General features: G+C 43.2%; 1 protein-coding gene across 1 annotated transcript; it reads right to left on the bottom strand.

Moving 5' to 3' along the window:
• Positions 1-24,954: 24,954 nt before the first annotated feature.
• Positions 24,955-58,017, bottom strand: LOC124788854 (homeobox protein HMX3-like). Its single transcript, XM_047256138.1, has 3 exons — positions 57,968-58,017; positions 50,220-50,410; positions 24,955-25,991 (listed from the first exon to the last, which is right to left on the bottom strand). Exons 1-3 carry the CDS (start codon positions 58,015-58,017, stop codon positions 24,955-24,957), a joined length of 1,278 nt encoding a protein of 425 aa, XP_047112094.1.
• Positions 58,018-72,089: the final 14,072 nt, after the last annotated feature.

The following is a 72,089-nucleotide window of genomic DNA, read 5'->3' on the forward strand; positions in this document are numbered from 1 at the left end:
GTCACGAACAAAATTATCTGGTTTTTCAGTAGAAACCACAAACCTAAGAATTCATCAGTTGGTCTCGTCTTCTTCGTCAATAGCTGGGGAATGTGCAGCACTTTGCAGCTATCCACGCTGACACGTTCTGCTACCACTGAAGACTGATTAGTTGTGGCTCTGAGGCCTCCTTTTATACTCAAAGAACCAAGATGGCGGCACTATGGCGAGTTACCACCATACCGCAGCTGTTTCATAACTTATTCGGTAATTGATACTACATGGAAATGATTGACATAGAGTACAGAGGAGCACATTGTAAATACTGATTTTCGGTGATTAATACACATAAACGGCCTTGCACAGGGTTAAACACATGATCCATTCTGTTTGCAGTTGTAAGATTCTATTGTGGTGTAAACTGGCGGGTATCCTAACCCACTAATTTTAGAATGTTCTGCGTGCCTATCGGGCGAGAGAAGTTGGCTGTTGGGAGACCTTGAAAAGTAGCTGAAACTAGGCAAGAAGGCAAAACATCTCTCATTTTGTAGCTATTTCAGCTGCCTTTACTTTAACAGTCATGATTTCCATTGAATAGCTCTCTGCACATGAATAACTTAATACTTTGTTGTCGACATGTAGTTATACACTAAATCAGTTTTGGAGTGCCATACAAGTTACATAGACTATTGGTGATGAAAATAGGACTTTAGTATCCCACAAAACTAAGCTCATCCGTTAGTATTGTGCTGAATTCTTCAATTCTATCATCAACATCTCACCTTTTCTGGCTGCTTTCCAGTTCCATTGCTTTTTACGTTGATTGTCTCGCTTTTTCCCCCAAATAGAGACGCATCTGCTTCATACCTCGAAAAGAGTGTGCCACACATAAGCAAATCTGTCGATAGTCTACGGTATACTGATACAGTTGCGTATTGGTACATTGACTTTGATGTAAGAACTCCTCGAAGTTTAGTTTTACCTACTGTCATTCAGTTTCCTCATTTTATCATTAACCAGAAAGTCATATTCCGTGTGATTCCAGCAGTCAGCGCATATGCTAACAAATCCATTGTACGGCATGTCAATTTCTGCATGCCCTAGGTAAATATATTTCAAATTTACGTAGTTCTATTTCAATGCAATAATAAGGTACATATCATCCCCTACCAACTGCTTTGGAATCCTGGAATATGTCCTGCTCAAATAAAAAACATGGCTTTCATATGACGGCCGAGACCGCCGACAGTTGAAGAGGGTCGTAATGTGTAATTGGCAGACATCTACCCAGACCATCACACAGGAATTCCAAACTGCATCAGGATCACTGCAAGTAGGCGGGATGTGAGAAAACTTGGATTTCGTGGTCAAGCGGCTGCTCGTAAGCTACACATCACGCCAGTAAAAGCCAAATGACTCCTCGCTTGGTGTAAGGAGGACGATTGAACAGTGGAAAAACGTTGTGTGGAGTGACGAATAACGATACACAATGTGGCGATCCGATGGCAGGGTGTGGGTATGGCGAATGCTCGGTGAACGTCATCTGACAGCGTGTGTGGTGCCAATAGTAAAATTCGGAGGCGGTGGTGTTATTGTGTGGTCGTGTTTTTCATGGAGGGAGCTTGCACCCCTTGTTGTTTTGCGTGGCACCAACACAACACAGGCCTACATTGACGTTTTAAGCATCTTCTTGCTTCCCACTGTTGAAGAGCAATTAGGGGATGGTGTTTGCATGTTTCAACACGACCGAGCGCCTGTTCATAATGCACGGCCTGTGGCGGAGTGGACACTACAATAACATTACTGTAATGGACTGGCCTACACAGAGTCCTGACCTGAATCCTATAGAATACATTTGGGATGTTTTGGAACTCTGACTTTGTGCCAGGCCTCACTGACCGACATCGACACCTCTCCTCAGTGCAGCACTCCGTGAAGAATGGGCTGCCATTCCCCAAAAAAACCTTCCAGCACCTGATTGAACTTAAGCCTGCGAGAGTGGAAGCTGTCATCAAGGCTACGGGTGGGCCAACAACATACTAAATTTCGGCATTACCGATGGAGAGCGCCACGAATTTGTAAGTCATTTTCAGCCAGGTGTCCGGATACTTTTGATCACATAGTGTATGTGCGAAGACAGCTCCCTCAGGACGTGTTAACAGCAACAGAAGAAGATTAGTCCGCCCACAGTCAGATTGTCCAGCAATCAAATCACATGTATTATCAAAATGTAGTGAGACATTTATGTTCTCGTGGATTCCGGTATCATTACAAGACCCTTGTGATGAGGCTGTTTCATCCCCTCGTTCATGGTGGCAACTGCTCATCTGCATTAGTATGTTGGTGTTTTATAAAGGAATCAGTGACATACATACAGCTCTTAAGCTTTTCTTCTTTATAAACGATTACATACAGCTGGTATATAAACAGACTTAGATAATATTGTAGTTATGTTAAACATCTGGAAAAAGTGATTCATGCATTTCCACCTTTATCGACAAACAGCACGGATCATAGAGATGAGCTACGTTTTTTTGCAGTGAGTGGAGAGTTCGGTGAGCTAATTCAAGCAGATCACTCTACAGTGTTCATAGAATTGCTGAACATACGGCTGCCACCTTAGTCAACGCTCTAGGTCAATCTGTGTTGCGTAACTGCTAAAAATTCTTACAGTCCATAAGTGGCATAACAACAAACCAGTGCTTAACAGTATTGGTTAAAAACAGTCTTGGTTGCAATTTTAGTTTATTTTTTATTTTTCAACGACGCGTTTCGCCTTATTTAGGCATCTTCAGGTTATCTTTCCTAGATGGACACTTCTGCTCCTGCAAATGTATGCACGCTCTGTTGTTAAATATTTCAACTGTCTGAGGGAAGATCTCTGCAGAGACTGAATGATCACGCCGTATCACTGATGGAGACTGAAAGTTTTCGTGGAATAAGGCTGAAATCTGCATTGACACGTTACATAGAACACACCATTACCTACTGATAATATTACTATCCTACGAGAGAATTGGTATGTGGTGCTGCTTTTGTACTTCCACAATTAGAACTTTTCCGTATGTAAACGATCAAAAAATACTCGTTGGTCTTGTAGCAGCAGCAATTGATTCGTGTCTACAACGGAAATCCTCAACAACTCCAGATATCCACTTCATCACCGTTGATATTCTGTCTGTAAGCGTAGTCATGTTGACATCCGTGGGGCGTGACGTAGATGATGATGATGTTTGGTTTGTGGGGCTCTCAACTGCGCGGTTATTAGCACCCGTAAAAATTCCCAACCTTTGCTCAGCCCAATATCACCACTTTCATGAATGGTGATGAAACGATGAGGACGGCACAAACACCCAGTCATCTCGAGACAGGTGAAAATCCCTTACCCCGCAGGGAATCGAACCAGGGATCCCGTGCTCGGGGCGTGATGTAGAGCCTATCATGACACACAGTTTTCTTAAACAACCTTCTGAAGCTCCACATGGCATTACGTCTACTCGACTTCGGACTGTGCTGTCAATGAGTAGAAAATTGGGAGGATATGACTGGGTAGAGTGCAACTGTTTCCATATTCCGTAAGTGTATGTCAGTTCCTAAGTTTATGAAGCAAATTTAGGTTTCTTGGTGAACAAAGTGATGAGCTTGTGGTCCTAACCAGTAGATTTCACATAGAATTTGATGGACTTCTTTTTGATGATTAGGTAGGTGGATGGCTGCTCTAAGTGTTGGCTTATGTGTGTGTTGAGAACATAACTGGGATCGTTTGTTATAACTCTGAAAATTCTATTCTGGAGAGTGTGCGTTTGGTACAAGTGTAAAAACCTGCCAGTTGCGGGGCAGTGCTACGTCTCTAGGTTTCGGACGGTGTGACCACTGACTTGTGGCGGAGACGGTCGTAACATTTCCTGGTGGCGACTCCCGTGGCACACAGTGCCCTCAAAGATGATGTCGACCTCTGATGGTTAAATATTTTACGATTGAGGCATTGTGTTTACTCGAAGAAGCAGGGATTTGTTCGGAGAACAAAGGAGGATATAGAAACCGACGGCACACACAGCAAATTGTACTTGACAAGTTGAGAGAATGGTCTGTTATTTCTAGCACCTTACCAGGATGGCGTCGATTAGCACGCTATATCCAAGTAATGAATACATTTCGAGGCCTTCATTGTTAGCCACCAAAATGCTACAGCAATGAGATATTCCTTTTGATTAATTAACATTAATCTGAGAGTATAATATCATATGCCATATGCAGTCACGTAATACGTATTTTTAATGGAAAATACGGAGTCTGACCTTATCGAAATATGCACATTTTGGTCGTAATTGCCGGTCGCTGTGGCCGAGGGGTTCTAGGCGCTTCAGCCCGGAACCGCGCTGCTCGCAGGTTCGAATCCTGCCTCGGGCATGGATGTTTGTGATGTCCTCAGGTTAGTTAGGTTGAAGTAGTTCAAAGTCTAGGGGACTGATGACCTCAGATGTTAAGTCCCATAGTGCTTAGAGCCATTTTTTGGTCGTAATTTGACATTGTTCTTTTCCGTATTTATAGTAGCTTTTCCTCTACTGCTTCGCTCGCGTCTGTGTAGCAATTAGAACAAAAATAATTGTATAACCATGTATTAATTCCACCGAAAAATATATTAAAGAAGCTTTCCTTCTGCTATGCAACTTAGACAAAGCAAAAAGCCTGTTAAATACACCCATGATTAAAAAAAATAATAAATAAATAAAAACAGACCACTTTGAACGACTAGAGATAGGACGTCTGTATTTACAGGTTGTGTTAGTGTATGTTAGTATGTTCTGCAGGAATTATTAGTATTTGAAACACATCGGCCTGCAGTTACAGGTCAACATCGATATCGCGGCGCAACACCACCTACCATTAAAGTGCTCCTGCGGCTCCCGTTGTCGCTATAAACTGAAGGTAATGAATCAGTGTGACTTGAGCAAACGTGCAGGATCCCTAAACCATACTATCAAATCAGTGAGTTTGGAAGAAGGTGCATTATTGGAATGACAGAATGTGACGCATCCGGTAAATTATAGCTCGTGTGGGACGAAGAGTTTCGGTCGTGCAGTAGGCGTGTGCAGAATGGTTCACGGGAAGTCGTAGAACACCACGAGATGTGTCCGGTCGCACCAACCAGACCAACCTCCCGCCCACTCCTGGCAGTGTCCGAATGTCATTACAGATCTGCGTCCTCTTCGGCTCTGGAGCAACAGTAGAATGAAACGCATCAGGAGTGACAGTACGTCGCCGATTATTACTGAATGGGTACATGCGCCTACCATTCGCGAGTGTGCATAAACTTGATAGACGGATATGGTTAGTGGAATGACGTCACTGGGGACAGGAATGGCATTAAATAATATTTTCAGATGAGTCTAGGTTCCGTTTGTTTGAAAATGGTGGCCGTGTTTTGGTTCGCCGTAGACAGGGATACGGAAGTACTAAGGAATGACGAGATACGTTTGAAGTTCTCTAACGCTATGGATACAGCAATAAGGAATAGCGCAGTAGGCAGTACAGTTGAAGAGGAATGGACATCTCTAAAAAGGGCCATCACAGACGTTGGGAAGGAAAACATAGGTACAAAGAAGGTAGCTGCGAAGAAACCATGGGTAACAGAAGAAATACTTCAGTTGATTGATGAAAGGAGGAAGTACAAACATGTTCCGGGAAAATCAGGAATACAGAAATACAAGTCGCTGAGGAATAAAATAAAGAGGAAGTGCAGGGAAGCTAAGACGAAATGGCTGCAGGAAAAATGTGAAGACATCGAAAAAGATATGATTGTCGGAAGGACAGACTCAGCATACAGGAAAGTCAAAACAACCTTTGGTGACATTAAAAGCAACGGTGATAACATTAAGAGTGCAAGGGGAATTCCATTGTTAAATGCAGAGGAGAGAGCAGACAGGTGGAAAGAATACATTGAAAGCCTCTATGAGGGTGAAGATTTGTCTGATGTAATAGAAGAAGAAACAGGAGTCGATTTAGAAGAGATAGGGGATCCAGTATTAGAATCGGAATTTAAAAGAGCTTTGGAGGACTTACGGTCAAATAAGGCAGAAGGGATAGATAACATTCCATCAGAATTTCTAAAATCATTGGGGGAAGTGGCAACAAAACGACTATTCACGTTGGTGTGTAGAATATATGAGTCTGGTGATATACCATCTGACATTCGGAAAAGCATCATCCACACAATTCCGAAGACGGCAAGAGTTGACAAGTGCGAGAATTATCGCACAATCAGCTTAACAGGTCATGCATCGAAGCTGCTTACAAGAATAATATACAGAAGAATGGAAAAGAAAATTGAGAATGCGCTAGGTGACGATCAGTTTGGCTTTAGGAAAAGTAAAAGGACGAGAGAGGCAATTCTGACGTTACGGCTAATAATGGAAGCAAGGCTAAAGAAAATTCAAGACACTTTCATAGGATTTGTCGACCTGGAAAAAGCGTTCGACAATATAAAATGGTGCAAGCTGTTCGAGATTCAAAAAAAAGTAGGGGTAAGCTATAGGGAGAGACGGGTCATATACAATATGTACAACGACCAAGAGGGAATAATAAGAGTGGACGATCAAGAACGGAGTGCTCGTATTAAGAAGGGTGTAAGACAAGGCTGTAGCCTTTCGGCCCTACTCTTCAATCTGTACATCGAGGAAGCAATGATGGAAATAAAAGAGAGGTTCAGGAGTGGAATTAAAATACAAGGTGAAAGGATATCAATGATACGATTCGCTGATGACATTGCTATCCTGACTGAAAGTGAAGAAGAATTAAATGATCTGCTGAACGGAATGAACAGTTTAATGAGTACACAGTACGGTTTGAGAGTAAATCGGAGAAAGACGAAGGTAATGAGAAGTAGTAGGAATGAGAACAGCGAGAAACTTAACATCAGGATTGATGGTCACGAAGTCAATGAAGTTAAGGAATTCTGTTACCTAGGCAGTAAAATAACCAATGACGGACGGAGCAAGCAGAACATCAAAAGCAGACTCGCTATGGCAAAAAAGGCATTTCTGGCCAAGAGAAGTCTACTAATATCAAATACCGGCCTTAATTTGAGGAAGAAATTTCTGAGGATGTGCGTCTGGAGTACAGCGTTGGATGGTAGTGAAACATGGACTGTGGGAAAACCGGAACAGAAGAGAATCGAAGCATTTGATATGTGGTGCTATAGACGAATGTTGAAAATTAGGTGGACTGATAAGGTCAGGAATGAGGAGGTTCTACGCAGAATCGGAGAGGAAAGGAATATGTGGAAAACACTGATAAGGAGAAGGGACAGGATGATAGGACATCTGCTAAGACATGAGGGAATGACTTCCATGGTACTAGAGGGAGCTGTAGAGGGTAAAACCTGTAGAGGAAGACAGAGATTGGAATATGTCAAGCAAATAATTGAGGACGTAGGTTGCAAGTGCTACTCTGAGATGAAGTGGTTAGCACAGGAAAGGAATTCGTGGCGGGCCGCATCAAACCAGTCAGTAGACTGATGACCAAAAAAAAAAAAAAAAAGACAGGGGAGCGGCCGACCGGAGTGGCCGTGCAGTTCTAGGCGCTACAGTCTGGAGCCGAGCGACCGCTGCGGTCGCAGGTTCGAATCCTGCCTCGGGCATGGATGTGGGTGATGTCCTTAGGTTAGTTAGGTTTAATTAGTTCTAAGTTCTAGGCGACTGATGACCTCAGAAGCTAAGTCGCATAGTGCTCAGAGCCATTTGAACAGGGGAGCGGCATCAAAGTGATTGCATTCGCATCAGACATACAGCGTCAGCTCAGCCTCTCATGGTGTGGGGCGCCATTGGGTACAACCACAAATCATAGATGGTGCTTGTCTAGGGAACTGCGACTCGTAGCCATACCCTTTCTGCGCAACACCCCAGACGCCATTTTTCGGCAAGCCAACGCACGACCATATGTTCCTGCATGAATATGTGCCTTCTTGGTGTCATAGGGTGTTAGGCTTTTGCGCAGGCCCACCAGATCACCAGACGTGTCGCCAGTTGAAGATATGTGACATATTGTGCAACGACAGATGCAGTGTAGTGACCCAATGCCAACCACCACAAATGAAGGTTGGAACCACGTGAGTGCAGTATGGATGGCTATACCACAGGCCGCTATTCGCGCGTATACGCGTTGATTCCATCACGCATGGAACACGTTATCAAGGCCCATGACGGACCCTGTGCCTACTTGGCAACAGGACACATGCTGAACGAAGATAACTAAAATCGCTAATCACTGCGACAGAATATACCAACGTACATGCTCTGTGAATATGAACGTCCTAGCTCTAGTCGTCGAAGTTGTTCTCTTTTCTTCTGAACATGAGTGTATCTTCCTTTGAGATAGTTCACAAATTGCTATACCTTCTAAACATTTCACGCTAATTAATGTCACAGAAGTATGGTCTTTCCAGAATGTACTTTCGACCAAAAAGTGATTGTGGTAGGAGTCAGAGATTTTGTTACTCCTAACATTTGAGTTCTTGTAGTGATATAGCCACAGAAACTTTCACCCTTTAACACATTTTTTTTTTTATTTCTGACCAGGAAGTCAAATGCCAATTTTCATAAATGCAGCTTTGAAAATGCTTTAGTAGTTCTTTAATGATGACCTACTTTTAAAAAAAAGTTTTCGCTGCTATTTCACCCACTTATGAGTTGGATTCCAAAAATGCTGAAACACATGTTTTTTATTTCCGACTAGGAAATCAAATGCCAGTATTCGTAGTTCTAGCTTCAAAATTGTTTTATAGCGACATATTTTCAGAAACACACCTTAGGGGTAGAATCTTGACAATTTTCTTCTTAAACAATGCCTACGTCATAAGATTAACATCCTCTCCAAATTTCGAGTTTCTATCCTTAGCGGTCTGGGCTGTAATGAGTCAGTGAGTAAGTCAGGACGTTTCCTTACACATAAAACTATAGAGATTGATTTTCCGAGATAACACCAAGGCCTAATGCTGTTCTTATTTCCACTCCCCTCCTAATTTCGAAGTCCTACAATTTGGAATACATGGTGTATTGAATTTTAAAAATGGCTCTGAGCACTATTAGACTTAACTTCTGAGGTCTTCAGTCGCCTAGAACTTAGAACTAATTAAACCTAACCAACCTAAGGACATCACACACATCCATGCCCGAGGCAGGATTCGAACCTGCGACCGTAGCGGTCTCTCGGTTCCAGACTGCAGCGCCTAGAACCGCACAGCCACTCCGGCCGGCTATTGAATTTTACACACACATAAATGTGTATATATGTATATAGATTAGACTATGGCCGCGTAGAGTAACCGTGCTGTTTGGGGCGCTGTGTCACGTATTGCGCTGCCCCTCCCACCGAAGGTTCGAGTCCTCTCTCGGGCATGGTTGTGTGTGTTGTTCTTAGGATAAGTTAGTTTAAGTAGTGTGTAATTATAGGGACCGATGACCTCAGGAGTTCGGTCCCTTAGAAATTCAGACCTTTTTTTTTTGTTAGACTACGGCTACTGTTGCACTGTTTCCGTTTGGCGCCATATTATTTCAGTTTTGACGTATTATGCAGATTTGGTAATTGACGTTCACTCTTTTAACTGTAGCATAGAAGATAAAAACTAGAGAACAGAGTTTTTGCGGGATGAACCAGAACTCCACCGACAAACTTTCAGAGTTTGTTCACGGAGATACCTTCTGAGTGTCTTGATATAAACGACCCAAGATCTCTGGCGGCACGTTACATGAATGTTGTTTTTCGTTTCGTTTCTTGCCCCAGTTAGAACTCTATCTGCATTGTGCTAAAAACGAAGCACAATAGGGCACACGTCAACGGCAAGCGCCGTGTGTCTTGGCTCCATTCGCTCACGGTACCTGTTGTTGACGTCAGTAATGCCCTTCCTACCTCGTTACCCTCAAGTTTGCATTCAGTACTCCTCTGTTCTGTCTCGGGGTTTGTTGTCTGGCAGCGTTAGTTGTACGCTAAGAATGATACAAAGCACCAGTTTGAACACGTTTATTACTGATCAACAGTTGACCGATCTGCATCTCATATGTGGGTTCATTAAATGCCATGCAACAGCGCACAACGGCGCTATTTTGAGCTGTTGCCACAACGACTGCAACCACACCACAGTACTTTTGCGTCTGAGGGTTGTTTTATACATTGTAAGGTTTGGCTATTGCATAGTAAAGGATTTTGAAGGTCCGTGTAAATACTTTTTTGCGGTAACAAACCGAATAAATAATAATTACACTACTACTCTGTAATGAGCCACCGACGACAGTGAAGAATTTCTGAAAGTTTGTCGGTGGAGTTCTGGTTCTTCCTGTATAGTGATTTACAGAATTTCAAACAGTTTGTCATCGTGTTATGGAAATATTTGCCAGACTGTTACCGAAGTAAAGATGGAACGATCATGTAGATAGTGTTGGGGAGAAGGCGATCCAAAGACCGCGTTTTATTTGCAGAACACTTAGAAGATGCAACAGGACCAATGAAGAGAATACCTACATAACGATTGTCTTTCCTCTTACGGAGTACTGTTGCGCGGTATGGGATCCCTACTAGATGGGACTGACGCAGGACTTCGCAAAAGTTGAAAGAATGACAGCTACTTTTGTATTATCGAGAAACAGGGAACAAAGTGTTACGTATACGATATGCCAGATGGGAAGACAATAATTACAACGAAGCCATTTTTCCCTGCAGCGAGATCTTTTCATGAAATTTCAATCTCCAACTTTCTCTTTCAACTGCGACCTAGATAGAGAAAACGACCATCGTAATAAAATGAGAGAAAGAGATTAATAGAGGCGACAAAGTCACAGGCATACATTAGCTGTTAAATACGCCATACTGTATGTTAATGGTTTCTCATTGTGCACTATGTCAGCCATATTACATAGCTTCGATATGTACTCCTATCCTATAATACGACAAGTGGTCTGCAGGACCAGACATACGTTTTTTCGACGATGACATGTCACAGACAGGTCAGACATTTTAACATATCAGCATGCACTCAAGAATTGTTAATCATGAATGTGTAAAATAAATGAACAATTAACAGTCAAATGAAGGAAATTTCTTTCAAAAAATTCAAGGGGCAGCCTAAAGCCTAGCTACTAGTCGTTTGGAAAACATCAATCGATATTAACAGCTCACTAAAGTTGAATGTAGGTATTTAGTTCCTTGTGAAAAATATTCGGAACGTTTTTTGATAATGTGACCTCTTTAATACAATATTCACAAAAATATTTTTTGTGCAGCATCGCCTCAGAGCCTTTAGCTGGGCGGCGTGTCTCGATAGGGAAGCCAGGGTGCTCTACGACCGCTCAATAGCTTCTACAATCCAGGAAGAACAGGTTTTACGACACACACACACACACACACACACACACACACACACACACACACATCCATTTCCACAGCATCCCATAAATGCTCAGCACGATGAACTCATTCGGCTTGTCAGGTACTTCATCTTCCTTTGAGAATTCATGAAGCCCATTTGACACAATGAGAGAGCGGTAGAGAGCTACATGTCTACCTGAACGCGCGCGTCCCGTCAGGCAAAGACGCGGTTGCGATACATCCACGTACCTTTTGCTTATGAGGGATGATTCTAGAAGTACCAAATTTCCATTCCATCACGAAAACACGTTCATCATGCGACGATTCCATCACCTGACTACATTGTCAGTGTTGATCTTGGGTCTATCGTCTCTTGTGCTTCTGGAAGACTTATCCGACATCTTCAGTAAGAGCTATAAATTATAACGACTAATGTACTTATACAACACGTGTTAAGAATAAAACAAAGAAAGAAGAAAGCACTGAGGAGCAACTGAAAAGATGTTACCGAGAAACTAAATATCAAATCAAAACATGGTAACACATAGTAGATGAATGAAGGACTTCTATTACTTTGGAAGTAAAATAAAGCATGATGGATGAAGTATCGAGCATATAAGAGACAGAACAGCAAATGCAAAGCAAACATTCCTTGCCGGAAGGAGTTTACTAGTGTCAAACATTGGAACTACGAGAGGTGTTCACTAAGTAACGCAACACGTGTTTATTGAGGATTCCAACGCACCATGTTATTCCCCATTCTTTTGACTACAAAACCCATTTTTCAACATAATCTCCGTTCAATGCGCTGGCCTTAAGCCATCTTATTGGGAGGGCCTGTGTGCTCGCATGGGACCACTCCACTGGTCGACGTTACAGCAAACGCCTTGCTGCATTTACGTATTGCTTACCGCAGAGTGGTCCGTCGTTGCTCTTTATGATCTTCTGTTAAGCGGCGAGAAACCCGGTGGGCACATACCCCAACAGGTGGACGAGTGTATCAGTGCTACCAGCAGAGACGTCCAGTTGTGCAGCGAGGTGTTTTATTGTGATTCATCGATCACATCGAATGAGAGTGTCCGCACGTTCCAACATTGCAGGATTCTGTTGTGCTATGTTGGCCGGCCTGCACGCTGAGGATCGGACAGGTATGCGTGACCTTGTTGCGGTGATGGCAGACGCCCCGCCCAACTACTCACCGTGCTTCTGTTCACAGCCAGGTCTCCGTTGATACTTTGTAAGCGTCTGTAGATATCTGCAATGCTCTGGTTTTCCGTCAGAAGAAACTCAATGAAGTTCTCTCCTTGGAACGCATCTCCGTTGCGGACGTCATTTTGAAGATTACGTATAGCGCCGCCACCCATCGGAACTTCATCTACATCTACGTCATTACTCTGCTATTCACAATAAAGTTCCTGGCAGAGGGTTCAATGAACCACCTTCAAGCTGTCTCTACTGTTCCACTCTCGAACGGCACGCGGGAAAAACGAGCACTTAAATTTTTCTGTGCGAGTCCTGATTTCTCTTATTTTATCGTGATGATCATTTCTCCCTATGTAAGTGGGTGCCAACAGAATGTTTTCGCAATCGGAGGAGAAAACTGGTGATAGAAATTTCATGAGAAGATCCCGTCGTAACGAAAAACGCCTTTGTTTTAATGATTGCCACTCCAATTCACGTATCATGTCTGTGACACTATCTCCCCTATTTCGCGATAATACAAAACGACTGCCCTTCTTTGTACTCTTTCGATGTCATCATGAAGCTATAGTGCCTGAAACGGGAGTATTCCACGATGTCCCGTAACAAACATCGCATTTTATCAAACGAAACTGGCCGTGAAAAAAATGTGTTACATTAGTTACTGAAAGCCCCTCGTATTTTGAGAAATTTGTGAGAACGCCCATGTAGAATACTGTATTTTATGGAATTGAATTATTTGGGCACTGGAAAAACCTGAAAAGGAAAGAAATGTTTCAAATGTGGTGCTGTATACGGATGATGGAAATGAAGAGGACTGAAGAGATAAGAAATCTCAAAAGAATCGGAAAGTAATGTGAAAATAAATACTAGGAAAAGGATCAGGATGATAAAACACAAAACGTGTTAGGACGGCAGCGAATAACATTCGTGACATCAGCTGGAGCCGTGGGGAAATAGAGACTGGAGTATATACAACAAATACTTGTGGCCATTGGGTGTTTGAGCTACTGTGGCATGAAGAGGCTGCCACAAAGCACAGATGAAAGAACAAAGGTAGCGGTATTTCCCCACTTGATTAAAAAACCGAAGATTTTGTGCCCTCTAAGGGGCTTTTCAGAGTGCAGTGCTGGTAGTGAAAGTGAAGAATAAGCACCGCTCTTCACGAGTTGCTTATATCCAACGATAAGTTATGTAAGCTACCTGCTGCAGTCTGGCTTGTTCACCAGTGCCTTAGAAGTGATTAACTCCGTACTGCATAGTGCGACTCTATTCGATCCATGCATTCGTATGTCTTACAAGGTGCGACTTCGCATCACTTACCTGTAACTGGCGTGTTGCTGTAGACGTCCAGATAATCGGTGATTTAGGCTGTGTACCTATAAGGCTGCTAATGATGACGGTGACAATCAGCGTCTGCTTCTTTGACACCCTTATCTCTTGCGACCACAGTAACAACCCAAGATTTAGTTTGCTGCAACGCTCAGAGTGATATTCGCCAAGAAGCTTTTACATGTGTCATTAATCTATTTGCTGACTAGCAACTCAGAAAACAGCATCCACATTAATAGTATAAACTATCTCTCTTTGCTTCAGTGACATGCTGTTTCAGAGGAAAGTGTCGTTGGGTTGTGGAGGTCAGTATCAAAGATTATCAGTTTGTTTCATTTACTGCTTATTGCCTTGTTGCCTTTCCTTCAGTGTTCACTGTTGTTTGTGTGGTGTAAATTACTGTGTGATTTCCAAATTTTAAATTTCTATGTAACGGAACAAGTAAGTTGCTAGTTGTTGCTTCCTCTAAGTGACAATGATAAAACTCAGGAGACTGTTATGAAAAATTTCGGTACTTCGGAGATCTTGTTAACGGTATTCTCAGAGATATATTTTCTAGCGTTTATGAGACAGGTCACTATTTTTTATGATTTATGAAAGTAATTTCGAATTATATCTGTTGAAGAACATCAACTGTGCTTTAATATTACCAAGGGAAACAAAACATTATGCAAATGATAAATAATAATGTCAATAATCAGTACACTCTTATTGCATATATTACTTTTGATTTTATTACACATCAGATCAGTAATTACAATAAATACATACATTATTTGTAGGATGAATAGGCTTTGTGCGAGACTAATTTATCTAACGTCACGATGAAAATTTACAAGCAGATTCGTTTTGTTATTTACATAACAGTTTTCTATTAATAAATAACTATTTGTACAAATCAATCGTTTAAAGAATAGTTCCAAATTAATGCTTTTAATTCGTTACATAACTTGGAATAGAAGTCACTAGAATAGGTTCGACGCAAGAAATTCTTCTGGTTTGAGATAAATGAAAATGAACAACCGACTGAGTGATGAAATTCGAAATATCGTTTTTACTTAAAAGAGAACGTCTTCTGTCACTGAAATATTACTGGTTCCCTAAGCAAACTGTCACAGTCACTAAGTCTGTTTCTTAGATCCTGCAGTATTACTGCAAGTAGACACTGCGTTCACGTTATCATCACGTTTCGAAAAATCAGAGAAAGTTTGTTTTAGTGAAAAACTATGATTTTATTTCGTACAATATTCTGTACTACTGTTTCAGCTTAATCCCAAACGTAGGGTTGTGGCGCAGGGAATTATCAGTTCACACAAATTTCAACGACTGTAGGGAAACCTTAACGTGTAATTTATTCTTTAGCTAAATACTGAGCGTGGAGACATTTAGATAACATTTCTGTTTCACATATCATTTCATCAAGGCTTTTCACGTAATTTTATGAAAAGCAGTAAAGTATTCTTGCAAACTATTGGTCTGGCTGTAACAAGTGAATTATCATTTCATTAAAGCTATAAACGCTGTTTTCGAGTAGTACAAATAAAACAAAAAAAGAAAAGCAGCAAAGAAGTACTCGAACGATGAGTTGACAGTTGGCCTGGCCTTTGTTTGTTACAGCCTTAAATGATTACTGTTTCCAAAAGCCCTGAGGCAATCATTAACAGAGGACACCAGGGTCGCATTTTTGAAGTAACTGAATTAACTTTAATTCTTTCATGTACCAGGGATCTGTTTCGGATGTTATTTTACGGTATGAGTTGCGCTGTCATAATACTAGTTGTTTCTAAGGTAGAGTAGTGATTGAGGGCTGTCATTGCACTGGGATTAACTCGATTAACAGAAGAAGGAAGCCTTTTGTAAGCTTAGCTACTAAAGCGTTCTAAATGGAGCCAGATTTCTTAGACGTAAAGTAACAGTAACAGTGTTACAAATATTAACTGTAGCACTGACAATAGCAATATATTCGAAAAACAATGACCAGCTCAGTTGATAAACTCTAACGATTGCATTTCTCAGTTGCACTAAATCAGAGTAGCTAGATTTGCAAATAAGTAAAAACATACGTAAGATAGTAAATAAAAGGACTGTAATTAAAGTTGTTTATATTAAAATGATACATAAATTTGTACACAATGATTCTGAAATTTTTGATATGAGTTGATTCAGAAAAAACAACTTTTACACAGATTTAACAAGAAGGTAACTCAAACATCCCGTAGAAGCAGGAAATAGTTTCCTGTTATTATATTAAGAAAATGCTTTCTCTGTCACATGAAGTGTACTCGTAGATTAAAACATTCAGAAAATTCAGTTTGCGTTAATTCTGATGTCCGTCTGGTACCGTTCTCTTTCTCATTTAAACATCTCACTTTGGCTTATCAGAACTATTTCACTTTTATAAGCGTGTTTTTACACGGTCTGTGTCTTTAATCAAAACAATTAATGAGAAGCAATTACTTTCAAAGACAGTTCCTAGAAACCGTTCAGAATTCGTTACTGCACTGTTCTTTCGTGGAAGGGTTTCAAAGCGTCTGCATCGATATGACTGTCTACTTGTGTACCTCACTTTATAATGAGAGCTCCTGAGTATTTCACACGCTGTGTCAGTTTCACAGGCTACAGACTATCGCACACGGAAATAGCGTCCATTAGCAGCATCTTTTAAAAATGCGATGGCATTCAAAATGCAGACTACACATGAGTATTCCAGAATGAGAAACAGTTATTTATCAAGTCATATAATCACCAAGCATCTGCAATTGTATGTGCCCACTTCACTTATAATCTGGCTTTGTAGACGTTAGTCCCTGATTCTTGAGTCACCGTAACTAGTATTTAAAGCTGTAGTTTCATCCAGATAATGAGATCAGTCAGTAGGATCACACAACACAAGAGGCGATGCAGATTCAGCAGAAACGTTGTTGCTCTTCAAGATTGAGTTCCCGACGAGCTATGAGAATGTTTCACCCAGCAATCGTCGAATGCTCGGTATGCTCAAGAGCACATTTATTTACATAACGGAATCAAACATGTTAAAATAACTTCGAGGAAGTGTCCATTATCCCACTACCAGAGTACCGCAATTTGCCCTGCAGCTAGTAGACGAGTGCGTACGTAACTTTGAGACATAGGGTCCTATTTACTTTGGACAGTAACAAATGAGTGCGCGAGTACTCCGCCTCGTTTCAACTCAACGTCTGAATCGACTCACTCTAATATTACATTTTTGTGAATAGCCTGAGAAGAGCACAACAGAGTCATACATCAGCCTAAATAGTGCTGGCTGTGATCCCGCGCGAAACACTGACGAGGAAAGCAAAGAAAGACAAGAATTCGTCTAGAACAAAATTGTACAAGAACAAAATGATAAAATGGACTATTGCACTTACTGAAGTATGCCTAGTTAAGTTAAAAATATCTTCTGAATGAAAATACCTGTAACTGAAGTGCGTTATTGTATAATTTATGTTCTTTAGACACTTTTGTCAGTTAGGATACTTAGATATGAATTTGGTTTTTTAGATTTTGTAAAAAAAATGAAGATAGTAATAATTAATAAGTATCCCTAGCGTAGAGGAACAACTGCAAGAACTGAAAACAATTAAGTCGCAGGTCCGGATACTACGGCATTGGCCCCTTACTTATCTTGCATTTATTGCGAATATCTCGTCCAATGCAAAGTCCCAAGAGACTGGAAAAAAAAGTGCAGGTGATTCCAGTGTATAAGAAGGGCAAAAGAGCGGACCCCCCAAAATTATACAATATTCTTAACATCGGTTTGCTGCAGATTTCTAGAAGGTACTCTGAGTTCGAGTGTAATAAATTTCATAGAGACCACGAATCAGCACGGTTTAGAACGCATCACTAATGTGAAACTCAGCTTGCCCTTTTCTCAAATGATATCCTGTGAACTATGAATGAAGGGCAATAGGTATGTTCCTTATTTCTAGATTTCCGAAAAACATTTGATACAGGACCCCACTGTAGTCTGTTGACGATGGTACGAACAGACGGAATAAGTTCAAAAAATGGTTCAAATGGCTATGAGCACTATGGGACTTAACATCTGAGGTCATCAGTACCCTAGATCTTAGAACTACTTAAACCTAACTAACCTAACGACACCACACAAATCCATGCCCGAGGCAGGATTCGAACCTGCGACCGTAACGGTCGCGCCGTTCCAGACTGATGCGCCTAGAACCGCTCGGCCAAACCGGCCGACGGAATAAGTTCCCAGATATGCGATGGATTGAAGACTTCTTAGATAATAGAACCCAGTATGTTGTCCTCGATGACGAGTGTTCATCAGAGACAAAAGTAGTGACGGGAGTGGCCAAGGGAAGAGTGATAGAATCGTTATTATTTTCTATGTACTTAAACGATCTGGAGGACAGGGTGGGCAGTAATCTGCAGTTGTTTGCTGATGACTTATGGTGTACGGTAACGTGTCGAAGTTGAGTAACTGCAGAATGATACGAGATGACTTGGAAAAAATTTGTAGTTGGTGTGATGAATGGCAGCCAGCTCTAAATGTAGAAAAATGTAAGTTAATGCGGATGAGTAGGAAAAAGAAAACCATAATGTTCGGATGCAGCATTGGTGGTGTCCTACTTGACACAGTCACGTCATTTAAATATCTAATCATACCGTTGCAAAGCTATATGAATTGCAAGGCGCATGTGAGGTTTGTGTTTGGGAGCGCGGAAGGTCGACATTGGTTTATTGGGAGAATTTTGGGAAAGTGTGGTTCATCTGTAAAGGTGACCGTCTATAGGACGCTGGTGCAACATCTTCTTCAGTCCTGTCGAGTGTTTGGGATCCTTACCAGGTCGGATTAAAGGAAGATATCGGAGCAGTTCAGAGGTGGTCTGCTAGATTTGTTACCGCTAGGTTCGAACGACATGCAAGTGTTACGCAGATGCTTGGGGAACTCAATTGGGGCCGCGCGGGATTAGCCGAGCTGTCTCAGGCGCTGCAGTCGTGGACTGTGCGGCTGGTCCCGGCGGCGGTTCGAGTCCTCCCTCGGGCATGGGTGTGTGTGTTTGTCCTTAGGATAATTTAGGTTAAGTAGTGTGTAAGCTTAGGGACTGATAACCTTAGCAGTTAAGTCCCGTAGGATTTCACACATGTTTGAACATTTGAACTCAGTTGGGAATTCCTGGAGGGAAGACGACGTTCTATTTGGGAACACTTCTGAGAAAATTTAGATAACCAGCAATTGAGGCTGACTACAGAGCGGGTCTACTGCCGCCAACATACATTTCGCGTAAGCTTCACGAAGAAAAGATACGAGAAATTAGGACTCATAAGGAGACATGAGTGTACCTGCGAGTGGAACAAGAAAGGAAATGAATAGTAATGGTACAAGATAAATCCTCCCCTCCCCCTTCTCCAGGTCCGCAACCGTATGGTGGCTTGCGGCTTATTTATGTAGATATGGATAGACTGTGTATCTAATGAAGAGGTATTGAATAGAATTGGAGAGAACAGAAATGTGTTGCAGACCTTGACTAAAAGAGGGGATCAGTTGGTAGGTCACATTCTGGGACATAAAGAAATCATCAGATCATCAGTTCATTGTTAGAGAGAAGCGTGTAAGTATGCCTGGGGGGGTGGGGAGGGGGGAGGGAGGGAGCAAAAATTGTAGAGGACGACCTAGAGACTAATACAGTGAAAAGGTTCAAATGGATCAGGTTACCGCATTTATTCAAGGACGAAGAGTCTTGCACATGGAAGTGTAACATCGAAAGCTACATCAAACCAGACTTGGACCGAAGATCACAACATAAGCAACAACAAAAAAAACGTTATATTACTCTTTAACTTAAAACGGGTACGCTATTGTAACATGTCTCAATGTCGTGTTGCAAGGAGAAGACGAGAGGAAATGAGTGATGAGTAGATAAAAGTTGCGGAGAAGGTATAAGTCGATCAGTAGTGCCCTATCGAAGCAACCACCTCAGTCACTTTAAGCGGTTTTGGGAAATCACAGGATATCTGAATCTCACGGCCTTCCTCAGTAATATGTCTAGCGTCGACGCCAGCTCCACCTTGATCGGTGGCCAATGAACCACTCAAACAGCGTACCTGTCGAGGATGAGTAGCCGTGGAAACGATTCAGTTGTGAAAAAATTCGAACCATTAGCTGAAAGTTGCTGTTGAAATCAACACGAAGATTGTAGCGATAGGGCGTAGTAATAACAGTTGCATTGCTGTTGTAGTTTTAGTGCATGTAATTGCAGTATAGTTGCTGTGATATCACGAATAGCACCCGGCGTTTAAGATAATGCGAAATTAGTTTTAAAAAACTGAAAGAACGAATTTCTGTATTTGTGTTAATCAACCCTAACAGTGGATCGAGCTGTTCGAGATCCGACCCATTAAAAGAGTCGCGGTTCTATTCATCCAGTTGGCGGACAAACAGAGTGGGGCAAACGGCGCATCCCAATTCGCAATAAATGGGAGGGGCTCACAGTTCCGTCATACTTCTTACACTCAAGGGAAACCTCTGAAAAACCTTGGTCGGGACCGGGAGATTCGAACCACATTAATTTATTTCTGGAGCAATGTCCATCGTTAAGAACTTCGTCCCAGCCAAATATTAAAATGTTTTGTATGTGTAAAATGTGTACGTGTTGTACGAGTGTGTATCTGGTGCTGGGCGGAGTGATGTGTTTCCGTGTCAAATGAAAGAATTAAAACCTTTGACTCGTTTTCTCTAACTGTAAAGGAACATCCGATAGCGAGTAGGAAAAATGCCGAAGGAAAAGCGCATGTAGTCTAGCACATTGGTAGTCATCTAAATTTTAAGAGTAACAATAGTAGAACAAAAACAAATAAGGAAACGTGATGTGATTGACGCTGGTAATGCAGTTCGATATTCAGAACACAGAAAAAATTACACAATTCATTGACCATTCATACAGTGTAAGATAGGTGTTTACATAAAGGTGTAAAAACTACTGAAATATAAAACTGAACGAAAAGTCCAATAGTCCGCAATAGATGCGTTTACTGAAGTGGATTAAGGATTTACACAAAAGGTTTCGCAACTTTTAAGTGGCATGTTCAGAAACTATTTATAAATTAATACTTTGATATTGGGCAAATAAAATTATCTGAGATTTTAAAGTATTTAGTAAACACATTTAAACAAGGCAGAAAAAAAATGGTTCAAATGGCTCTGAGCACTATGGGACTTAACATCTATGGTCATCAGTCCCCTAGAACTTAGAACTACTTAAACCTAACTAACCTAAGGACAACACACAACACCCAGCCATCACGAGGCAGAGAAAATCCCTGACCCCGCCAGGAATCGAACCCGGGAACCCGGGCGTGGGAAGCGAGAACGCTACCGCACGACCACGAGATGCGGGCAAGGTAGAAAATACTATCATCTAGTTAGGGGACTGGATGTGGATCACATAAGCCTCACAAAGAACGGCCGTCTTCGTATATAAAAATACATACTTGTAATGTCATATCAAAAGATGGTTACTTGAAAACTTTGTGTCACATGGCATAGCGAGCTATTACAGAATGCCGCAGAGTAACAGTTGGCGTGGTTAGGCAAAGTTCTCAGCTTTTTTCAATTGGTAAAACCATCCTCAATGATGAATGTCCTATCTATAAAAACGGAGGAATGGAATTAGGAATCAGAAACAGATCCTTGATTAAATAGAATGAAGCAGTATGCAAAATGAAAAAGAGGTGGTGACAATCCCGTGTAACGTCAAAAAACAACCACAATCTGGAATGCTCTCTGTTAAATTCTCAATGAACTATCATCACTTGACCGGTCAAAACATATTCCTGTGGGCATATGTCAAGTAACGATCGATGCTCCTCGTAAATGTTATCCAGGAACAGATTGCGTCCTGGAGTGACTGAAAACTAAAAATAAAGTTAATGATGAAAACTAATAAAATTAATGGACAAAAAATGCGATGAATAAAATTGTTTTAACATTTTTGGGGGCCACCAGTGATCGAGAAGAAGCCGAAACGCTTTTGTGTTTTTGTCACCAACATATTAGTAGTCGTAGAGCCTGACAGCTCAGGCTACGATGTGTCCAGTGCGTTCCCGTCACCTGTCCGATGTCTGCCGTACCGGTACTGAGACAGTTAGGGAAATCGAACTATCGCGGGCAATATGGAAGAAAGAGAAGCGCGAGCGAATGGTCGAATTCGGTTTTTGGCCGAATTCTAGGAAATTACACCTTATCTGTAAAGGAGATCGCATATAGAATATTAGTGTCACCCTTTCTTGAGTACTGCTCCAGTGTTTGGGACCCGAACCAGGTCGGATTAAAGGAAGACGTCGGCGCGCTGCTAGATTTGTTACCAGTAAGTTCTATGGGGACGTGAGTATTACGGTAATACTGAACGAACTCAAATTGAAATCCCAGGAGGGAAGAAAGTGTTCTTTTCGCGAAACGTTATTGATGAAGTTTGGCCGCGCCGGGTAGCCCCCCCCCCCCCCCCCGTCTGGGGTTCGAGTCCTCCCTCGGGCATGGGTGTGTGTGTTGTCCTTAGCGTAAGTTAGATTAAGTAGTGCGTAAGCTTATGTATCCGATGACCTCAGCAGTTTGGTCCCATAAGACCTTACCACAAATTTCCAAAGATAAAGTTTGGAGAGTAACAGAGTTAGAACTGCCACCAGCGTATATCGCGTAAGGACCGCGAAGATACGACAAGAAAGCTCAAAGTTCTTAAGGGTGCATACAGACAACTGTTCATCAGGTCCTCCATTTACGAGTGCAACAGATACGGGAATGACTATCAGTGGTAAGTGATATCCTTCAGCATGCACCGTATGGACGGAAATGCTTGTGGCCACAAATTAGCACAGTTTTAGAAATCAACCGTCATGCGAAACTCAGCAGGCAGTTTTTTCACATAATATACAGCGAACCACGGATAAAATGTAACAGCCAGATTCCCATACTTTTAGATTTCCGTAAGGGACCACACTGTCAGCCGTTAAGGAACGTACAAGCATACGAAATAGGTTCACAGACATGTGAGTGGCTCGAAGACTTATTAACGGAACCGAATATGTTGTCCTCGACGGCGAATGTTCATCAGAGATAAGGGTATCGTCATGAGTGCGTCAGGGAAGTGTGACAGGATCGTTGTTTTCTATATACATAAATGGTCTGGTGCACAGGGTAAGTAGCAGTCTGTGGCCTTTGCTGATGATGCTGTGGCGTGTGGGAAGGTGTCGTCGTTGAGTCATTGTAGGAGGATACAAGATAGCTCTAAATGAAGAAAAATGTAAGTTACCGCAGGTGAGTAGGAAAAAGAGACCAGTTATATTCGAACAAAGCATTAGTAGTGTGCCGCTCGACACAGTCACGTCCATTACGTCTCTGTGCATAATGCAGCAAAGCAGTATGAAATGGAATGAGTTTGTAAGAATTGTAGTAGGGAAAGCGAATGTTTGTCTGCGGTTTATTGGAAGAATTTTAGGAAAGTATGGTTCATCAGTGAAAGAGACGGCATGTAGGACAATAGTGCTACCTACTGTTGAACACTATTTGAATATTTGGGATCTGTACCAGGTCGGTTAAAGGAAGACATCGAAGAAATTTGGAGATGGGCTGCTATATTTTTTTACCAGTAGGTTCGATCATCACGCTAGTATTAAGGAGATGCTTCGGGAACTGAAATGATAATCGTTATGCGGAAGGTGACTTTCTTTTCGACGAACAGTATTGAGGAAATTTAAAGAAGCAGCGTTTGGGGCTGACTGAAGAACGACCCTACTACCACCAACATAAACTTCCCGTTAAGTACCACGAAGACAAGTACGAGGAATTAGGGCTCATACTGAGGCATATAGAAAGTCGTTTTCTCTTCGCTCTGTCTGTGAGTGGAACTGAGAAAGGAATGATTAGTAGTAGTATAGGGCACCCTCCGCCAAGCAGCGCTTGCGAAGTATGTATGTGGATGTGGAAGTAACATATCGAAGAAATTCATAGGTGTGCTGCTAGATTTGTGACGGGTAGGTTCTATGAACACTTAAGTATTAGGTAAAGACCCCATGAACACAACTGGGAATTCTTGGGGGGAAGAAGGTGTTCTTTTCGCGAAATACTATTGATTAAGTTTGGGGTATTCAGCATCTGCGACAGAGTGTAGAACGAGCCTACTGCCACTAACGTATAGGATCGTGAAGACACGATAAGAAAACCCAAGGCTCGTATGAAAGCATTGGGACAATTGTTTTTCCCTCGCTCGATTTGAGAGTGGAACAGGTAATGGAATGACTCGCGATGGTGAGTATTATCCTTCTCATGGTACCTTGCGGAGTATGTACGTAGATGGAATACTAGAGGAGGGATGTACAACCTTTTAGCTTACTAGTGCCACACTGGAAGAAGACAAGTATTTTCGGGCCGTACATAACATATTGTACTTAACATTAACAATAGCCACTGGAAGAAATGAACGAATGAGATAACAGCATCTTGGGGCAAGAGTTTCAAATTGAAAATATTCTGTTGATCAAAACTTTATTTAATAGGAATTTTATGGATGTATTTCATCGATTGTGTGAAAAATCCTCATTTTTTAGGCTGCACTGATACTTGCTCTGGGCCGCATGCTGTCCACGGGCAGCGGGTTGGACACTCCTGTACTAAAGTTACCGATATCCACTTTGGAATGTGTTGTGATGTCCTAAGGAACAAAAAGTTCTCAAAAATGGACACAAACAGTTTAGACCTCAAAAAGAGTTATACATTTATAAATGTATAAACGTTTTTGCGGTCCAGACTGTTTACGTCCATTTCGACAGTACTTTTAGCCAGACCGCTGTCCCCAATGAGAAATGTAATCAAAAATTACTAAAAAGTTCTCATTCTGGAACAATAAACTGCAACACGCTTTTTGAATACCATTCGTAAAAGCGATACACCTTAAGGAAGAAGCTTTCGTTGATCGGTGAGTAGCTACGGGTGTGGCGCACGGGCGGTGCGCTGGTAACTGGTTGGGGGCTGTGGCGTGCCGCGGACGCAGCTGACTAGTGTAGCGAGAGAGCGCCGGGGGCGCCGGGAGCGCCGGGGGCGGCGGCCTGCTAGACGAGGCTGGACAGCGGCGGCCGGCTGGTGGCGGGGCTCGGCGGCAGCGACGGGTGGTGGTAGTAGAGCGGGTAGCCCGCGGGCGCCGACGCCGCCGACACGGACACGCCGGCCTCGCCTCCGCCCACGCCGGCTCCGACGGCCGCCCCCGCCGCCGCCGCGGGGTGGGGGTGGCCCTGCGCCTGGGCCTGCGCCTGGGCGGCGTGGTGGTGCGCCGCTGCCGCCGCCGCCGCCGCCTCGTGGTACAGGATGGGCACCCGCACCAACCGCTGCGCCGCGTGCGCCATGTTGGCCGCCTCCAGCTCGGCCGCCAGCTGGCGCTTCCACTTGTTGCGCCGGTTCTGGAACCATATCTTCACCTGCGTCTCCGTCAGGTGAAGCGACGCCGCGAGGCCCGCGCGCTCCGAGCTGGACAGGTAGCGCTTCATGTCGAACGTCGACTCCAGCTGGAACACCTGGCTGCGCGAGAACACCGTGCGCGTCTTCTTCTTCCGCTTGTTGTTGTTATTGTTGTTGCTGCTGCTGCCGCTGCTGCCGTTGCCGTTGCTGCTGCCGCCCCCGGAGCCCCCGCCGACGCCGCCTCCGCCGCCACTGCTGCCGCCGCCGTCCTTCTTACCCTCCTTGTCGTAATCGTCGTCGTCGTCCACGTCCTCCTCGATCTCGACGGAGTCGACGTGTGAACCCGCCGCCCCTGCGGAGGAGGATCCCGACTGGTGCATGCCGTGGTGGTGGTGATGGTGGTGGTGGTGGTGCAGGAACCCCTGCGGCGGCGGCGACTTGGGCCGCGTCAGCGACAGGTAGGAGTCGGCGGCGGAAAGGAAGGCGGGGTGCGGGTGCAGGATAGGTGGCTGCGGGGGCGGCGCGGAGCTGCTGGCGGGGCTGCTGGCGGGTGTGGCGCCGCCTCCGGGGGGGCTGTATCCGCGCGCCGCCCCCAGAGGGGAGCTGGGGCTGCGCCGGCCACCCGCACTGCCACTCCGCCGCGCCGGAGAACCCGGCGGGCTGCCGCCGTCCTCGTTCGTCGTCGTCGAATCACCTGCGAAGCACAACACGAGTCATCACCCAAAACACCGCCGTCTCCAAATCTTAACCATTAATGATTCATAATGTTTGACATCATAGCGGAAGGACAGCGAACATATAAAACAGTAACATAAAGTCAGTCCAGATTGCAATAGTTATTTATTTATTTCGGTAATCGGTTTCAGTCTAAGAGACTATCTTCAGGCCAGAAATCCCTTGATGACTTGTGGGGCCGCATCACGGAGCTGCTGGGAGTACCAAAAAGTACCAGTCCACAACTGCTCCAAAAAACTGCCACTTGGCTTCTAGTACATTTTGCAACGCATAGCAGCTACGTGAACCAGCCCCACCAGTTATCTACAACTACACCTACATCTACATGGATACTCTGCGAATCACATTTAAGTGCCTGGCAGAGGATTCATCGAACCACCTTCACAATTCTCTATTATCCCAATCTCGTATAGCGCGCGGAAAGAATGAACACCTGTATCTTTCCGTACGAGCTCTGATTTCCCTTATTTTATCGTGGTGATCGTTCCTCCCTATGTAGGTCGGTGTCAACAAAATATTTTCGCATTCGGAGGAGCAAGCTGGTGATTGGAATTTCGTGAGAAGATTCCGTCGCAACGAAAAACGCCTTTCTTTTAATGATTTCCAGCCCAAATCCTGTATCATTTCTGTGACACTCTCTTCCATACTTCGCGATAATACAAAACGTTCTGCCTTTCTTTGAACTTTTTCGATGTACTCCGTCAGTCCTATCTGGTAAGGATTCCACACGGCACAGCAGTATTCTAAAAAAGGACGGACAAGCGTAGTGTAGGCAGTCTCCTTAGTAGGTCTGTTACATTTTCTAAGTGTCCTGCCAATAAAACGCAGCCTTTGGTTAGCCTTCCGCCACAACATTTTCTATGTGTTCTTGCCAATTTAAGTTGTTCGTAATTGTAATACCTAGGTATTTAGTTGAATTTAAAGCTTTTAGATTAGACTGATTTATCATGTAACCGAAGTTTAACGAGTTCCTTTTAGCACTCATGTGGATGACCTCACACTTTTCGTTATTTAGGCTCAACTGCCACTTTTCACACCATTCAGATATGTTTTTAAATCGGTTTGCAGTTTGTTTTGATCTTCTGATGACTTTATTAGTCGATAAACGACAGCGTCATCTGCAAACAACCTAAGACGACTGCTCAGATTGACTCCCAAATCGTTTATATAGATAAGGAACAGCAAAGGGCCTATAATACTACCTTGGGGAACGCCTGAATTCAATTCCGTTTTACTCGATGACTTTCCGTCAGTTACTACAAACTCTGACCTCTCTGACAGGAAACCGCAAATCCAGTCACATAACTGAGACGATATTCCGTAAGCACCTACTTTTACTACGAGCCGCTTGTGTGGTACAGTGTCAAAAGCCTTCCGGAAATCCAGGAATACGGCATCGATATGAAATCCCTTGTCGATAGCACTCAGCACTTCATTTGAATAAAGAGCTAGTTGTGTTTCACAGGAACGATGTTTTCTAAACCCATGTTGACTGTGTGTCAATAGACCGTTTCGTTCGAGGTATTTCATAATGTTCGAACATAATATATGTTCTAAAATCTTGCTGCATATCGACGTTAACGATATGGGCCTGTAATTTAGTGGATTACTCCTACTACCTTTCTTGAATATTGGTGTGACCTGTGTAACTTTCCAGTCTTTGGGTACGGATCTTTCGTCGAGCGAACGGTTGTATATGATTGTTAAGTATGGAGCTAATGCATCAGCATACTCTGAAAGGAGCTTCTGGCCTGAAGATGGTCTCTTGGACTGAAACTGGTTACCGCACTCCATCCATACATGTCATAAAAATGGATGTTTGTATGTGCCTTTGTACGCGTGTATGTTCCACATTTCATCTTAAACCACGGGACCGATTTTATGTATCCCTTACTGTCGGGCAACAGTCGTTGTGGTGCTAAGAACCACGTACCTATGATAGTGCAGAAGATATGACGTCATAATCAGTGAGCTGTGTGAGAAACTAGAGCATCGTGCATGACTTTCAAGTTTATTACTTCTCTGTTACGAACTCTACTCGCAATAAATTTCGAAGATAGTATCCACATATGCCGCTCTATGTACGTACCAAATTACATCATTTTATGGCACATATATGGGAAGATTTTTTTTTTTTGCTAAAACACACGTACAGTCGACTCAAGGAAACCTCCGACACCTGGCAATGGTCTTGATACCTTTCAACTGCCTATCGCAAACGGATGCAGACGAAAACAGTAGCCTTCTGTAGAGCTTATGAAGAGGCTCTGGCATAGAGGTGTTTACAAAATCGCCTTGTAGACACGCAAAGTAGCTGCGCCCAGCTGCCTGGACATGAAACTAAAAATATCGTTTATAATCTAGTTCTCAGTTACATATATATTACAGAGAATTTGTGTGTTCCATATTATGTTTCTTAATTTGGATACTGTATTTACATATTTGTACATTATGCATATTGCTTTGTACTACTGTTTCATAATCAAAGATGCTTTCATAAATACATTGGAATGAATTTTTTCGATGCTTCGCTACAAACACAGTTCATTATTTGTTTTTGTTTCTAATAGAAAGATGGCATAATGAATATCTCGGAAAATCCCGGATTTCCAGCTAATTAACAAATATATAATTGTTGCAGTCTAGACAAACTGTTTTTGTTTTCCTATAGTCATTCAGGTGGCACATTTTTTTAGATCGTACAGCACAGTTTGCATCAAAGGCAGTTTGTCGTAATATAATCAAACGAAGCCTCTAAAAAGATTTTGTTTTATTATTCTGCAACTAGTTGAGACCTGTCGGTCATCATCTGACAACTCACAAAAAAATTTCATTAGTGAATATTACATACTTGCAATATGTAATCATGGATTTTAAAATTATAGTCATCCACTACGAAAAATGTTACAGGTTTTGCGATGTGATGACCACTAGTTTGAAACGAGTTGCAGAATAATAAGACAAAAACTTTTTAGCAGCTTGGTGAGATTATGTTACAACAAAATCAATGAAATATTTAGAAGGAATTTTCATCCTGCAGCGGACAGGGCACCGATTAGAAACTACCTGGCACTTGAGAACGGTCTGCCCCACCGGGACTCGAACTGGAACGTTGGTAATGTCCTTGCCGACATTTTTTCGGGCCTCTATCCACTCCTATAGCCTGTCCTTGCGCTCGCAAGGTAATGCCTTCGTCAGATAGCTTCCTTCAGCTGTATTCGTATTTTTCTTAAGTAACTACATTTTCCTCTTCTTCTTAAAATGATCTAAACACTTTTATTTCTTAAAACAAAAAACTTTTTTCTCTTAAGAGGGTCTTAGTATTTGATTTGTAGGGCACTTATTGTAAATTTCACTTTTATTTCCAAGGGTATATACTCAGAAGTTTTCTTCATTCTTCGTACTGCGTAAATCTTTTTTATGGTAAATGGATAGTAATGAATTACTGACGAGTCTCTTATCAGCCAGTACTTAGAATACATTAACTAGGGTCTTACGGCTTCATGTGCATAACCATGATTCATTTAAATTATACTTACTGCGGTTTTAAAAAAGAAATAAACTGGAAACTAAATTTGGCACAGTATTTATGACAATGACTTAACTATCTACGCACAATTCAGGACAGCATTTCCTTCTGCAGTACCTGTCTCCTACTTTCCAAACCTAACAGAAGTTTTTGTATGTCCATCCTTCTGATTGGACGTTTGAGCGACTTCGGCCGTTTACTTATGTAATAAAATGCAACACCTCCATCCGTCCTTACGATGTTATTTATTACATGGTTACCAGTTTCGGTGCTTCAGTACACCATCTTCAGGCCTTAAGCGACGGTGAGGGGGTTAACTCCTGATTTTCGCAGAGCGCATGTAAAACGATGTTGTATCTCCACCCATCAACTACCAAGCGACTCAACCATATAATAAACAACATCGTAAGGATGGCTATAGGTGTTCCATTTTATTACATTAACAGAAATTCTTCTGCCTGAGCCGACCGCTGTGGCCGAGCAGCTATAGGCGCTTCAGTCCGGAGCCGCGTGACTGCTACGGTCGCAGGTTCGAATCCTACCTCGGGCATGGATGTGTGTGATGTCCTTAGGTTAGTTAGGTTTAAGTAGATCTAAGTTCTAGGGGACTGATGATCTCAAATGTTAAGTCCCATAGTGCTCAGAGCCATTTGAACCATTTTTTTCTTCTGCCTGAATAGGTCAGTCCGCAGAGCACTTACCTGGGAAAGACAAAGTTCCCGTCTCGAGCCTCGGTCATGCACACAGTTTTAATCTGAGAGGAAAGATTGGTTTATTGCTTCCACTTGTCAAAAAATATTACACGCTTGTTGTCAGTTGACGTTACGTTAACATACCGTAGGCACTTTATTATACATTCGAGACTGTTTGGCTGTGATAGAAGGTATAACACTGTCCGCAGTATTGATGAACAGGAAAAGTCATCAGACAGAGTGGACTGAAACATCTTCCTGAAGGTCTTGAACGATTTTGGTGTAGACTGGGAGGGCAGGAATGTTATAAAGGAACTCCACACAAAACAAAGTGATTGGAAGAGGTGTTAGATAAAATTTGTCACCGACAAATTATTACGCTAACTAGTAGACAAAGCAACAGAAAAGGCATAATACATTATGCATAGTAGTGGGTGAATAAACGACGGCCGGCCGTTGTGGCCGAGTGGTTCCAGGCGCTTCAGTCCGGAACCGCGCTGCTGCTACGGTCGCAGGTTCGAATCCTGCCTCGGGCATGGATGTGTGTGATGTTCAAATGGTTCAAATGGCTCAGAGCACTATGGGACTTAACTTCTGAGGTCATCAGTCCCCTAGAACTTAGAGCTACTTAAACCTAACTAACCTAAGAAATTGTTGAGGCTTTCGTGGCCACTTGTTGACAAACTGCCTATTGGCTTCTGTCTCGGGTTCTTCGGCCGACGTTCATCTAATGATTTTTCTGACGTTTCGCCAGCACGAGTGGCTGGCATTGTCAAAGCTTCACCCTCCATTGCCGGTGGTGAACTGGAGCCGAGCGCTATTGCGCAAACACGGCGTAAACACGATTTTCAAACCGAGACAGAAGCCAATCACACACATCCATGCCCGAGGTACGATTCGAACCTGCGATCGTAGCGGTCGCGCGGTTCCAGACTGTAGCGCCTAGAACCGCTCGGCTACTTCGGCCAGCTGTGTGTGATGTCCATAGATTAGTTAGGTTTAAGTAGTTCTAAGTCTGATGACCACAGATGTTAAGTCCCATAGTGCTTAGAGCCATTTGAACCATTTTTTGATAAACGACGAAGACAGTTAACTTTAACGGTTATCAAATAGAGTTGGCTGAATAAAGAAAGAACTACAGTTTATAATGGATCGCCAAAGTGGGAAAAGGGCATGCAACGAGGGTAATTATAGGAAAGGGCCAATTGACGACAGTAAACATACACGAAGGTTCCGTCAAAATGTAACTGGAAGGACATCTTTTTTTGGTGCTTAGGAAGCTTGGGAATAGAAAATGTAAACTGTGAGGAGCAAATAAGGAGTGGAATATCTGTAGGCAAAAGAGATTTTGAAAAGGTGGAAGGTTTAGTGACAGCAAAAGGAATTCCACTGGGATTAACAAAGAGGTGTGCCAAGTCTTTTACCTGCAGTGTAGTATTGTGTGGCAGGGAATCATGGCCAGTAGAGAGAAACTCCGTCCGAACAGGCCCCGTAAGACCAATCTGTATCGACCGACAGGCGTTACTCGATATGGATATTGAGGGGCATTGGTCAGTACATGGCACTCCCGGCCTTTGTCAGGTTTCGTGATCGGAGTCAAAAGGAAAGAGAAAAAATTTGTGGATAGTTTTCAAATGTGGCTTTCGTTTAAGCAATGAAATTATTTTCTGAGAGATTACAGAAACCACTTTTTAAGCGTGTATACGGTTCGCGCTATGTTTTTCTCTGTCTGCTGAAAAATTACGGCCGAACAGCAAGATTGGTTGCAATCCGTATATTCGCACGCTTACATGCAGCTGGCACAACGCTGAGGAAGTATCGTCCTCAGAGTAGTCTAAGGGATTATGGGCCGCGAGCGGTTGCTTCGTGCGATGTCACTTCGACAGTAGTAATATACGTAATTGTAGCGGTACGGGTTTAGTGAATTTGGCACCGGAGCGGCGCACAGTTGGAGGCACTGTGAAGCCGTAGTAGCGTCCGCCCGGAATTACGGGAGAGGGAGATTGCGCAATCGGCTTAAACAATCCTCGGGTTTAGAATACAATAGTGTAAGCACTTAATCGATGAGCGCATTCACGCTCGCATGCGGAGAAGCCCCGCACGCCTGCCCTAAGCAATTCCAAGGAAGCCCGGCAGCGGCGCTCAGACCGTGTCAGCGCCACCTCCTCGTTACGCACCGCCACGCAGCTCGCACGCGCAGCACGCACGCCACGGGACAGGGGTCTGCCTGCAGTTACCGTCCTCTCCAGTTTCACGGGAACGTGTCCGCCCTAACGGTATTTGTAGCGGAGACACCTTACACAGAACATACACACGACTACTAGTCTTATATATATATTGGCCACGACATCTTGGTAGATGATTGTTGCAGTGTTTGTGTGTTTATGGGTTGCATTTTTTCATATGACTTGTCAAGCCAATGGCAGCACGGCATCTCTTGCCACAATTGTCACAAGTATATCTGTGTATTTGGCTGCTGAGGCATGAGCAGTGGTAGCATTGCAAAGCTTTTTCTGCCTTAATCTGTCTAACAAGCCTTCATCATGCGTCGACATTCCAGATGATATATCGTCACGCCACTCTGGTCTCATGTTAGCCCGTGCCTCCAATCTGTTTGTGTCGATTCCAAAGCTCTCCATATCTCGTTTACAGGTGTCCTTGAACCTCAATACAGGACGTCCTACAGGTCTTTTGGCTATAGAGATCTCTCCAAGCATCAGCTCACGTGGTAATCTGTCAGGATCCACACGGTGGATGAGTCCCAGCTAGCGGAGGCGTCTCTGCTTCAAGATAGCTGAAATACTGTTGCAGTTACTTTTAGATAGTCTTAAAGGTGTAATTACCACCGAGGAAACAATAAAGTTGCGTAATCAATTTTTTGTTTGTTTTCAGGATCGTGCCCACAGTGCTGGTGCATAATGGCAACACCGTGCCACAGTACCGCAGCACGCCACAACATGAGGAAAAATCAGAATGGCGCAGTCATGGGCGAACGCAAGAATTTTTACAAGAGAGGAGAAAATAAAAACTTGCCGTTTTGGATATAACTGATTCGGTGAACTAAAAACATGTCGTATCCAAGAATTAAATTTGACAAGAGGTACACAAAACTTCTTGCATTTCAATCGGAAAGTAAGGTCCGATCAGTCGAGAAATGAAAACCACAGTGAAAAGCAAAAATCTTTTATTCGTAACAGTTAGCCACACCTTCCAGCTACCTCTGTAAATAGTCGCCGCTTGACTCAGACAAACTTTGCAGTACCCTCGTCATAGAAAGCAGCTGCCTGTACTTTTCGCCAATTCTCTATGGTGGTCTACCTTTCGTTATCTGTGCCAAACAAAATACATGAAGCGCTGGCTACATAGACAGTGAGCAGAGATAAACAACGGAGGGAGCCAATTAAGGGCTGTATTGTGGGTGATCAAACACTTCCCACTGAAAACGCTGCAGGAGCGCCTTCGTTGCTCTGCAGAATACGGCTGAAAATTTTCTTGTAGAAAGAAACGCGTGACATTTATGTTATGTGGGCTGCATAGCGTCAGGCGAAATCTCTCACCAGATACACATACTTGGCGGGAGAGACAGTTGTTTTAGGCATTTCTGTGTGATCACTTGGCGCTCTGAACTCAAAAGAGCGACGTGAATCGAGCGACAGTCACACTAAAGACGCCAACACGTCTGTGCGAAGTTCTATCGGATTTTGGCAGTGGTTTCCATTTCTTGGCTAATCGGACCTTACTTTCCGAATATGCCTCGTAGTCACCTACTTAGGATATTTAAGGCCGATAACTTCGATACTGTGCCTAAAGGTAAGCATATTTCGGTAGGAACCTATATGCAAAGTATATCTTTTTGGGGCTCCATAGCTCAATCGTTAAAAACGGAAGCCTTATAAGATCACTTTGTCGTCCGTCTGTCCATCTGTCTGTCTGTCTCTCTCTCTCTGTCTGCCCCACTGTTACAAACCTTCTTCTCAGTAAGGGGTAGATGTATCAACTTGAAATTTATGGCACGTACTGAGATCTATTGTCACTTGGTGAAGTAAAACACGTAAGCCAGTAAGTCAATGCAATAAAAGATACGGCCATTTATGTCACATATTTTGATAACTCTCAAATGCGTTCATTAAAACCTATAGTGTACTTCCCACTGACCTAGAACCCCGAAATGTGAAAGAATCAAGGTTTCACAGCACAAATAAAGGAAAAATCTGAAAACTATTAAATTGCAATTATATCACACGAAAAAAAATTGTTTATTATCCTACTTCAAACTTAAAATTAAAACATTCTTCGAAGTCATGAAGTTCCTGAGGCAGATATTTTGCCAGTATCAGTGCCGTTAGCAGACAAACAATATCGAGGTCTTCTATCCCTGGGATGGATGAACTGTCTATACAACAACTAACTTTGTACAGAACCCTCAGAGCGTGAGTCCTAATCCCACGAAGCCAACTTTTTTTGTTACTAGTGCCAATATGGATGCCACCTTTTTGATTTAACGACCAGAAATTACTTCCTCATTCGGTTGAATCCACGGTATCCAACAAGTTATTAAATAGTTAAAAAATTGATTTATTCATTCTCCTATAATGATTGACTGAGACTGAAATTTTAAAATCTGAAATAGGAAAAAAAGACAGAATGACTAAGAAAGTCTTGTGAGGTATTAACAAAAATTTCTAATACCCCTCGAAGTGGAGAAACTGGGAATAGTCTCTACAGAAAGGCTTATAAAATTGTGACACCCATAACAAAAAAGTGGTTCAAATGGCTCTAGGCACTATGGGAATTAACTTCTGAGGTCATCATCGCCTAGAACTTAGAACTACTTAAACCTAACTAACCTAAGGACATCACACACATCCAAGCCCGAGGCAGGATTCGAAGCTGCTACCGTAACGGTCGCGCGGTTCCACACTGAAGCGCCTAGAACCGCTCGGCCACACCAGCAGGCACACCCATAACACCATTTGCTTATAGTACTTCATGTCTCTTCATGTTGACGGATTTATTGCATTGTTTTCATGATTTATATATTTCAGTGTCAATTGGCATAAATGAAGTTGAACAAAATACGTTTTGAAAGCTACAATAATTTGGGTTGTTTAGGTCAAAAAACCTTTCAAAACCATCTTCAAATTGGCTGCTACAATCAACGTTTAGAAGCCTAGGACTGCACTAAGGTAATACCTATCGCTCCAGTTCGTTATTGAGTAGTATACCAATGGGACTGCAGAAATCGTAGATTTGTGAGTGTACGTGGCATTGTATCATGGACCACTTCATTGTGACAATTATTGTGACCAATACTGGTGATAACCATTTTTCCCACCTTGTAAATTCACACATTTTTTCCCTCTATTCTCTTTCTTTTTCTAATGATGTGTGAACAGCGACAATGTAGGCAAGCCATCATAGTTTTCCATAAACAAATGGCACACTATGTGATCAAAAGTATCCGGAAAACTGGCTGGAAATGACTTACAAGTTCATGGCACCCTCCATCGGTAATGCTGGAATTCAATATGGGGTCGGGTCCCCCTTAGCCTTGGTAACAGCTTCCACTCTCGCAGGCATACTTTCAGTCAGGTGCTGGAAGGTTTCTTGGGGAATGGCAGCTCATTCTTCACGGAGTGCTGCACTGAGGAGAGGTATCGATGTCGGTCGGTGAGGCCTGACACGAAGTCAGCGTCCAAAACATCCGAGAGGTGTTCTATAGGATTCAGGTCAGCACTCTGTGCATTATGAACAGGTGCTCGATCGTGTTGAAAGATGCGGTGGCCATGCCCGAATGGCTCATCAAAAGTGGGAAGCAAGAAGGTGCTTAAAACATCAATGTAGGCCTGTGCTGTGATAGTGCCACGCGAAACGACAAGAGGTGCAAGCCCCCTCCGTGAAAAATACGATCACACGATAACACCACCGCCTCCGAATTTTACTGTTGGCACTACACACGTTGGAAGATGAAGTTCACCGGTCATTCGCCATACCTACACCCTGCCATCGGATCGCCTCATTGTTTACTGTGATTCGTCACCCCACACAACGTTTTTCCACCATTCAATCGTCCAATGTCTACGCTCCTTGTTCCAAGCGGGCGTCGTTTGGCATTTACCGGAGTGATGTGTGGCTTACGAACAGCCGCTCGACCATGAAATCCAAGTTTTCTCACCTCCCGCCTAAGCCTAACTGTCATAGTACTTGCAGTGGATCTTGATGCAGTTCGGAATTTCTGTGTGATTGTCTGGATAGATGTCTATTACACATATCGACCCTCTTCAACTGTCGGCGGACTCTATCAGTCAACAGACGATTTCGGCCTGCATGCTTCTGTGCTGTACGTGTCCTTCACGTTTCCACTTCACTATCACATCGGAAACAGTGGACCAGGGATGTTTAGGATTGTGGAAATCTCGCCTACAGACGTATGACACAAGTGACACCCAATCACCTGATGACGTTCGTGAGTTCCGCGAAGCGCCCCATTCTGCTCTCTCACGATGTCTAATGACTACTGAGGTCGCTGATGCGGAGTACCTGGTAGTAGGTGGCAGCACAATGCACCTTATATGAAAAATATATGTTCTTGGGGGTGTCCGGATACTTTTGCTCACATAGTGTATACTACTGTTGTCATTCTGCAGGTGGAAGGGACGTCATTATGGGGACGGATGACAGGCACTTATACTGCTGCATTGTTTATTTGTATTGTTTCCGTGTACCGGGTGTGACACCAGCTGCTTTCTCCTCGGTTAAGGCTTGCCGAGTGCCTCTCTCTATAGAATACATGGCCTCCAATCACTCATTGCTGAGTAGTGGCATGTTGGTAAGTTAATTCATTGAGATGCTTTATGTCATGTGAGCAATGATTCGTAGCGACCGTTGGATATTAAAAGATAAGGAAAGAAACAGGCAGCATCGCGATCGCTATAGTTATTAGAATCAGTTATATTCTAATATTGGTGAAATGGAAATTACACATGTTATATTCTTTCAAATTATAGTGAGCCCAATGCAGCAATAACAGGCACAGGCAACCAATACAGATGTGTGATATAAAACGACACCTCTCTTTGAATTATTTAATGATATAAAATTTTGATTACAAAGAGCAAAGTGACTGTCAAGGAAAAACGTAACAATCAATGAACACGCAAATACCAATTTTGACAAGAAATGTATTTATTCATTTAAATAACAACACTAAAGAGATGATACCGTAATGACTATACTACCTAATACCTGAAGTAGTAGTGAAGAGATGTCTGAACGCAGCATCTGTAACCGTTTCGATAGTCATTATTCGAGCTTCAGCCTTCTTTTTCCTTTCATTGAAACCTTATGGAGTGGAGTGATTTAATACTGACACTAAAGTGTATGTATATTAGTTCTTTTGATACTTTACGCACGTAATAAGTGTGGAACAAGAAACGACGTACACACTGGAAAAAAGACTGTAACAGCTATGAATATTGATAGGATCAACAGATAACAGAAATAAGAAAAACGCACGAAGCACTCACAGTCCTACTCTCTACATCGGTTTCTTTAATATCAAAACAAACTCTATGTATATACCATTTGGCTATAAACTTATAGCTGTGGATCACCAGGGTAGCAATGGGACAGGCTCATAAGAGTGTTGGTAAAATGAAATCATAATTACACTTTGATTTCCCTGCATTACTTTAAGCAATTTATCCCGTAATTGCTCCAACAATGTCACAACCGGTTCCCTTCTATCTCGTATTGTGCATTGGTCTGTTGTTCCACGGGTAATAACAATGCTGTTGACGCAAAGTTGAAATTAAAACAGGAAGTCAAGTTACTGAAGATGGACCCGAATGTAGAAGATTGCTACTCTGATCCGATACATTATTCTCGGTCACGTACATACCCATTTCGTCAATAATACATAGCCAAGACAAGTTTCTTCTCCAACACATGTGAAAGGAAGTTAGTTTCTACATTACATGAAAAGTCAGCAATTATAAAATTGTTAATACGGTTTACTAGTGTCTTTTATTGGATCGTAGTAAATTCGTCAGTGAATCCCAGTCATAAAAGGATTTTTCACCTATTTCTCCAATACTTAATTTATAGTAGCCCAGATGTAATCACATTTCTTTAATATGTTGATGCTACCTTATGTTGCTCAGTGGTTTTTTTTTTTTTTTTTTGGTTCATGACATAGTTGACAGTGCGTTAATTTTATTTTATCATCTCTATGCATCTTTGTCCGATACCACTTGTAGATTAAATTATTGAGTTTGTAGAGTAGCATGGAGAGCTGCATCAAACCAGTCTCTGGACTGAAGACCACCAACAACAACCCAACATCATTTTCAGACTATTTAAGTAAAGGCTCATTGTGAGATCGTAGAATTTGTCTCTGAGGTGTTTGTGGCACCTAACTTAAAGTTTAGGCTGGCACATTTTGTGGTCGAGTTGTTACTCGCGGAAAGTACAGATTAAAACGTTTCAGCATCAACGGAGAAATAGAATTATAGTGTATCTACAATGAGCTTCATAGGAACTCGAATGATTTCGGTATCACTTATACACTCACTGTAGTATGTTTCCATTGTGAATAGCACAAAGTTGCAATTACACTTTGGTTCACATTACATAAAATTGTTCCCTTATGGAGGGCAGTACGGTACTGAAAGGCTCCTGGATAGTTGTGTGTGATGTCAACAAGTATTCAGAAACCAACAGCGGTGATCTGCCGATGAAGTGTCTCAGTTAAAAACTAGTCACGATAGTGGAGAATAAAATTCTGTCAATATGACGTCTACTTAGTACATGATAACTAGTTTACAAATTTCTTTATCTTGTTCATAGAAATGCATTCTACCAAAACTACGGTTCGGCAGTTTTGATACAGTACGTATATGATGTAGTAAATATTAGGATTACCGGTGGTATGTGTAGCTTTGGTAGGAAAAGAGACATAAGCGAACGTGTTTGTTTGGTTGGTTGGTTGTTTTGCACATCTATAGAGTCGCACATCATTCAGTCTTAGTTCTCTGTGTGTTTTATATCCGTACAGAATATAACTTGCATTTTTTAAGCAGTAAAAATTGGTTCGTAGCGTAACTTCTGCTCTGTTATGTGAGGAAAGCAATAACTTTTGATGCAAGTACACTTTACAAGTACAAAAATAAAGAAATGTTTATTAATATTGCTATTTTGCATTCACTAGAAAGTTCTTCATGATAATCAAAGGCACGAACTTCCTATTATTATTCATAAATGCGAAAGTTGTTCATGCATAACAGAAACATACACTCCTGGAAATGGAAAAAAGAACACATTGACACCGGTGTGTCAGACCCACCATACTTGCTCCGGACACTGCGAGAGGGCTGTACAAGCAATGATCACACGCACGGCACAGCGGACACACCAGGAACCGCGGTGTTGGCCGTCGAATGGCGCTAGATGCGCAGCATTTGTGCACCGCCGCCGTCAGTGTCAGCCAGTTTGCCGTGGCATACGGAGCTCCATCGTAGTCTTTAACACTGGTAGCATGCCGCAACAGCGTGGACGTGAACCGTATGTGCAGTTGACGGACTTTGAGCGAGGGCGTATAGTGGGCATGCGGGAGGCCGGGTGGACGTACCGCCGAATTGCTCAACACGTGGGGCGTGAGGTCTCCACAGTACATCGATGTTGTCGCCAGTGGTCGGCGGAAGGTGCACGTGCCCGTCGACCTGGAACCGGACCGCAGCGACGCACGGATGCACGCCAAGACCGTAGGATCCTACGCAGTGCCGTAGGGGACCGCACCGCCACTTCCCAGCAAATTAGGGACACTGTTGCTCCTGGGGTATCGGCGAGGACCATTCGCAACCGTCTCCATGAAACTGGGCTACGGTCCCGCACACCGTTAGGCCGTCTTCCGCTCACGCCCCAACATCGTGCAGCCCGCCTCCAGTGATGTCGCGACAGGCGTGAATGGAGGGACGAATGGAGACGTGTCGTCTTCAGCGATGAGAGTCGCTTCTGCCTTGGTGCCAATGATGGTCGTATGCGTGTTTGGCGCCGTGCAGGTGAGCGCCACAATCAGGACTGCATACGACCGAGGCACACAGGGCCAACACCCGGCATCATGGTGTGGGGAGCGATCTCCTACACTGGCCGTACACCACTGGTGATCGTCGAGGGGACACTGAATAGTGCACGGTACATCCAAACCGTCATCGAACCCATCGTTCTACCATTCCTAGACCGGCAAGGGAACTTGCTGTTCCAACAGGACAATGCACGTCCGCATGTATCCCGTGCCACCCAACGTACTCTAGAAGGTGTAAGTCAACTACCCTGGCCAGCAAGATCTCCGGATCTGTCCCCCATTGAGCATGTTTGGGACTGGATGAAGCGTCGTCTCACGCGGTCTGCACGTCCAGCACGAACGCTGGTCCAACTGAGGCGCCAGGTGGAAATGGCATGGCAAGTCGTTCCACAGGACTACATCCAGCATCTCTACGATCGTCTCCATGGGAGAATAGCAGCCTGCATTGCTGCGAAAGGTGGATATACACCGTACTAGTGCCGACATTGTGCATGCTCTGTTGCCTATGTCTATGTGCCTGTGGTTCTGTCAGTGTGATCATGTGATGTATCTGACCCCAGGAATGTGTCAATAAAGTTTCCCCTTCCTGGGACAATGAATTCACGGTGTTCTTATTTCAATTTCCAGGAGTGTATATATATTAAGAAATAATTTTATATATATAGAAGTTCGACGAAGTATTGAAGCAATGTTTGACTTATTTTTGGTTTGCGTATTTCTTTACTTTACCTCCTTTGTTTGAGGAAATAACTTTTTCTAGCGCTGTATGATAAATCTGTATTGTTTTCTTTATTTTTACAACAAAATTCCTCTGATTTGCGCTACGAATCAATAATTTTCGAATAAAAGCGGAATGAACGATTGGCAATTTCAGTTTTGCTTTACATACTATTTATTTTTGCCGAACAGGTTTGAGGGTAACCATGTAGAAAAGAACATGTTCTGTTGGTTACACGGGCCTTTAAATATTTTCACTCAGTTTCTAGACGGTTGACCACGTCCGGTTTCCATGGGAATCTAGTAGACACTTACCGCATAAGTAAGGAAAATTATCGTTCCGGGTAAAAGCCCAGTAGGTATGGAGCACACGCAATGTACAGGTAAGCTGTGCCCTTTACTTAAAGCTACTACGAAAACTAATGTAAACTAAGCTCACTTCATGCATTGTCCTGGACGTGGCATTCGTTAACGCACCTGCCTAGTAAGCAGGAGATCCTGGGTTCGAACCCAAGTCGGGTACACATTTCCGCTCGTCGCCTCTGATTCCGCGTAATGTCCCAATGCAGCTGACTGTAGCCGGCCGCTGTGACCGAGTTTCCGTCCGAAAACGCGCCGCTGCTGCGGTCGCAGGTTCGAATCCTGCTTCGGGCATGGATGTGTCTGATGCCCTAAGGCTAGTTAGGTTTAAGTGGTTCTAAGTCTAGGGGACTGATGACCTCAGATGTTAACTCCCATAGTGCTTGGAGCCATTTGAACAACCTACTGTAGGCTACGGTATTTTTACAACTCTAATAAGTTATTCAGTCTTTAAAGTATAGGCCGCGACGTAAGCGTGCTGCTTGTGTATTTTGTATTGCTGCGTGCTTAAAAGATGTGAACAGCAGCGTGCTTTATCGACCAGCGTCGCGCGACAGGACATTCCGCTGTCCTTTCATTTCATTGATGAATCGTTGTTTATTAACGAGCAATTTGTATGAACTTTTTTTGACAGGTAATTTGCTGGAGTTTGGGGCAGTGTGAAGCGCAGTTATTGAGCGCGGGGGCACCGTGTTTTGTTCGGCGCTGGTGTTTAGACCACGGCAAGTGAGCGCCTAATTGGCTTACAGCTTACGGGCGGCCATGGCACGCCAGGGGCTTCTAGCAGTTACAGCCAACACTAACTTAAAAGGGGGGCTGACTCGACTTGACTTACAAGCGACAACATCGACTCTTGACGCGTCCCTGGTACATAATACCTGCGGAGCCATTTACCCGCCCGCGCCAAAGCCGACACGGCCGCGCTCGGCCGGCACGCAACCAGGTCACGTGCTCTGCTTGCCTCTTCCCCCCCCCCTCCAACCCCCCCCCCCCCCCCCCCACACACACACAGACCGCGGCGTGCGCTCCCCGTCATGACAGTCGCTCACAGTGCGAACCACGTGTTCATCTTGCGTTTTGATTCAGCAACCTTTCGTTTCGTTTACGAAGCTTTTCGTATCGATTACGGGTGATTTCTTCGGTATGTTTTGCGACCGCTCTTTAATCGATTTCGATAATTCTCTGCTACATGAGAAGTATTTAGGTTTCACTGGTGACGGCTGGAGTATCTCAGCCAATGAACGCCTAGGCCGTAGTGGTGACACGTGAGCGAATTGAATTTGAGGATGGTATGAGTGGCAATTGCATAGAAGCAGTTGTGCTGAGGCAGTCAGCCTGTTGTCACCTCTGCGCAGTCCTACATGGGTTTGCCATGTACTGCAGAGTATCTTATTATCAGTTAGTCGGTGCTGAGCAGTTTTGCATGTGAACTGCATGCTATTGTTTGTTGGTGCGAGCAGACAGTGTTGAGCCGAAAGACCTCGGTTGCAACTTGTTTGTATCAGACAAGCTGTGTATGAAAATTGAAGGTGGAGGGAGAAAAAAGGAAAAGAAAGGAAAGGGATTACTGATGTCAGCTGCATTGAGACATCATGCGGAATCAGCGGCGACGAGTGAAAATGTGTACCGGACTGGGGTTCGAAGCCGCGATCTCCTAGTTATTAGGCAGGTGCGTTAACCACTGCACTATGTCCAGAATAACAGACACCACACATTCACGTGGTTGCTTCGCCTAGATGGGCAATGGCTCCACCTTATTCCATGCGGATGCATAAGCATGTCCGACCTCCCGTGGTAATCTCAGAGTAGCGAGAATGAAGGAAACGGACAGGTTCAAACGGTTCAAATGGCTCTGAGCTCTGTGGGACTTAACATCTGAGGTCATGAGTCACCTAGACTCAGAACTACTTAAACCTAACGAAGCTAAGGACATCACACATCCATGCCCGAGGCAGGATTCGAACCTACGACCATAGCAGTCGCGTGGTTCCGGACTGAGGCGCCTAGAACCGGCGAAACGAACAGGGACGGGAATTTGGATCGTCCTTGAGACGTGCCGAGACAGTGCACACAATTGTGACAACACTGTGTCCCGGACGTCGCATTCGTTAACGCACCTGCCTAGTAAGCAGGAGATCCTGGGTTCGAATCCAAGTCGGGTACGCATTTCCACTCGTCGCCTCTGATTCCACGTAATGTCCCAATGCAGCTGACATATTTTATCCCTTCCGTTTCCCTTCTGCACACCACCCCCGTCCCCAACACCTTCAATTTACATTTAACGTATCACAGCTGCGGATTTCGCGTGGTGCCTGTTCTTTCGGACATGTTGCTATTCATGAGAAGAACACGGCTGGCGCTGGAAATCTATTTCCCAGAAACTTCGCTCACTGGAAGAGGAACCAAAATAAGCGAACACCTGTCTCGGTTTATGGGTAGATTTTCGACAGTTTCTGACAAAACAACCGTCAAAAATTTTGACATTAACGTAGATCCATTCTAGTGCGCATTAAGATCATCCGAAATGCTGACACAGTGACTAACGTCACGGGATGAGACTTTCGCGTCCCGTGTTCGAAACCTTTGTTTTAGTTTGTTTTATTTCCTTTCTTCATTTGTCTACCCATGTCCACGGAAGGTTACTATACGAATATCATGTCAGAGAATACAAGGTCGTAATATTATTTACAAACTTTCAACTGGGTTTCACAAAAAGTGTCATACATTTGTTATTTATGATAACGTGTTACGGTATTTCCAGGGGTTAAAATATTTTTAAAATGCCATATTTTTATATTTCATTCTTATATCAGTTCTTAATTCTCGTACATTATTCTTATGTTGATTCTTCAGGAAGATTTGGTGCATTCCTTTGGGTGACACCGATCGTAGAAACATTCGAAACACAGAAATTCACACCAATACGAGCATCGCGCGAGGGCAGATTTGCCACAGCTGCGTTTCTTCGCATGACTCTCGACAGGGAAAGAAGCGTAGTTAACACTGTTGAAGATTTCACGCATTGGCAATAATTTCGTGGCAGACCACATAAAACGGATCACTTTTCCGAAAACTGGAGCTTGAAATTGATTATGAGTCAACATACACCAACAGGAATTTTATCGAAAACAAAAGTTTGAAAGTGGCTGCAAGGCGTAAGTGCTAAGTACCGCTCCGGGCGTCCGGTATCAGTATCGACTTTGGCGTTGCAACCTCATATTGATCCACTTACGCAAGAAGACTAACTGTTTGCAGTTCAAACAATTTCTGAACAACAGCGCCTAAGTGCAGGTGAAAGTCATCGTATATACTGTATAATCAGGGTGAGTCACTAACTTTTGCCCCCCAGAATAACTCCGAAACTATGATAGGAAACGAAACGTTTGCGGGACAAAAGTTGCATGGGACAACCGGGGCCGTAATATGACGCAGAAAATATCTTTAATTCTAGGTGGGGTCGATTCAGAGAAATGAAGGTCTACTTTGTTTTTTTAAATGGGGTGCTATAGTTTGGTACTTATTTTCTGATAGCGGCTATCGAGACGAATTCAATGACGTTTAACAGCAAGGTCTTTGAAGGTCAACGAAGGTTAAAAAGATGAAATGAACGTCCACTTACAAAAGATATCCGAAGCGGTGACCATTGATATCAATGCTATGCTGCAATCTTCTTATCATGGATTGAGTGGTATTCCTTATCACATCGACACTTATCGAAGCACATGCTCTGAAAGTTCTCTCACATATCTTCAGGTGTAGTTGAATGTCTTTATAAACTATTTCTTTTACGAATCCCCACAAGGAAAAATTCAGAGGCGTCAAGTTTGGCGAAGCAGCCGGGCATGACAAATCTCCTCCGCGCCCAATCCAACGATTTGGGAATTGTCTCGGTAACTCATTCCTAGCCATCAGCGAAAAATGTGCCGGACACCAATCGTGTTGATACCACATTCTGTTCCTTGTTCCTAAAGGTATTTCTTCCAATAACGGCCTTAATGTTTCTTGCACGAATGTAAATAGACGTTCATGCCACCTTTTTGACCTTCGTTGATCTGCAAAGACCTTACTGTTACACCTCATTGGATTCCTCTCAATAGCCGGTATCAGAAAATAAGTACCAAATTATAGAATCCCATTTTTTTTAAAAAAAAAAAAAAAAAAAGCAAAGTTGACCTTCATATCTCTGCAACAAAAAACCAACGTCATATTATGGCCACCGTTTTCACATGCAACATTTGTCACACAAACTTTTCAGCTACTATCATACTTTCGGAGTTATTCTAGGTGGCATCACAAAAAGAAACATATCTCATTCGTTGCACCGAACTGAAAGATCGATCTATTAGCTAAAGTGGTGCGTCTCTGGACAATATTTTTGCTTGTGATGAAACACGGATACACCATTTTGAAGAGGAGTGCATTTGTGCAGTGGAAACAGCATGAATCACCTGTCCATAAGAAATTCAAAACACAGCCATCGGCTCATTTTAACCATCTCTGGGAGTGCAAGGAAACATCCCCAGGTGTGGGATCGACATTTTGAAGTCATCTTGAAACTTCCCCTTTGAACTATTTATACACGAGACTTCCCCTTAGAAAAATTATACACGACTGTGCTTAAACTGATACACAATATTTTGTTAGCGCAACGCAATCTGACTTTCAAAAATCCCTACAAAAGAATGGCCCTGACTAACATTAAACTATACCTTTCACAAATCACTTACCTCACAAAAATCTTCGCTGCTCAAGCTACTGCAATACAGGAGCGCCACTACTGCCAGCTAAATGAAAGATTCAAACTACTGAAGGCACTAACTACTGATAGGGATAGTTAGCAAATGAAAGATATTAATAGAGAACAAACAATGTATTTACCTTGATATCATCATATATAAATATAGCAGTTCATGACAAATTTCAAAACTCCGCCATCTCTCTCCCCACATCCACCACTGCTGGCGGCTCACCTCCAACTGCCCAACGCTACGCGCTGTTCACATCCAGCTGCCTAACACTACAATGGCGAGAATTACAACAATGCAAAGCAGCCACAGACTGCACACAGCACAGCCAGTGATTTTCATATTGAGCGCTACGTAATGTTGCCAATAAGAAAACATAAACAGCCTACTTACATAGAGAAAACATAAACAGCCTACTTACAATCTATACGGTGATGTAGGTTAGGATCCCAGGTAACACACCCTGCTGCCATTCATCCTGTGGGCCATCGTTTTCTAGTAATGAACGAAAAAATGTCGGAATTTTGCCTGATATTCTACTGCCTAGTTCCCAGAGACGCGCTCTGGCACGGCGTGTAACGTATGTTCGTGGCTTGCAGACTGTCGTTGGTTTAAATCTTGCAGGTCCTGCAAATCCTTCTTATTTTAAAATTTTTGTCGAAATGACTGATTATTTCTGTTCAGTTAATTAGGTTAAATGTAACCTTTTATAATTTATTTTCCTTTTTCACATCAATGTAATCATCGCATCAACTATTTCACCTGCCCTTATTTTGTCTTCCAATCTTTCTTTTTCCACTAGGAATCTTTGTCTGTGTCACTGTACCGCATGACACATTGATTAGGTGGTGCAGACTTTTCCATTGTGAATCCGTCAATCGCAAGCGAATTTGAGGCAAGCAGTAGACACGTGTGTATTCATCACCGCCAAAATTAATACGAAGAGCTGCATTACATGAACAGTGCATGTGTTGCATACCTATTGGGCTTTATCTCATAACGATCGCTTTGTTGCGGTTATTGTCTTAGTAGGTTCCATCAGAAATCGGAAGCGGTGAAGCGTCTGTGAGCTGAGTGAACCTACAGAACATTTTTGTTCTACTTAGTTATCCTCCAGTCTGTTACGTAAAAATAAACAGTACCATATTTATACCAAAATTAGAATCGTCAATGTTTAATTCAGGTTTTATTCGACCATTGTTGATTTGTAACGTGAAACAGATGGATGTTGTAGTAAAAATAATGAAAACAATACAGATTTATCATATAGCGCTAGCAAACACAGTTTCTTCTAAAAAAAAGCCTAAATGAAAAAACGCAAACGGAAAAAATGTCAAACATCGCTTCAGTACTTCGCCGAACTTATATAAATCATGTTTCTGGTACTCATAAACGAACTTCGCATTTATCGATAGTAACAGGAAACTTTTGCCTTTGATCATGACGAAAAAAGTCCTATTGAGTACAAAGTAACAACAATAACTATGTATGCATTTCATGTCTGTGTAAGTAAACTGCACTTGCATCGAAAGCAATTCCTTTGCTTTCAAAAAAGCGCAGAAGTTACGCGATCAACAAATTTTTATTAGGTATAAAATGCAATTTATATTCCTTAGAGATAAAATACACAATTGACTAACACTGAATGATGTGCTTTTCTAATTATGTGCAAAACAAACAACCAAACAAACGAAAAACAATTCGTCGACTACCAGTTTCTCTTTTACACATTTATTCATGTTCCTTTCCTTACCAACGCTACCAATACTTACGGTAATCCTACCATTTACTGCGTCATTTATTTACTGTACCACAACTACCGAACTGCAATTTCGGTAGAACGCAACTCTAGTTAGAGTGGTGTCTGTGTCATGACTTGCCGTTAGGAGTCGGTACTGTGAACGTGACGTAAGGTTGAAAGATAAACGTCGGTGCGGATTATAACTGCAGGCAGTTAACGTGGGATTGGACAAGGTGAACAGGGCTTCACTTGAAAAATCGTATTTTAACAGCAGCAGAAACAGTGCTGCTACTCTTCGCGAGTATCGATGCAAAAATGAATACAGAGAGGTCCTCTTTCGGCACAGGCATTGAAGACCATGCGTCGAAAGTTCGAATTAACTGGTGATTTGGGAATTGCTCCTGTGAGAGGCCGATAGTCAGCTGTGCAACAAATTCTTGAAGTGACTGTTGTCACAGCTGAGAATTCTGGATGCAATGTGCGATCTTCAAGCAGCGCACGAGCTGAACATTCCACCGGCCGAGAAGTGATGAGAACAGCTGTGAAATACATTCTCTACTGCATTTCCAGGCTGTCGTGGAAGCAGTTGGTCGTCACATTGAGCAATGTCCATAAACTGTAAAGTACCCATGGTACGTAACTAACGATTGGTGAAAGTAAAGTGTGTTTCTTTCAACGGTTTATTCGTTATTTCTCTTCTGCATGTCCTTACAGATGTTTGCAGAAAGTTTCATTGTCCTACGAGCTCTCGTTTTTCATGGGAGCAGTCTCCAAGTAGCAAAAGTTTAATTACGATCGCCCTATACATTGGACACAGTTGTATATGTTGCTTCATTGGACTATCAAATTTGGCCTCACCTCTCGTATTCTCCTGACACGGCACCTAAAGAATTCGTCCTCCCACCTCGGGTTAAGAAGCCATTGCGTGGAAAGCATTTCCTCAATGGTTATGGGGATATTATAAGGTCACTTGCTTCTGAATCCGGTTCACTACATCTGTTGCTTATTTTTCATCTTAAATCGACGTTTAGAGTTACTTGAACAAAATAGCAGTTAAAAAAGCTCAACAGGACATACATTTTCTCATTCTAGAAATTTATTATGCCAGCTGTTGGCAACTGATTGCATCAGAGAGGGGAAAGCTGAAAAATAAGTCCTTGAGGCAACCAAAGACGCCAGAATAACAATAACAGCAAAACTAATAAGAGGAATAGAGAATGAGAGGAACATTAAAAGCCAAGAAGACTGTGGATCTAGAATGTATGAGGAACAACAGAGGTGAGTCATTGATCAAATGTAACTTTGAGGTGAATTTCCTGAGTATTAAATTTTGTGACATGTTTATTTTATGCGCAAAAATATCTATTTGAACTAGAGGTCAGAAAGTTTTTGATATGTTTCAGGGAACTATTTGGAGGAAAATAGACTTCACACACAGACGTGTTGTCAACAGGAAGTAGGATACGTATTGATTAATTATAAGAAGTAACCTTAATTTTAATTATCAGATGTAAATGTTTCTAGAATAAAAACTTATAGCTGTAACGACACGATTGTACTCTACCTTTTAAGGTAGGCCTGCTGTTAATGTGCGCTTAAAGTACAAAGCATGTATGTTAGCTAGTCAGTGCATATAATCCAAGTATGGGCCGGCATGTAGAAAAGTAATTTACTGATCTAAAAAAAAAAAAAAAAAGTAATAATCAGTGCGAGAACTAATGTGATTAATTGTAGATGAAATGGTTCAAATGGCTCTGAGCACTATGGGACTTAACTTCTAAGGTCATCAGTCCCCAAGAACTTAGAACTACTTAAACCTAACTAACCTAAGGACATCAAACACATCCATGCCCGAGGCAGGATTCGAACCTGCGACCGTAGCGGTCGCGCGGTTCCAGACTGTAGCGCCTAGAACCGCTCGGCCACCCCAGTCGGCAATTGTAGATCAAAATGATAAGCAAGAAACTCTATTGTATTGTCCTACAGGTTTCATCACACTAAGGCTTCACGTGTTTTAGTTATCTTCTGTCCAGCTTCACAGGCAAGTTACGTTAAGATTGGTCATTTTTCTGGATGGTTAAATTCTACATTTCCAGGTATCAGCAAGTTAGCTATCTGTAGGAAATGTGTCGCCTTGAGGGGTGAATGTGTAGAGAAGAATTAACACTGCCAGCAAGTTTCAAGGCTGCAGCTTGATTTGTTCGAGGTGATAATTGAGACATTATATCTACCCTTGTAAGTCGAGTGCCGGAACACCAGTGCGAGTTAACGACCGAGGCTACGGAGGCTGTGCAACGATACAGAGGGAAGGGAGTAGCTTACCGGTGGGGCTGGGCCGCTCGAGGCCCATGGACGCCGGCGGGGGCGGCACGCGCGACCACGCCGCGTACCAGGGGCACGCCTTGTCGCCGGCCGCGCCGCCGCCTCCTCCGCCCCCGGGGTAGACCGCCACGAACGGGCTGCGGCCGGACGCCGCCGCCGCCAGCGCGCCGAAGTGCGTCATCAGGCCCAGCCTGCAACACATCGCACACACTCTCACATGTCGCACCGTATCTCATACCTACCACTTATAGCATTACAACTCAAAGCCTCCTTTTTTTCACATTTTTTTTATTTCCTATTTTTAAGTACGAGGGGCGTTTGAAAAGCCCGTGCAAAGTCCCAGGGATGGCACCACCGGCCCGTATCGAGGTCATGTTTAGTTAGCAGCATCTTTGGAAAAAACCCACACAAAGTTTCAGCCATATTTGTCTATTTCTTTGTGTTTGGCTTTCGTGTGAATCAAGGAAGTCGAGTGACTGTCAAAAAATGGACGAAAAAGAATTTAGTGTGGTGATTACACATTACTTTACGAAAGGCATAACGCCTCAGGAGACTTAACAGAAGCGTGATAAACGCTATGGTGACTCTGCACCTTCGATTAGAACAGTTTATAAGTGGTTTCAAAATTTTCGGAGTGGCCATATGTGCGTAAGTGATGCTGAACATTCTGGACGCCCTGTGGAGGTTACGAGTCCAGAAATCATTGATAAAATCCATGATATGGTGATGGAGGGCAGAGGAGTTAAGGTGTGTGAGATTGCTAGTGCTGTGGACATCTCGAATGAACGGGTACATAATATTTTGCATAAACATTTGGACCTGAGAAAGCTATCCGCAAGATGGGTTCCGTGATTGCGCACGCTTGACCAAACACGGAATCGTGTGAAGTGTTGCAAGGACGGTTTGCAAATGTTCACGAAGAATCCGCAGGACTTCAAGCGTCGTTTTGTCACTGTGGATCAAACATGGATACATTACTACACTCCTGAGACCAAAGAACAATCTAAACAATGGGCTACCAAGGGAGAATCGGCACCAAAAAGGGCGAAGACCATTCCTTCGTCCGGAAAGGTTATGGCGACTGTCTTTTGGGATTTGCAAGGGATACACCGCATCGACTATCTGGAAAACGGTAAAACTACAACAGGTGCATATTATTCATCGTTTCTGGAACGTTTTAAAACCGAGCTGCAAGAAAAGCGCCGGCGATTGGACCGAAAAAAAGTCATTTTCCATCACGACATTGCACCAGCACACATCACAGCAGTCGTAGTCGCAAAATTAATGGAAATAGGATTCCAACTCGTTTCACATCCCCCTCTATTTTCCAGACTTGGCTCCCTCGGACTACTGTTTGTTCCCCAGTTTGAAGAAATGGCTGGCGGAACAAAGTTTTTATGCAAATGAGGAGGTGATTGCAGCAACTAATAGCTATTTTGTAGACTTGGACAATTCCTATTATTTGGAAGGGATCAACAAATTATAACAGCGTTGGACGAAGTGTATAAGTCTAAAAGGCGACTATGTCGAAAAATAGAAAAGGTTTACCCCAAACACGTAAGTAGTTTTTATTTTTGCACGGACTTTTCAAACGCCCCTCGTATAAGAGACGAGAAAAAGCTTCCGTTCGAAGACCGAATAGTCCAGGAACGTTATGCCAAATTAGGCAAAACCGACTTAAGCAATCGTCCAACCGGGTCACCAGGTTGAAGATACCCATTTGGTTAAACACCGTCTCTTGCTGTACATCGTCGTCCAACAGGAACCGTTGACGCTTCAAGGCCTTATTTAAAGCACCGACGGCGTGATAATCGCATGGGGAGACAAATGGACTTTCAAGTGACAGAGAACATCAGTCAGTCGTCCTTTTCTTGGAGGTTTTATTCTCAAATCTAGATTTCGGCTAGTGTCGAGCCATTATCAATGCACCATTTCATAGTATCAATGCTTGTTCTAGTGCATCAGTCCCCTGTTGTTCGGGTTTCTGTCACAGTTGTGTGACAGGTAGATCTATCACTTGAAAGTCATATCACCGTCGCTGAGTGCACCCACGTTCCTAATGGAAGGTAACCTGACATCAGGACTATGGGAAGGGTGCTCGAGTGTCTTCCACTTCGATTGGCGTTATCATCAATCAGAACCATTTGTCCCAGTTTTCCCAGACGTTTCACCTGAGGGTACATAGACATGCTGCCCCATACAGACGCTTCATTCTCCGATAGATGTCTACTGATGTGTGTTCTTCGGAAGCCAAGAGAAGAGTAACAGTACGTTGGTCCTTTGAACGCTTTTGGTAACGTCGCCGTATTTTATGTTTGCGTATTAACAGCACGGACGCTGGAAATACACGAGTGCCACCATGATCCTTTGCCTACTTCTCTCTACTACTATAACCGCTACATTGCTACATTGCATACACGCTGCCGCAACGCCCTCAAACCGAAATTTTTGATCGCCCCTTATAATTTCATGTTAGAAGTGTATATACGGGATGCAGTCGGTATAGTTGCAGATATTTCTGTTGGTGACTGAGGACGTATGCTAAACAACATTACTTTACTATTTACGTCATTTTTAGACTAAAATTATAGCTATTACAAGTCGTACGCTTTTAGTTTGAGCAGTACCTTCAAGTACGAGGGCTGCTGGGAAAGTAACCTCCAATCGGGCGTGAAATGGAAACGACAGTGAAAGTCTGACGAAGCATTGCAAAAAACTGTTGGGCAGCATCTCTAGTATGCCCGTCGATCAATTCATGTTACTCTTATCAGCTCTGAGCGCTCATTGAGCACATAAAGACACCTAGAACAACATGTATCTCAGCAATTATGAGGCTCTTCGCCTGAGGTGATGCAGCCCACTTAACATAACTGTTATGCGTTTCCTTCTTCATAACAATTCTCGGCTGCACTCTGCAGGGGCAATGAAGACGCTCTAGCAGCATTTTCGATCGGCAGTGTTTGATCACCACAATACAGCTCGTAATTTCTCCTCCCCCCCCCCCCACCCCCACCCCTCAGTTTAATCTCTGCTCACAGGAACCGCTGTCTATGAGGACAACATCTTGGCATGGACAACGAGCTTTAGACCAGTGCAGAGAACTGGCGGAAACACAGGCGACTGCCTCCTATGATGAAGGTACAGGAAAGTTGGTGCAATGCTAAGACAGATGTCTAAGATTCGACTACATAGAGAAGCAGTAGTGTTCTTTTATTATGTTTTTGGCCATGAGTTTTGTTTATTGAAAATAAATGGTTGGTGGAACTTTAACACAGTAACGTTTTTTATCATTGCCGCGTTACGTGTCACAATGTTGTAAGTAAAACGTGTTTGATTTTCACTGTGCTTTCCTTTTCGCGACTGATCGGACCTTACTTTCCGAATATCCCTCGTACATATGACAAAGACAAGTCATTAACGCTTACTTTCCCCTAGGTAGCAGGTTACATTTTAAAGTGTGGACCCTTGGACGCAAAACGGTCAGTCTATGCTGACAGGCGTACTCCACTTAGTGGTGTAGTGACAGCAATGCAGAAAACATCAGGTTGAAAAGTTTGTGGGAAGACTGTTCGACGCAGAGGAAAAAACAGCCAACACACTGATATGTTTACCTACTCCTAATGTACCACAATAAAAATATCGCCACTTGTACTCGTTACACCCTGTATAATTTTTCGTTCTATTTTCAATACCAATTATCTATAATACTGTAAAGCAAACTATTGGAAATGATTTGTAATACTGTGGTAAAGGAATGTAGTAGACACGTTTGTAAGGTCAGGGCTTTTGCTATGTACGATAAGTCTCTAGACAAAGATAACCTCGTCATGGGCCTAACATCCGTGGCATGAGGGAGCGTGCACACAGAGTGTTGCAAATTAACAATGAGACCGGACGTAACGGCGAAAGCACGCGCTAAACTTAGTGTGTCAACTTGATGGAGTTAAAATGGTAGGAAGGCAGTATGAAGATAATGAGCAATAGTGGGGACCACGGTACAGCAGTTGTTTGGTGAGAGTTTTAAGAATATCAATGGAAGAGCACTGCGGGGCCAAGCGTATTTAATTCTGCTCGTAAAAAGAAGAAGAGCCTTTTTCCCTTGCAGCACGCCGCGAGTACAGCATCTCCGCTCAAAAGTTAAGACTCCGCCATTCTAGAAGTTAAGAAATACAAAAGGCCTGCCACCGTATCAAAAAAAAATGTTCAAATGTGTGTGAAATCTTATGGGACTTAACTGCTAAGGTCGTCAGTCCCTAAGCTTACAGACTACTTCACCTAAATTATCCTAAGGACAAACACACACACCCATGCTCGAGGGAGGACTCGAACCTCCGCCGGGATCAACCGCAAGGTCCATGACAGCAGCGTCTGAGACCGCTCGGCTAATCCCGCGCGGCAATAAATTAAAATTTAGTACACATGCGGAACATCAAACAGAACAAAAAATATCTTTTTTTACTAGAGACTGAACAGTATCACAATAGTAATAATAATAATATTGTTATTATTATTGTTTTTATTATTATTACACGTACAAGGTGGCGAGAAAAGTTATGAGACTGACAACACTTTGAGCGATCTGGCAACGCTGCACAGTCCAAGACTGCAGCGCCCTAGACCGCTCCACTGATTCCGCGCGGAGCCACCGTATCAGAGTCCGCAACTAAACATTGTAGGTGTTTTGTTAACTCTAAATTTTGTCAGTCTTAATAACTATGCCAAGTCATCACTACCAATAACACTATCCTTTTCGTATCACTGCAATAGCCGAGTGTCACACAAATGAAATTAGTTTCATTTTAAATTTATTAAAGTCCAGAAAGTAAATTTTGTTTGCTCAGTGAAATCTGCAACATCACAATTTAACTGGAGTGTAGATTAACTTGTGCACATTTAACTACAATCAACATCTTTTTTTGAGAAAGAGACTTATTAATCATTTGTCACAGTTTTTCTGGCAAAATTATAGCACAAAATTTATTTCAACAGTGTGACTTTATGTACTTATCTACATGTATTGTGATTCTTGGCTTTCGTACTTTCGGCGTTGGCTCTTTACTTGCTGCTGTATGTGACAGGTTCAGTAGTGTTCTTTTATTATGTTTCTGGCCGTGAGTTTTGTTTATTGAAAATAAATGATTGGTGGAACTTTAACACAGTATCGTTTCTTATCATTGCCACGTTACGTGTCACAATTAGCAAATGACTCTGGATTTTTAATTGTCACAAAGCTTCCAGTGTGATATTAATTAACGTTCGAACATTTTATAAGATTATGCATATTCAACCGAGCTCTCTCACGTGGATTAATTGTCACCGTTCACAGAAATTTTATTAATTATGATCTAAATTTACATTTAACTCAACATAATCAGTTTTATAGCCTTTGTTCACATTCGAGATGGAGACCGCATTATTTCAGTAAACAACTACAGCTTTGCTAAATTTCAGTTCAAAATTAATGAAGTCTCGTCAACTACTTACAATCAAATAACACAATCGCACATTTCTCTAGCTTCGATTGTTAATAGCTCAACGTATTTCTTTGTCGTAATTACTTCCAGTAGCACACTTATTCGCATTCTGTTGGTACAAAATTCTTCAGAATAAATGCCTTTCCCGAAAACTACAGGACATTACTTTACACCTGTCATTTAATTACCAGGGAGTATGGATAAGTTACACGCTGTGCAGCAGAGAGATAACGCTAATTTAGCACACTGTTTGATATTAAAGGTGAAGCCCCCATAAGACGCAGTCGGATGATAACGTAATTTTGTACGCGTACACACCCTCGGCGGGCTGTAAATGTTTGCAATTCTCTGTGACAGGTAGTATGGCCAACAGAGCGCATAAGTGTTGTTCATGTTTAATGGTGTTACCAGACGTGGTAAGGCTATAGAGGGAGTCCGAGGAAGAATGGTCATTTTTCAGCGGTATGACAGGGACGATCATTCGAAGCAAAAAGGAGTAGTGAACACGGACTTGGAAATGCATACGTTAAGAGCTATGACTATCTTCGATATTGCAAGCTCTTTGCTTTCTATATTTTTGGAGAAGGTAGTGCTATGACCAGACGAAACTATATCTCTCTGCTCTGGTGATGGCAACCTCCCTAGAGATTCTGGAGTTTGTTGTCCTTGGACATTACTCCTCTGGTACTGGGTTGAAATTGTTTCCTGGCATTGGGCTAGTCTGAGCAGCAGGAACGAATTAATAGGAGTGCTAGAAGACTAGAAAACTTAGGAGGAAGGTGTCTTCTTCTCTTCTGTTTGATTCCTGGCGTTACATCGATGATATGACGCCAGTCGCGTTCTGTAAAAACTGGATGCCTGTTTATCAGGCACAGGTCCTTCTGGATGATGTCGTTCAAATTGGCGATTTCCCAGCCGAATACATATGGCTTATGGGGAGGGGAAGGTTTGGGGATATTAGATGGGGTATAAGGAGCGGGATAGGTGTGAAATGGGAGACGAAAGAGTAGTCGTCCGGCCGTAACTGAGCGCTCTTTCTTTGCTTTGGAAGAGGGCTCATCGAGCTGCAACATATGAGATAGTAGTTCACTTTGTTACATGACTGATGAAAAGATTTATTTAACTTCATACGAGCCTTTGCCGGAGGAGTGCATAGATATTTACAACTTTCAGTCACTATTGAAATGCATACAATCACAAACTTCTCTGGAAGTAGAATTTTCGACATTTACATCTGAGACTTCACTAAGGCTGTTCCTACTGGATGATGCTGACTGCATCAACTGAGGTCACGAACTGAGGTGGAGAACTTCTAACCCCCGACTCTACATTGACCTCTGTGCGAGGGCGTTGCTGTGCTGAGAAAGAGGGCGTGTCTTCTTCAGCCTTCCAAATTTGTCACTGCAGACTGAAGCGAGACCTTGCTTACGTCTGTGGTATCGATTTGCGTTGCCGACTTTGGTGTGGCGCTGCGATCTTTGTACGATACCACAGATGGTATTAAAATGAAAAGCAATAAACAAGGGCTGTAAAATGTGTACGTTCAGAACTATGAACACTTTTTCAGTAAAAGACTTGTTTCTCATGGTGGTATGGGAGACGAATATGTGCTCATGGCTCTTAAAGTATGACCATAGGATGGCCCGAGTATGGTACTGTGTACCGAAACCGTTAGCCTGTAAGAAAGATAAAGAAAAAGTGCGACTGTACTCTAAAACAAACACTTTGCTGTAAGAAGGAAGGAAATGAATCTCCTCAGGAGCTAGCAAAATAAATGAGTGATACGTGAGACTGCTCATTTGCAGCTATGTCATGTTACAGAACTAAGTTTTTCAGATTTAGTTTTGAAACATCATAATAAAACTAAAATATACGAATGATGTTTATCGTGTGGATAAGAAAAAATCCGCCTTTAGCAACTGAATGTTTATTTGCAAAAGACGGATTTGTTCCTACGTACATGATGAACAAAATTCAAGTAATAACGGAGGAAGAATTGCTGCAGATGTTAACAGTATTGAAAAACATACGAGCTTTTGAAATGTTGTCAGAGCGATCACAGAACTGAATTTAGAATTTCGACAAGGACATTGGTGTACGTTCTCAGCGTCAAGAGACGTAAACAACCGGCTGTTAATCGCTCACTTACTAAAGACTGCAAAGGAAGCCTTTTCCATCCGTAGAAGTCAAAACGACTACCTGCAACGAAAAAGAGTTACAGTTGTTAACAACTGCAGCAGTGGAAGTCGGAGAAATGGAAGTTAAAGTACCTACGTAACACTTGCATTTGCAGCAATTAAATCCATTAAGGATGAAATGCACATTTTCGCTAGAAAAGAGGCTGAGTTAAGTCTTACAGCTTTAGAAACATAATATATAGCAGCCAAATAGAGAGAGAAAGAGAGCAGAAAAAAATCATCAGCCTTCTGTACAGACTTACGATACGAGAGAAAAAGAATTGTCGGAGCTAACTAAAAGACAAGCGGGCTTTACTGTAAACGTTAACGGGCGAATTCTGTGCGCTTGTGTTGGTTCCCGAGTCGTCTTTGAAACGGGATTGCACAGAAAAATGAAGAGACTACAAAAGTGTGGAAGGTTAGCGGGTCGCAGTTCCGCGGAACCGAGAAAGGAACAATGCGGCAGGACAAAAAGGTCCTTTTGCACTGTTCTACATAAAATCTCGTGAGTGTAACAGCCGACAAGGACGGTTAAAAAAAAAGAAAAAGAAAGAGAGACTGCGCGGGTTCGCAGGTGTGGTGCCAGGCGGGAGTGGGCATGACGTGGCAAAACGGTCTCCCGTCAGCGCGGGCCACCCAGCAAGTGCAGATTAGGAGCACGATAGCCGTGCCGCGGAGCCTCGGCTGGGCGGAGGGCCGGCGCAGGAAGCGCGCGCCGTCGTGGCGTTGTAACCCGAGCGAGCGCCGCAGCTGGTGGGGCCGGCCCTCCGCCCACAAAGGACGTCGCAGGGGCGGCCACACTGCACTGCCCCGACTCAGTCCGCGTGGACGCCGGCGCTGGCTTCCGCCGTCCACCAATCTGGCGGCGCTCTCCTGCGTTTGGCGAATGATCGCAATCAAGATCTGAGCTAGTGAACTCATGTTAGTTTCGAGATAAACAACGAAAATACACTACTGGCCATTAAAATTGCTACACCACGAAGATGTGCTACAGAAGTGAAATTTAACCGACAGGAAGAAGATGATGTGATATGCAAATGATTAGCTTTTGAGAGCATCCGCACAAGGTTGGCGCGGGTGGCGACACCTACAACGTGCTGACATGAGGAAAGTTTCCAACCGATTTCTCGTACACAAACAGCAGTTGACCGGCGATGCCCGATGAAACTTTGTTGTCATGCCTCGTGTAAGGAGGAGAAATGCGTACCATCACGACCTTGATAAAGGTCGAATTGTAGCCTATCGCGATTGCGGTTTATCGTATGGCGACATTGCTGCTCGCGTTGGTCGAGATCCAATGACTGTTAGCAGAATATGAGTCGGTTGGTTCAAGAGGGCAATACGGAACGCCGTCTGGATCCCAACGGCCTCGTATCACTGGCAGTCGAGATGACAGGCATCTTATCCGCATGGCTCTAACGGATCGTGCAGCCACGTCTCGATCACTGATTCAACAGATGGGGACGATTGCAATACAACAACCATCTGCACGAACAGTTCGACGACGTTTGCAGCAGCATGGACTATCAGCTAGGAGACTATGGCTGCGGTTACCCTTGACACTGCATCACAGACAGGAGAGCCTGCGATGGTGTTCTCAACGACGAACCTGGGTGCACGATTGGCAAAACGTCATTTTTTCGGATGAATCCGGGTTCTGCTTACAGCACCATGATGGTCGCATCCGTGTTTGGCGACGTCGCAGTGAACGCACATTGGAAGCGTGTATTCGTCATCGCCATACTGGCGTATCACCCGGCGTGGTGGCATGGAGTGTCATTGGTTACACGTCTCGGTCACCTCTTGTTCGCATTGACGGCACTTTGAACAGTGGACGTTACAATTCAGATGTGTTACGACCCGTGGCTCTACCCTTCATTCGATCCCTGCGAAACCCTACAATTCAGCAGTATAATGCACGACCGCATGTTGCAGGTCCTGTACGGGTCTTTCTGGACACAGAAAATGATCGACTCCTGTCCTGGCCAGCACATTCTCCAGATCTCTCACCAATTGAAAACGTCTGGTCAATGGTGGCCGAGCAACTGGCTCGTCACAATACGCCAGTCACTGCTCTTGATTAACTGTGGTATCGTGTTGAAGCTGCATGGGTAGCTGTTCCTGTACACGCCATCCAAGCTCTGTTTGACTCAATGCCCAGGCGTATCAAGGCCGTTATTACGGCCAGAGGTGGTTGTTCCGGGTATATGCAGGGTCTATGCACCCAAATTGCGGGCAAATGTAATCACATGTCAGTTCTAGTGTAATGTACTTGTCCAATGAATTCTCGTTTATCATCTGCATTTGTTTTTGGTGCAGCAATTTTAATGGCCAGTAGTGTATTTTGAGATTCCACTCTGTACTCTCCTGAACTCCAGTAGGACCAAATACACTCTAAGGGAAAAAAAGGAACGACTCACCACGAAAGAATTATCAGAATGGGATCCAATTCGATAGATGTGATGTACAAGTACTGACAAATAAATGATTAACATTTCAGAAGAATTGGATTATTTATTGATGACCAAGATCTTCACAAATTGAACAACTAATAACGCGTTGGTCCACTTCAGGCCCTTATTCACGCAGTTATGCGTCTTGACATTCATTGACAGAGTTGTTGACTGTCCTCGTGGCGGATATCGTCCCAGTTTCTGTCCTATTGGCGCGTTAGATCTTCGAAATCTTGAGCAGGTTGGAGCATCCTGCCACTCCGACTCCTAAGGCTCTCAATTTGGAGAGCAACCTTGCTGGCAAAGATGCTGTTTGGCAAGCATGAAGACACACAGTAGAAACTCTCACCGTATGTGTGTGGATATTATCTTGTTGAAGCACGGAACGCCTTAACATGAAGGGCAACGAAACGGGGCGTATAATATCATCGACGTACCGCTGTTCTGTAAGAATGCCGTGGATGAGAATCAAAGGTGACCTGCTATGAAAAAAATTGGCACTACAGACCATCACTCCTGGTTGTCGACTTAATGGCGGGCGACAGTTAGGATGGTACCCCACGGCTGTCCAGGGCGTCTACAGACACGTCTTCGCTGGTCATTTGGGATCAGTTCGAACCAGGACTCATCACTGAAGACAATTGTACTCCATTCAATGATATTCCAGGCCGAAGATGTGTCTGGATACGCCCCAGAGAGCTTTGGGAAACAATCTGACTGTCCCCCGCCGTACGGCCACACAACCAGTAGTGATGGTCCAGGGTTGCCATTTCTTTTCATAGCAATACCCCTGTGCTTGTCATCAGCGGCACCTGTACAGCACGTCAGTAAGTCGACGATATCCTACGTCCCGTTCTGTTGACCTTCATGGGAGGCTATCCTGGGCTTACATTTCAGCAAGATAATGCCCGCCCACACATGGCGAGAGTTTCTATCATACTGCTTGCCTTCATGCTTCCCAAACACTACTTTGGCCATCGAGATAGCCCAGTCTCTTCCCTATTGAGAACTTTTGTAGCATTATGGGCAGGCTCCAACAACCTGCTTGCTGAAGCCCAGATGTAACACGTCAATTGGATCGAATTTGGCACGATATCCCTCAGAAGAACACTCAACAACTATATTAATCAATACAGAGCTGAGTAACTGCTTGCATAAAGACCAGATGTGCACCATCCCATTATCGACTTGCTCAGTTTGTGAATCTCTCTTTCCGGAATAAACCATCCAAGTTTTTCTGAAATTGTAATCATTTTTTTGTCGGTACGTGTGCATCACATCAATTGATTTCCATTACATTACAGTGTAGTGGGTTATTCTTCCACTACGCTGTAGCGAGAGCCCTTGCTACTTATCATTTCGCCATTACATGTTTTGAAAGTTTTCTCATTTCTCCTAGGTATTGGCAGGTAAGACCTTCAACCTAAATATGTTCTTAAACAGTAAGGCTTGAAGTTATTGTTTATGACAAAGCCATTTCATTTGGATGTTGAATCAAAATTGGTTAATAAAATGTAGGCTATAGTTCCGTATACTGGATCCTCTTCAGGTGCTTAAAGCTACCCCTTACTTTTTTATTTTAAAATCTACCGATGTTATCACACACCCTTCTTCTTTTGGAATTCTACTGCAGATCCCAAGAGGATGGTGAGTAAAGACTGATCAAAGAAGGTAGGTGTCTGTCTATGATGAAGTTCAGAAAAAGTAGAGGAAATCGAAGGCGGCCACAAAAAAGTGTAACGTTTCAAAAACAACATTCATTAAATTATCCAACATGAGGTACGGTACATCTGAGAATGTATCTACAACAAAAAGAGGGAGACCTACAATTTTGGAAAAAGTTCTTGAAGAAGAGCTAGTTTAATAATGTCTTTCTGTCCTAACTGCTTTCTTTGGGCTTACTCGTAATGAGTTTCAACAATGAAATTTTTGGGAAAAAATGGGTTAGTCTTTTTCTCAAACGTTACAAAACCAGACGGTCAGAAAGAGAGCAAATAGGTACATCAACTACAGCAAACGAAACCAGAGGAACTCTATAACCTTCTGGGATTGTTATATTATACTTACTTCGAAACTTGTTTATGTTTTCTCCCATTTAATACTTTTTGCCAATTTTATTTTGAGTTTTTTTACTATTTTTTAAAAACCTACGACTTTTGCAAATATTTTTCAAACTCGTTAACAGTAACGTTTTTGAAAACATTTTTGCATAATACCTTTTAATCATATTTTCTAAGAGTAACATGTTTATAAGAAATAATGTTTCATTGTTTTCTATTTTTAAAAAATAACAAAATGAGGATTCAGTTTTGGATACTTTCCTCTAACCCTCTGTGAATAGTTTTATAATAATTTCATTCTTTGCTTCGAAAGGTAGTGATCCATTGTAGAACCTCGGTTATTTTCAGCAAAATATGAGTAACTTGGGACTGCTACAGAGTGGTTTCGAATCCTGAAAATCTGTGAGGGGATCACCAGTCTGTACAGAAACCGATACTGTTACTGGTGGCGCCCATCAGCTGGGAAGCGTGGTGAACTTGTGGCATCGGCAGGAAAGGTGTGCAAATAGTCTGTGGAGCGAAATCATGGAATGAACAAGTACAAGTAGGGACGTGGCCGCCCTGGCGCGAATAACAGGGTGAAGTCTTTATTCTGAGTATTGTTCAAAAACGTTCAAATGTGTGTGAAATCTTATGGGACTTAACTGCTACGGTCATCAGTCCCTAAGCTTACATACTACTTTACCTAAATTATCCTAAGGACAAAAAACACACACACCCATGCCTGAGGAAGGACTCGAACCTCCGCCAATTCTATTACTGTGCTCTGCGAACCAGCATATTTATCGATGTACGACCATTGGTACGCTTGTTACTGCTACGAAGATACGGAATCCAGTTGAGTTTGGCCCTGCTGCACTCGATAGCGCATGCTTGCGTAACATGCTTAATAAATTGTACTGTTTCCATTTGAACACTCCGATGGCCTTTGTCAGTGAGGTTCGAACGTCGATGGCAGATTGCGGTTGGTGCTGAATATGACGCTTTTTGGCTTCGATACTGGCAGTGTGATTTGAATAAACGACGTTGAATTACAATACAGATGTTGGTTTCAGTTATCATTATTCAAGTACTCAAACGATACAAGTTTAGAGCTGGGTGCGATTGGCATGGCCGCGCGGGATTAGCCGAGCAGTCTACGGGCGCTGCAGCCATGGACTGTGCGGCTGGTCCCGGCGGAGGTTCGAGTCCTCCCTCGGGCATGGGTGCGTGTGTTTGCCCTTAGGATAATTTAGGTTAAGTAGTGTGTAAGCTTAGGGACTGATGACCTTAGTAGTTAAGTCCCATAAGATTTCACACAGATTTGAACATTTGGATTGGCATGTCTTTAATTTTATCAACGAGGGCAATATAATTTCTGATACGAAAATTATGTTTTGAAACTGGTTTTCTTTTGAGTGGAGTAATCTCGTTCCTTCGCTTGTACGCGACATGGAGCAGGAAACACTACATATCTTCTGCACAAATGATGTCGGTGCAAAAAAAAAAATGGCTCTGAGCGCTATGGGACTTAACATCTGAGGTCATCAGTCCCCCAGAACTTAGAACTACTTAAACCTAACTAACCTAAGGACATCACACACATCCATGCCCGAGGCAGGATTCGAACCTGCGAGCGTAGCAGCAGCGCGAGATGACGGTGTAAGTCGCACATCATTTTGTCTATGTTTGAGACATTCGGTTGTCCCCTGAAGCCGGCCGGAGTGGCCAAGCAGTTCTAGGAACTTCAGTCTGGAACTGCGCGACCGCTACGGTGGCAGGTTCGAATCCCGCCTCGGGCATGGATGTACGTGATGTCCTTATGTTAGTTACATTTAAGTAGTTCTAAGTTCTAGGGGACTGATGACCTCAGAAGTTAAGTCCCATAGTGTTCAGAGCCATTTGAACCATTTCGTCCTCTGAAGATGGCCTAAGAAACCGAAAGCCGATTCGTGACCAAATAAATATAATTTTGCAGAGCATTTTTCCAATTCAATATTATTATTGTTTTCTGCGAAGAACAGATGGAAAATTGAGTTAATGGTAAAATAAGTTTGTCAGGTCATGAAAATAGCGGATCTTGTATGACGCGGTAAACACTAGGGAAGGGTGATGGACAGAAGGAGAACATACAGATTGAAATCCATATTCGCAATAAAACTCTGACGCTGATGGTGGAGAACACGGGTCACACCCGCCAGCACTTGTACATGATAAGCATAATTTCTTGGAAAGATTCCAAACAAGGAGTGTGACTTCGTGGCGTAAAGTGTGAGAGAGGTGGGGTGTGAACGTGTTTGTTTGCTGCGGTAGCTTTGCGGGCTCGGATCTTCGATTACCGAAGGCGCAAGGTGATGAGGAAGACGCAGACGCCGGGGCCGTCCCAGTAGAGGCAAGCGGCTGGGGTAGGGAGGGGGAAGGGAAAGGAGGGGAGGGGAGGGGCGGTTGCCATGCCTACAGCTCCTCGTGTCGCATCAAATTTGCATGAACACTTAAGCGTCCTCATCAAAGTGTAGAGAGAGGCAGTCGCCGCCGACTTGGCGGACAGTCGCTGCCGCCACAACGGGACCTCGCTCCACCGCGGGCTGTCGCGACGCAGCTGCCGCGGGGAAGGCGTGCCGTCGCTCCTAGACGAGGTGTTCGGACCGATGAGGTTACGTCCGTAATTCACAAAAAATGTGGCGTCTCAGAGGATTACACACGGTCCTGTCACATTAATGTGACCAGGCCTATGTTCGACGTCAACGTGCAACGTGATAGACATCCCTGGGGTTGTGAAGCAGCTGAATGGGTTGAAAATAAATAAAGCGCCAGGTCCTGATGGGATTCCAATTCGGTTTTACAGAGAGTACTCTACTGCATTGGCACCTTACTTAGCTTCCATTTATCACGAATCTCTTGCCCAACGTAAAGTCCCGAGCGACTGGAAAAAAGCGCAGGTGACGCCTGTATATAAGAAGGGTAGAAGGACGGATCCTCAAAATTGCAGACCAGTATCCTTTGCGTCGGTTTGTTGCGGGATATATTCCTTGGCTTCCGGAAAGCGTTTGACTCGGTGCCCCACTGCACACTCCTAACTAAGGTACGAGCATATGGGATTGGTTCCCAAGTATATGAGTGGCTCGAAGACTTCTTAAGTAATAGAACCCAGTACGTTGTCCTCGATGGTGAGTGTTCATCGGAGGCGAAGGTATCATCTGGAGCGCCTCAGGGAAGTGTAGTAGGTCCGCTGTTGTTTTATATCTACATAAATGATCTGTTGGATAGGGTAGATAGCAATGTGCGGCTGTTTGCTGATGATGCTGTGGTATACGGGAAGGTATCGTCGTTGAGTGACTGTAGGAGGATACAAGATGACTTGGACAGGATTTGTGATTGGTGTAAATAATGGCAGCTAACTCTAAATATAGATAAATGTAAATTAATGCAGATGAATAGGAAAAAGAATCCTGTACAGTTTGAATACTCCATTAGTAGTGTACCGCTTGACACAGTCACGTCGATTAAATATTTGGGCGTAACATTGCAGAGCGATATGAAGTGGGACAAGCATCTAATGGCAGCGGATAGTCGTCTTCGGCTCATTGGTAGGATTTTGGGAAGATGAGGTTCATCTGTAAAGGAGACTGCTTATAAAATACTAATACGACCTATTCTTGAGTACTGCTCGAGCGTTTGGGATCCCTATCGAGTCGGATTGAGGTTGGACATAGAAGCAATTCAGAGGCGGGCTGCTAGATTTGTTACTGGTAGGTTTCACCATCACGCGAGTGTTACGGAAATGCTTCAGGAACTCGGGTGGGAGTCTCTAGAGGAAAGGGGGCGTTCTTTCGTGAATCGCTACTGAGGAAATTTAGAGAACCAGCATTTGAGGCTGACTGCAGCACAATTTTAATGCTGCCGACTTATATTTCGCAGAAAGACCGCAAAGATAAGATGAGAGAGAATATGGCTCGTACAGAGGATATAGGCAGTCATTTTTCCCTCGTTCTGTTTGGGAGTGGAACAGGGAGAGATGATGCTAGTTGTGGTACGAGGTACCCTCCGCCACGCACCGTATGGTGGACTGCGGAGTACGTATCTAGATGAACCATTCACAGGCAGCAAGTGGCGGCACTAGTATTGGAAGGAACATGATGCGTGTCGGGGGGACGCGGGAAACAGTGCAGTCGTTGTCGTAATGTGGATACGGAGCGATTTATCTGGCGTCCAAAAGGACATGCTCATTGGCTTTCGGGCCGAGGGTGTAAGTGTTTGCGAAAAGGCTAAGTTTGTAAACTGCTCGTGTGCTGCGTGGTTAAAGCGTACCGTGCGTGGCAAAGTAGTGCTACCCAAACCAGAGGCAAGGCAACTGTGGTGCACCACAGGCCATAGAGGACAGAGGTGAACGATGGGTATGGAAATGCTTACTGGGGAATAGACGTGCAATTACTGTCACGCAACTGACTGCTCAAATGAACGACCGTTCACCGAACGTTGTTGCTTAGTTCACGCACTCATGCTGTCTGCTGTTTATCGGCGACGAACGTTGGAATTTGCATGACAGTACCACCACTGGACGTCCAGTGACAGGCGGCAGGTGGCCTTTTCAGATGAGGGGGTTGGGTTGGGTTGTTTGGGGAAGGAGACCAGACAGCGAGGTCATCGGTCTCATTGGATTAGGCAAGGAAGAGGAAGGAAATCAGCCGTGCCCTTTCAAAAGAACCATCCCGGCATTTGCCTGGAGTGATTTAGGGAAATCACGGAAACCTAAATCACGATGGCCAGACGCGGGATTGAACCGTCGTCCTCCCGAATGCGAGTCCAGTGCTTTTCAGATGAATCACGTTTTTTTTTTTTTTTTTTTTCTTTTGCTCAATCGGACAGATGGGTGTTGGCCTGTGCGGCGTGAAACGTCTGAAAGCAAATACACCGCATGTGTTATGGTCTCAGGAACGTTTCCATAGCATTCTCTAGGTGATATCGTCATATCGTCATTCTCGAAGGCACAGTAGATCAACGAAGTATGAGTCTATCCATGGGGACTGTGTTAATCCCTACATGCTCGGTTTTTTTTTCCCTCGGTCTGATGGCATCTACCAACAGGACAATGCAACGTGTAACACATCTGTTGGTATACATGAGTTTGCGAAGAGCACCAGGGTGAGTTTACCGTACTCCCCTGACTACCAAACTCCCCGGATTTAAACCCGATCGAGGATCTGTCGTACCACCTCGATCTGATCTGGATGTTCGCCCCATGGATCCTCAATCGAGAAACCCTCCGCAGCTGGCAGTGGCACTGGAGTCGTCATGGCTCTACATCCCTCTCTGTACCTTCCAGAACATCATTCACTCTCTTCCTGCACGCCTTCCTTCCGCGCTGCAAAATGTGGTTATTCGGGCTTTTGACTTTGTAAACATTAATGTGACTTGACAGTGTATCCCACAATAGCAGGCATTTTGACTGTCGGAGATTGCATCGACCACCTATTACGCCCTAACAATCAACGAATTGTCCATCCACACTGTAGTTTTACAGTTTTCCATCAAGAACGGTTTCACCTATTACGCACTAACAATCAACGAGTTGTCGATTCACACTGTAGTTTTACAGTTTTCCATCAAGAACGGTTTCAGCAGCCAGTAACCACATTCTTAACTGCACAACATTGGTTGTATTTAACTTGTTATGTACCGTATATAACTGATGTCTGAAATGCTGCTTATAGCCCAAAGTAGTAGGGATGAAAAAAAATTAGACTTTCAGTTTGAAAGGGTACTGAATATTATTAAATAACAATTACCTATCGCACTCTCTGTCGTTACTCTAATTGAAGCAGCATTTTACTACATATACTTCACTGCTCTGGTGTTGTAAAATATTGTAAAGACTACTTTGCTGTGTTCTGAGCCATGCAAATGCATTTTATTAACGTGCGACCAACATAACGTTTGACTATAACCCAGTCATAACAAGGTCCCGTTTATTTGGGTGCAGAAATCTCGCTTGCTTATTATCCAAACATAGTTTCGGGATTTTCGAAACAAAAAATAGTAAACCAAGTTTGAACTATTCTGTTATAAATTAGAACGAGTATCTTCGTTCACAGTACAAATTTGTGGATGTGAAGACGCAGATGACGAAAATTCTCCCATGAGCCGGGATTTGACAGCTAAATGACGTAGATATAGTGAACAAAGTGTTTCCGCTAAAGGAAAAGTACGAAGACGAGGTAAATGAAGAACAGGTTTTCGTGCAACCCAAGGCAGAGAAATCTGCTAACTAGCATTAGAGTAACACAAAATTCGTTTGACGATACCGAAGTTTTTTGACTCTCCGAAAAATGTAAACCATCGTCTTAAAAAGTGAATGAAAAACAGAAGCAGAAAAAGTGAACGATTATTCCCCACAAGTGAAATGACTGCTGGTGGTAGGAAATACGAGTACCGTGTGTTTTAAGCGTATTTTTGTAAATAATTTGTCGGTTCTCGGCTATTAAAGCGTAGGCAATGTAGTGTTATTTCAAATGTGATAGGTAGCATATTTGTAAACACAGTAAATAGTTGTTTCCTGTAAAAATATGCATATTTTGGATTATCCATGTTTTTAGGTTGTCCGTGCAGCGTCGTGTCCGCATTAACCCGGATAATCGGGAGTTTGCTGTACGTCGATTAAAGACACTCTGAAAGTAAAGTACTAACATTTACTTTAAAAATGGCGTTCATCCAACTTTATACGTCTCTCGCACCCAAGCATGTTCATTCCGTCGTCTATTTAAAAACAGAGAAAGAACACCGTATTAAAAATCTTACCTATCAGTTACAGCCAAGTATTGTCTTATGAATTTAACAAACATACTTCTACGAATTGAAACATTTAGGCAGCCGTTGTGCCCGAGCGGTTCTAGGCGCTTCAGTCCGGAACCGCGCTGCTGCTACGGTCGCAGGTTCGAATCCTGCCTCGGGCATGGATGTGTGTGATGTCCTTAGGTTAGTTAGGTTTAAGTAGCTCTAAGTTCTAGGGAACTGATGACCTCAGATGTTAAGTCCCATAGTGCTCAGAGCCATTTGAACCATTTTTTGATTCCTCACAAGCGTCGCTAATACCGAGAAATCAAGCGTAATCAACTATTTACCACTAAACAAACAAAGGGGAAGTGAATTTGGTGAAGTAAATAATAATAATGGCGTGTGCCGAGGGCCTCCCGTCGGGTAGACCGCCCGCCTGGTGCAAGTCTTTCGATTTGACGCCACTTCGGCGACTTGCGCGTCGATGGGGATGAAATGATGATGATTAGGACAACACAACACCCAGTCCCTGAGCGGAGAAAACCTCCGACCCAGCCGGGAATCAAACCCGGGCCCTTAGGATTGACAGTCTGTCGCGCTGACCACTCAGCTACCGGGGGCGGACTTGGTGGTGGATCCACATTGCCTAAAGTACATCTAGGCAACGAAATGTTTTGTTTCATTTGAGCAGAAATGGACTGCTCTACTGCACTCAACAGTAAAACTGGATGCACCTGCAACATTGTTAAGCTGCGTAAATTATAGCTGGCTCTAACTGTGCGAAACACTGAAGGCTGTGAAGATTACAACTGCAACATTAAGAAAACATGTTACTCTTCACAGTAGAAACAAGACTTCGAAATACTTTGCAAACATTAGTAAAACCACGGTCAGAGACTGAAGGGGATTCAGGTCCGAACCTTTACGAAAATACAATCCACAAGGCAAAACAAACCTTCTTGTGACCAATGAGTAGGAAAATCACTCTAAGTACGAACTCACGTAGGGGATTCTCAAGTACGTGACAGATAAATGACCTTTGGATGAGGTGATAGTGCATTACAGCTGATTGATAAGAAAGATACTCTGAATTTTATAAATGCAACTGACGGTAGTTTCATGTGGGAGAGAACAGAAGAAGAAAGGGAAAAAGAAACAAGTAATGAAGAAATTAGGAAAGGATGAACTTCATCTTCAGTATACTAGACAAGTTAAGAGACGCTGTTTACTTTGGGCTGCTACATTACTGCAACAGCATTTTTCTTATACTTTATGGTGGATAATACAATTTAGCTAACAGTAGTCACGATTTCATACTGTATCCTTATAAATAGGGTCTACACAATGTAGAATTTTGAATGTCGGTTTTCTTCAGCTGTAAACGAGTTATGTATCAAGCTTTGAGAAACACTACTTACATTCGTACTAAGAGATGTATTTTAAGGTCGTGGAAAAAAACACTTACTAGAATTGGATTGAGTGAAAAGAGGCCTTCCTGTACCTTCCTGTACCACTAATAACAGCACAGGGGGAACCTGAACTCTGCCGACAAAATTTCGGAGGTTGTTCAGCGATATTTTCTGAATATTTTGGTATAAGTGCCCGTAGTCCTTGGTACGTTGGTTACGGAGTATTCTGTGTCGTTTTGTTTCTTACCCACATTTATCTTTGTCTCTGTATCGCGCAGAAAATAGTGGAAATTTCGATGGTAGGCGCTGTGTCTCTTGGTTGGAATAAAAATGTTTCTATTCAGTTATGATACACGCTGAAGCAAGGGCGCCCGCTGGAGAAAGTGTGGGGGTCGGACCAACGTTAAGAAAACTACCTCGAAAATGACCAGTAAATATCGGTAAAACGGCTTAAAATAAAATAAAACATGTGCAAGCTGAGTTATAAAACGAATTACTGAAATGAAAAACTTTGTAGGACGTTGGAACTGAGATTATAGAAAAGAATAATCAATTTAAAATCGCTATGTTTTTCTTTAACAGATCTCAATTCCTGAAAGTTCATGAAAATTACTGTATAAACATCTTGCAGTGTATGACAGTCCGCTTGCAGGGAGTCTCGAAAGCAAGGAAACATCTGTTGTCGAACACGTGCTTGTAGCTAAAAAGAAAATTCTGCATTTGCTGAAACAACTTTGATTAGTTTCAAAAATGGATCTAAGAAAAACGGCACACGAATGTCGGTTTATCAAAAATGGACACTACAGTTTTTACAATTTCGCCACAAAATATCGATATATGTCCCAAGCGTGGTACAAGGAAACAACAGCAAGTGACGCGACATCGGCGATAGGCAGATGAATCATGAATTTGCCGCAAATGAGATGAAAACTTGCAGGCGCCCTTGTGCTGAAATAATGGCAGCTTTACTCTTTGGCATCAGCGTTGTCTTCAGTATGGCAGTATTGCTCGGTTGTGTATCGAGTTTGTTTTTCTGGCAATTTTAGTAGTACGTTAACAGTGATACAAAGCAGTGTTGATAGGGTTTGCTGGTAAAGAGGTGACATATGTATTTATTTTGTATGGAGTTCACAGAAACAATAGAATAGCGGTACAACGACGCTTTACTGAGCTGTTGCCGCAGCGGTGGCAAGCACGTAATAGTACTTTTAAATCCGTGTTTGGTGTTATTACTTTTAGTAATTGAATATTATTGGCTTTCCACTGTTGTCAAGGTATTTTCTATGAAACAAAGGTAACTGTGGTAACAAACTAAAGAAATCTTAATTACATTCCTAGTACGTAAGGAATCACAAGGACTATGGTTTCTTTGTTCCAAAACACTCAGAATAAATCCCTGAACACCCTCGACATTCTGTCGGAGGAGTTACAAATTCATCCTGTGTACCCTTGGAGCATTAAACGCTAATACTCCTCTTCTCCTTTTCTGCAAAAATTTGCATTTTTATGCAATTGTATAATTTTACTTAGTAATGTTTCTTTATATA

This window comes from Schistocerca piceifrons, chromosome 3 (genome assembly GCF_021461385.2).
Source record: "Schistocerca piceifrons isolate TAMUIC-IGC-003096 chromosome 3, iqSchPice1.1, whole genome shotgun sequence".
In the NCBI taxonomy this organism is placed as follows: Eukaryota; Metazoa; Arthropoda; class Insecta; order Orthoptera; family Acrididae; genus Schistocerca; species Schistocerca piceifrons.

Coding starts and splice junctions, on each gene's coding strand:
- LOC124788854 (XM_047256138.1), bottom strand. CDS start 58,017: ATGTGCATTTCATCCTTAATGGATTTAATTGCTGCAAATGCAAGTGTT. Junction 50,411..57,967: donor GCTGCAAATGCAAGTGTTAC/GTAGGTACTTTA, acceptor GATGTGTTGCAG/GCTGGGCCTGATGACGCACT. Junction 25,992..50,219: donor CGAGCGGCCCAGCCCCACCG/GTAAGCTACTCC, acceptor TGTGCTTCGCAG/GTGATTCGACGACGACGAAC.